At 45.3% G+C, this 70,170-nt stretch overlaps 3 protein-coding genes across 3 annotated transcripts in view; 2 read left to right on the forward strand and 1 right to left on the reverse strand.

Moving 5' to 3' along the window:
- The first annotated feature begins 2,802 nt into the window (after positions 1–2,802).
- Positions 2,803–26,865, forward strand: LOC128821617 (3'-5' RNA helicase YTHDC2-like). Its single transcript, XM_054002812.1, has 27 exons — positions 2,803–2,996; positions 3,645–3,735; positions 4,105–4,298; positions 5,911–6,110; positions 6,695–6,861; positions 8,602–8,704; positions 9,903–10,059; positions 12,253–12,360; positions 13,448–13,596; positions 13,978–14,113; positions 14,470–14,596; positions 15,562–15,627; positions 16,397–16,575; positions 16,727–16,823; positions 16,900–16,987; positions 17,088–17,168; positions 18,125–18,207; positions 19,092–19,197; positions 19,333–19,452; positions 19,807–20,079; positions 20,576–20,702; positions 21,150–21,355; positions 22,042–22,237; positions 23,344–23,453; positions 24,907–25,196; positions 25,596–25,773; positions 26,563–26,865. The coding sequence occupies exons 1-27, from the start codon at positions 2,822–2,824 to the stop codon at positions 26,605–26,607; spliced, it is 3,852 nt and encodes a 1,283-aa protein (XP_053858787.1). The 5' UTR covers positions 2,803–2,821; the 3' UTR covers positions 26,608–26,865.
- Positions 26,866–39,692: 12,827 nt separating this feature from the next.
- On the reverse strand, positions 39,693–40,657 carry LOC128821616 (serine/threonine-protein kinase PAK 2-like; the record flags this gene model as incomplete). Its single annotated transcript, XM_054002811.1, has 2 exons — positions 39,693–40,114; positions 40,546–40,657. Coding segments are annotated over 2 exons (387 nt in total), but the record flags the coding sequence as incomplete, so codon positions are not given.
- Positions 40,658–60,840: 20,183 nt separating this feature from the next.
- LOC128822399 (serine/threonine-protein kinase PAK 3-like) overlaps positions 60,841–70,170 on the forward strand; it is an 11,154-nt gene continuing 1,824 nt past the window's right edge. Inside the window, exons 1-7 of the mRNA XM_054004098.1 lie at positions 60,841–61,059; positions 62,962–63,025; positions 63,828–63,876; positions 65,169–65,278; positions 65,701–65,818; positions 66,639–66,738; positions 67,170–67,342. Of these exons, the coding sequence (XP_053860073.1) occupies positions 60,918–61,059; positions 62,962–63,025; positions 63,828–63,876; positions 65,169–65,278; positions 65,701–65,818; positions 66,639–66,738; positions 67,170–67,342 (756 nt within the window). The 5' untranslated portion in view covers positions 60,841–60,917. The remainder of the gene's footprint in view (positions 61,060–62,961; positions 63,026–63,827; positions 63,877–65,168; positions 65,279–65,700; positions 65,819–66,638; positions 66,739–67,169; positions 67,343–70,170) is intronic.

Here is a 70,170-nt window from a genome sequence, read left to right on the forward strand (position 1 = left end):
TCTGCCTTCAGTCGACTCCTAAGCTCACAAGACATGGGATCCCTGCAGTTTTCATGCTGCCTTGATAACATGTTGTAGACACAGAAAGATCTGCTAGCACAGGATCATTCAACTCTCCCTCCTGTCCTCTGTCATTTGCTCACCCTGGAAACTAGAGTTTCTCAATTTAGGAGTGAGGAGTAGTGGAGAAAGCTGTGGGAAGACCTGGGGCATATCTGACCCTGTTGGGAATCACGCTCTTCCCAGCCTTCGTCCTGGAGTCGTTGCTGAACTCTCTGGATGCCTTGAGGGCACTGAAGGGTTGCGGCTCAGTTCAGTTCAGCAGTGATGTGGGAAATGGATTTGTAGAGACAAAGACCAAGTTCTGCACTGTGGCAAGTGAGCACCTGAGAGAGGTTGTTTTACAAGGACAGAACTGATCAAAAGGCTTTTTCCTTGATGTCTCAAAAATCAATAAGAACTGAAGTAAGGGAAGTGGAAAAGACAGAGAAGTAAGGAATGATGTGTCAGTAGATGATAGGAGAGGTTCCAGAAATGGGGCAGAGGCAATCACCCGCATCAGCAGCCAAAGGTCTGGGGAACTATCAATGGATCAGTGTATCCAGGAGTGTGCAGTAGAGCAAGAAATGCCCATTTTCACTGCAGTTAATTTATTAAACAAATATCTCTCAATAGAATTTGACATCAGTCTTACTTCCCTAAATGTGTATAAATACATAACTTACTTCATGGCAACATTAATGATCACAGCAGCCAACAGCTGTCTGCTTACAAATTTACTATAATGCTTAAACCCCTACATACTGGAATTCCTTTTTTTTTTTTTTTTTTAAATAATCAAGGAACTGAAAAGAGAAATAAATCTTGTGCTCTTTCATTAACTTGGTCTTGAAGAATTGGCTCACCAGTGATCCTTGCATCATATTTCAACAGCTACGAAGTCTTACAGCACTTAAAATCTTTAAAAAATCCCAAACAAACAAAAACCAGAAAGACTAATTATTTTGCAGCCAAACCTGACAAAATCTAACACAGTACAGAATTGATAATACTGTTTCACTCACTTCCTTTGCAGTTCTTTTTCTGGTAGAACTGGCATCTTTTGTGGAACATAAAGAGTGTTTACAAGAGAGAAAATGTTCTGCAAACTGAAAAGAAGTCAGCAGAAGTGCCTCTAGGGAGGGTAAAATAAGAATACCTAATTGTATTTAAACGTGCAGATGTATTTTTGCATAAAACTGTGCTGCTTCTTAATTCCTCTTATAAACAATACATGGGTACTTGGACATACGTTAATACGAGGAAATCATTCTTATTCCAGGGGTTATTTGTTTTGAGTCAACATTAGCCAGAAGGTATTTCTGAGGCCAATCATGAAAACGGAATTTTTAAATCCTTACAGATTGTTATTTTTAATATGAAAAACCACAGCTAGTGATTTTTATTAAGAGAATACGTATAAAGAATAAAACCTCCATGTCTAAGAGCCTGGGTAAGCACAATTCTTTGCTTATTCATATGCTGAGTGCAGACTGCAACTCAGTATTTAGCAGGGTTGCAGGAGGCAGTGCGTGCCTGACCACACTCTCCTCTTTTTTCACCCTTCTAATAGCATTGGACAGTCAAAAAAGCAGTGAAGAAGAAAGGCATGTATTAAGGAATTTGTTATGCAGGATGCACTCAGGCTTGACGCCAGTCTCAGCCATGTAGATGAGACTTAACCCAACAGTTAGTTATCTCTGTGCCCTGCTGTATTTACAGGATTGCAAACTGAGAGCAGAATTGAACCTGAGGAATCATTTTTCAGAATCATGGGGCTTTTTGTCTATAGGAAGGCAAGATGATGCTGTTAAGAGGCAAAAACTGTTAAGAGATCTGGGTTCATAATTAAAGATTTCTGATGTGACTCTTTCAAATTAGTTATGAACTCTCATTTTTTACTCTTGATACCAAGGATGATAAGAGGAATGCTCATCTTATTCAGCTGAAGTGTTTAATTTTCCATATAACTGTGATGTGCTTTGCGGTGGCAGTACTGAATGTCACAAAAACAGCTATGAGGACCTAGCATTATGTACTTTGATTGAAGATACACAGTCAGATAGCTGAACTGAAAACTGAAAAAAAATTTAAAAATAACCTTAGAACAGATCAATTGTTCCGCTCCAGTGTGATCTCTCAGTGCAGAATTATGCTGAAGTTAGTCTTGTAAAAGCTTTGGTAGAGGTGGCTTAAGAGCTGTTTTTCAGTCAGCTGCATCAGTGAGTGTTTATCTTCTATTTATTTAATTGCTCACTTCAGTTCACAACTGAGGATGTTTGTTCAAACGGAGGAGTAGTTTGTTCTTCTTCCAAGTACTCTCCTTCTGACCGATGATGTTTCCAAAGCAGCAGCCTTCAATCCCGAGCCCTGTGTCAAGCCCAAGAGGATTGGGTTTAGTTTCTACCTCGTGTCCTCAGCGTGGAGTCAAAGGACAGCAGGAAAAGACGATCCAAAACCAAGGGCAAGTAACACTTTACAGAGTGAGGAGGCCGAGGGCCGAGATGACCCTCGCCACAGCTACGTTTAATACCATGAATTAAAGCACGTAATTTATGACCGGACAGGGCACCAGTGCCACGTTTTGGCCACAGCCATACACATACCTCGGTACTAGGCAGGCTTGGCCCTACCGTCGGGAAAAGAGCCAATTTCCTTCCCTTCGGCCCGACGGGGCTGTGGGTGACTCCACGCAGGCCCCGCCCGCCGCCAGCGCCGCCCCTCGGGCCGAGCAGCTGCGGCCCCCGATCCGTGTGGGGCCGTGTGGGGCCGTGTCGGGGCCATGTCGCGACACAGGCGGGTTCTGCGGCGGCAGCCCGGCGGGGCTGCGGGGGACTGGGCTGCCGGCGCCGCGGGGCGCGCCCGGGCCGAGGCCCTCAGGGAGGTCGGCGTGGACGAGGTGGTGGAAATGGCGGTGCAGCTCGCCCTGGAGCGGTTCCGGAGCGGGGACGAGGCGGGTGCGCGGCACAGCCCGGCCCGGGGGCAGCCTGCGGCTGTTGGGAGGGCGCTGGCAGCGGGTCAGGGAGGGGATCCTGCCCCTCTGCCCGGCCCTAGTGAGGCACGGCTGGGGTGCTGTGTCCGGCTCTGGGCTCCCCAGCACAGAGACAGGGAGCCACTGCAGGGGTCCGGCAGAGACCACCGAGATGAGATGAGAGGTCTGGAGCATCTCTTATCAGGAGAGGTGTGGGAGTTGGTCCTGTTAAGCCTTAGAGGAGACCGAGAGGGGATCTCACTAATGCATACGAAGATCTTCAAGATGAGTCCCAGGAAGGCGGTGCAGACTTTTTGGTGACAGGACAAGGAGCAGTGGCCATAACTTAAAACACAAGAAGTTCCACCTGAACATGAGGGAGAACTTCTTTCCTTTGAGAGTGGCAGAGCACTGAAACTGCTGCCCAGGGAAAGCGCTGAGTTTGCCCCTCTGGAGACATCCCAAACCCTGGATGTGTTCCTCTGTCAGCTGCTCCAGGTGACCCTGCAGGGGGTTGCACTGGCTGGTCTCCCTTCCAATCCTAGCAATTCTGTGGTTCTGTAACACTGAGTTGTCAAGATTAGTGCCTGTTGCATTGTTACTGTTTTCTCATTATTATTTATCATTCTTCTAGAGATGGAATTTCCTTCTAGTTTCACTAGTACTGAAAGAGCATTTGTCCACCGTCTCTGTCAGTCTCTTGGACTGGTATCTAAAAGCAAAGGGTAAGTCAGGGTACAATTTTCAGTTTTTTGGTGCAGACCAATAGAATTTCAAGACTAATGATAACCTGACTGATGTTTTCAACATACTCAACTGTGTTGCAAGGAATAGTATTAGAGAAAAAAGTGTAAAAGAGAAATGAGCATCTGTGTTCATTGCTGTATGCATGCTTGGAAAAGCTTGTGACATGCCTTTTGGGACAGCTTGCTTTTATACTTTGTGGATTTAATGGCTCCATTAAAAAAGCTTCTCACTGTGATTTCTGGTTTTTTTCCCAAAGATTTTGCATAGCATCTCCTACCTTGACAGATCAAAGTCAACCTAGAGTAGGTTCCTTTTTCCTAAAGTATGTTTTCTTCTCCCGCTGACAGAAAAGGAGCCAATCGCTACCTGACTGTAAGGAAGAAGGATGTATCAGAGGCACACGCAGGCATGACTTGTGGCTTGGCTCTCCGTACGAAACACGCTGTTCGGAGTCTGATTCAGCGCTTTCCCGTCACAAATAAGGAAGGCACGGAACTCCTGCCAAGGACAGAGCGAGGAAATGCCTGTGCTGTTGAATCTGGTACGTTGGGTGTGTGTTCTGCTTTGGACTTGTCCATCGCCACCACTTGGAAAAACCACCTGCAGCCCAAAGACAAAAGAAACCTCTTTCTGTTCTGTCCCCTCTCGTGTCCTAACAGACACCTTCTTGCAAACGCATTAATTTTCCTTACTTTTAAGGTCTTTTGGAACTGGTGCTGTGAGGAACTTGGGAAGTCATATCATGCACATGGTGATGTCCACCTTGTGTTGTGTTACTTTAGAATCTTTGAGGCAGTTCCAGCCAAACCTTTTTGGAAGCACATTTTGAAATGTGGCTCCATAAAAGTTCTGTGAGGTGGGATTGAAGAGTCAGTGTTCCCCTGCTGCTGTAAGAACACCCATATGAGAAAATGAAGTTGTCTGTTCTGCTTGTAGAAATTAATGTCCTTGATAAATGAAGAATTTTAATTTTTATTTCTTCATCTCTACAAAATAGATTTGGTCCTTAAGAGACTACTGTCCAGACTTCTTGATTTCTTGAATATGGAAGAGTTCACTGAAAGACAAACTTCTGATAAAATGTTGGGTTTTTTTTAAAAAAAACCAAGGTTTTAATCTAGATTATTGCTTTAGCAGCTACAAGTGGAAGAGTTACAGTGTGTTTCTGTGTGCAGAGATGGGTGTAGTGAACAGAAAACACTTGTACCAATATGCCTTGTTTAATGGCATGGTTCTGATAGGTGGTGTCTGTTCTTGAAGTGCTTCCTTTGCTGTTCTTTCCAATTGTTTCAGTTGTTTAATAGGATTGTTTAATGAACAGAGGGAAGCTATAATGCAAGGACTGAAATGCAATGTCTTAGGAATGTAAGGGATAAGTTAATGAGCAGTCTAATATTTGCCTTTCTCCGCATCTCAAGAATGTATTTTTAGTTCTCCCGATCTCTTAGTCTGTGTTTGTCTTGGTACAACAGAGGTTGAAATTTAGGATATGAATCTGTTACTGACATTACATATGTATAATTGAGTTTACAGCAAGCTTTTCATTCTTCTGGAAGATAATTCTCAAGGAATTAGAGAGTAGCACTTGCAATGATGGATGTGAAGTAGCTGCCTCAGAAGATGTGGCCGTTTGTTGGCTACTTATGCACTGCTTTGTAACACATCACACTGCTGTGTGGGGGCCAGGACTCTTGATACAGCATGCTTGCATTAGTATGATTTCAGGCAAAGGCGTGGAATAGCTTCAAGGCTTACCCCTGGAAGTGTGTATTTCTAGGGAGAACTGCAGGTGTGAAATGTGGGCGCAGATACAAGGGCCACCAAAATACACCGGGCTGTGTTCTCTGGTTTAGTTTCTGTTTCTCCTTTTGCTCTTTGTGGGCTTCTTTGACTTGGAGCAATGCTCTGGAAGAGTCTGGTTTTGTTCAAAATACCTATGAAAGTAATAACTGTTTTGAAAGATATTTATTTCAAGCACTGCAGGAGGACATGTTGCTATAAATATGACTTCTAAATGTGTGATGGGTTTGTCACTTTACCCACAGGGATGCATCAAAAGTCAGCAATGTTAATTTTTCAGTACAGTTTTTGAGCAGTGTTTTTGTGACCTTCCTCTGTATCTGCATAAATAAACTTTTACCTTGTCTTCACAGAAAACAAAGAAGTAAACAAGATAACTTTTCGACTTAATGATGGTATCCCCCAGGTCCCAGTGGAAAGAGGGGAATCAGAGTTTGATTCCTTCAGGCAGTCACTACCAGTTCTTGAGAAACAGGAAGAAATTGTCCAAATAATAAAGGACAATAAAATTGTTTTGATCATAGGAGAGACTGGATCAGGAAAAACTACGCAAGTATGTTTCTTCAATTAAATAAAAACTGTAACAGTATTTATGACAATTGTGTAATATTTGTGATACAGGATATTTTGATGCTATTTTAAGGCTTTTCTTTTCCTGTATGATTGAAAATCTTGTTCCAATTCACTTTCTTGCTTTTGAAACACTAAGCCAGTAGATAGGTACTAAAAGCAAAAATGATTCCTCACAATTTTCTGGTAGATACAATTTTTTCATTAAAACAATACAAAATATTGAAGGGAAAGTATCTGTGATGTTTGTATAGCCCTTTTTCTTCTAAGGTAGTTCTGTTCTTAGTACCCAGAGTATTTTTTGTGTTAAAATGAGAGATTATCTACCGGAGTTTTATTTTAGATTTCTCTGAAGCAGGAGGGAGACACTGCAAGTTTTTTCTTTAAAAAAAGCCTAAAGGGTTTATACGTAGAAATTTATTTTCCACTGCTTCGGGTATGCTTGCCATGATAATCCTAATGAAAAGTCTTTTGCAATGTGTAATACTGAGATGCAGTTAAATTGTTTCCCTGTGCTAACTAAGCTGTGACTTTCTCAAAAAGTAAATTTGAGCCACTTCTTTACAGATTCCTCAATTTATCCTTGATGACTGCTACAAGAATGGAACTGCCTGTCGTGTGTTCTGTACTCAGCCCAGACGTTTAGCAGCTGTTGCTGTGGCTGAAAGAGTGGCAGCAGAAAGAAGAGAGAAGATTGGCCAGACAATTGGTTACCAGATCCGGTTAGAAAGCAGGTACTAATGGTATTTCTGAGTGCCAGTTGATCTTGTGTTGGTCTTGTGCATCTTGTGCACAGGTAAACTGCAGTGTGTTTGGGTTGCAGCCTCCCAGGTGGGATATGTTACTGCAGGTAAGGAATACGTAAGAGGGAAAAGGATGGCTTTCTTGCTGTGTTTTGCAGTTTCATGTAGTAGGTTGTCTTATAGAACTGAATCTCAGGTATTTTCTGTTGACTTCTTCTGCGGAGTGTATGCATGGAAATCCTTGTCTGATTTTCAGATCAAGTCTACACTTTTTTTATTTTTTTTTCTTCCCCCCTCTCTACTTGTAACAAGTGTGGATCCAAAAGTTCCGCAAGCTTTGAAGGTAGGTGTGAAGACCAGCATGCTGTAAGAAATGTTATGTAGTGTGAGTTGATAGGAGTCATAAAAGGGAAAACAACAAAATTGGAAAGCGACTGATGGAGATGAGCATTATTTATTAGTCTAGTTTGGGCTAAATTTACTCTTCTTCAGCTTCTCTGTTTAAAACATGAAGTGAAGTAAAAGTAGAGATTTCAGTATCACTTGATGAATTTGTCTGTAAAGCAGAGCATGAATGGATTGTGTGGGGTTTTTACATCTTTGCACCGTGTAGCCAAATGACATTTCAGGGAAGGGCCAGCAGTTGGGATATGAGTGACCAGAAGATGGCAAAAGGTTGTGTTGCTTGAGTGAACAAAGATAACACACAGCTGATGAAAATGAATGCGCTTGAACAACAAAGCCGCAGTAAGAATTCAAATGTGTGTACGAAAGCTCACAAGGATATAAAGAGATTAGAAGAGCTGGTGAAGATGTATCACAAATCAGCTGGGTGATTAATATATGGAAGTACTATGCTGGCAGAAGAAGAGCAAAGTCAGGTGAAAATGGAAGAATTGCTGGAAGCAGTGCAGGAAATCCAGCTTGAGAGGAATCAATACAATTGCTGCAGAGAAACACTAAAAGGGAGAAATAGCAATATTTTGAGCTGTGGACAAAAAAAAAATCTGGAATGGAGATGTTTAGAGGTGTTTATAGTAAGACAGAAGTATAATTTTTAAGGTTTTCTTTTAGGATGGCAGTACCAGAGGGAGTAGTGACAATTGCTGTTTTTATTGGGACAGCTTCTCTCAGTATAGAATTGTAACATTTCAGTAGTTTGACCTTCTGAAGGAGCAGAGGATGAAGCAGATGACTTTGTGATTTAGTCAGCTGTACTGTATTGTGTCCTCAAGGCAAGGCTTTGGGAGCTGTGGGGAGGCTTCTGTGAGGAGGTGCCAGAAGCCTCTCCCGTGTGTGACAGAGCCGGTGCCAGCCAAGACAGACCTGCCTGTGGCCGAGGCTGAGCCCATCTGTGATGGTGGCAGTGCCTCTGGGACAGTGGGGAACAGGGGAGGAAAACCTGCACAACAGAGGCAGCAGTTCAAGAAGAGCAGTGAGAGCAAGCAGAATTTCTTCATGCTTCTCTTTTACTTCCTTATTTATTAAAATCTGAATCTTATTTTTTCAATTAATCTGTTATCCAAAGTTTTGGGGCGCAAGCACTACAAATTGTTAGGAAATGTGTGGGAAAAGGCACCGGTTAAAAACAAGTGGTGTGCAGGAGTCTTTTGGGGAGAGAAGTGTAATTCCTCTTGTGGTCAGCAGCTGCTTTAATTTTTGATCCCTGGAAAGCTAGCTGCCTTTAAATGGTGCAAAGCCCCTGAGCTGTCTGTGTGATGTGTTCCATAGGGTTTCTCCAAAGACACTGGTAACATTCTGCACTAATGACATGCTCCTTGGCACGCTGATGGCAGGAGACAGCACCCTCTCCACCGTGACCCATGTTATTGTGGTGAGCATCCTGTGGTCTTTCATGTGGGGTGGGGCAATATGTATTGCCTTGGAAAATGAGGTCCTCATTTGTTTTATTTAGATTTGCTGAGCACTTTAGGTGTTTTTGTTTGGTAGAAGATGAATCAGCTTTAGAGACTTTCTGAGTCCTTAGAGTAGCATGATTGCTTTGTGGAGTTTGGTGTTTTTCTGCGTGTTTGTGTTTTTTCCTGTAAAAATAGTTTATTTTCATGGCAATGATTACTTGTGGAATCAGGAGGAGTGGAGAAAGACAGAAGTGTAAATTTTTCTGAACTTCCCCTGTCAGCAGGAAATCCTTAGGGAGGCTTACATGGATGTGGTTCAATGTGATTGTCTCAGAATTCCTGTTATCATTTGTTTTAGCAATAGCAGGTTTTCAGTCCATTTGTTTGCCCAGAGTTTTCTAGATAATGTGGAGTCTAATGGCTAACAAATTATTCAGATGTGTTCATTTATGAGTATGCTAATATTCCTATTGTGGAATTTAATAAGGAAGGGGAACTAGAATGCTTATGGCAAGATTGAAGTCCTGAAGATTAAAAGATAAGTTTAGGTGCCTGCCTGTTTACCAGAGTTAAAAAGGCATGAGAATGATCTATGCATTCTTGATGTCAGCCTACAAACCTTGTATTTTGAGTCCTTGTTTCCTTCATTCATAATAGAAATCAAAACAGAAGAATGACAAAGATGATGAATCAGTTAGGTGCCTTAATTTATAGGCTTTGTGTGGCTTTGACTTGTCTAAGCAATCTGTCTGTTTTTTCTGATTATGTGGTGTCATCCATTTCTTTAAATGCTCATCAGTGGTGAAGTGAGAATTTATGAAAATAAGATTTGTAGGATTTGTGGTTTGTGGCGTTTTCTTGAAATTTGGCTTCAAATACAAAATCAGAGAGGTCTCAGATATTCACTTTAGCCTCTAAAGTTAAGGTGCGTACAGCTTCAGCATGGCAACGCACTCAGCGCTGATAAAAACTTTTTGAAGTGGTTTTTTTTTTCCCTTATGGATAGTTTTTAAATAAAACCCTATTACTTAAACTAGACTTACACATTTTAAAGCCTCTGTAATGTGCCACCAAATCATGTATTTTATTTTTTTAGAAAAGTTTGTTTTTGTCAGAAGTTGTGATCCTGAATCTATGATGGCTTTTTATCTCTTTTTTTTCCTTTTGTTGCAGGATGAAGTACATGAGAGGGATAGGTTCAGCGACTTCTTGCTAATAAAGCTGAGAGATGTGCTGCAAAACCAGCATCATTTGAAACTAATTCTTTCTGGTGCTGCTCTAGATACAAATCTCTTTATTAGGTATTTTGGAAGCTGCCCAGTAATACATAGTAAGTCTTGATCTTAACTCTTAAATCTGAGTATACCTGCCCTGAGACTCACAGATCTTAGTAAACTGTAGCAAACTATTCTGAGTAAAGGCAGGTGCTGAATACACTGAGAGTTCCAGGAATCCTTGTTCTTTGTGTATTCAGGTTTCTTGTTTCTTGACTATTTGCACCTCGTTCAGAGTGAAGTGTTTTAGGCACTGGGAGTTCTGTACATGCAGGTACATCCTGCCCCCCTCCACTGTTAATTGAAGAAGTAGGAAGAGGTTATTGAAGTGCTGTCTTCATGCTGATACAGGACTTAGGAGCTACATGAGTGTGATACATATGAATACATTCCAGTAGAATCTCACTCTTCAGGCTTGGTGAAGGTTGTTACTGGTTACTGGATGAAACACAGCTAACTGTAGCTGTTCAGTTCAGAAATACAGGCTCAGGCAGATTGGGTTTCACATGAAAAAAGAATGACATGATTCTTTGATTTAGAGAAAATTAGTAGCCCTTCATCTAGGTGAATATTCAGAAAAGACATCCAGTTTCTCTTAGTTTGTGTTCAGACTCAGTTACCTGCAGTTAGATTACATTCAAATGCAAAGAAAAGTTACCATTATTGCTGTTTTAACTTCATGTGACTGATCTTTAGTAGAGGCAAAATATAAATGTGTGGGAGATGGGGGGTTTTTGTGGGTTTGCGTTTTTTTCCCCACGCTCCTGGCTTGAAGGTTTTTCTGCATGGGTTACCTTCTCTGGCACCTTGCAATCCTCTTACTTTTTCAACAATAATGTCCAAGTTTAATGTAAGCTGTTAAGCTTACATTACTTTACTTAATGTAAAGTAGCTTTTAAGATAATGCTTTATTTGACAATCAGGTAGATGCTCTGCATATCAGCCTTTTTTAAAAAAATCTCAACAGTTTTAGGAAGTGGGATTGCTTACTGGTTTATTTTAACAAATGTTTGTGAGAGGAAACCTCTTTTTCCTAATTTTTTTTTTTACAGGCGGAAGTGTTTAGTTCCCAGTTTTGAATTTCTGCCTAGTAAAATAAGACTTGCAACTTGTTGGAGACAGGAATCTGGAAATTACACATGCTTTCATGTTTTCTGAATTTTTTTTGCAAGCGAGAGCCTCAGTTGTGATTGTTGTGTGGCTTTCCAGTTTACTCTTTTTGCAGCTTCCTGTTCTTTCAGATCAGTCAATTTGTGTTGGAAATTCTGGTGGCAATCTCTCCAGTTTACCACAGTGCTTGTGCTGGTTATGTAACAGGCCAATAACAATTGAAAAGATGGTTTCCCCCCCCTTTTTTTTTTTTTTTTTCTTTTTTTGAGAATTTAAGAACTAAAAGAAGCATCTTTGTCTGTTCATGTAATGTAAAAGGTTTGATTCTCCTTCAGCATTATGGCTGACAAAATCCTGACCACAGAAACCAACATTTTGTAGCTGTGGATTGCTGTAGTACACAGAGCTTGTGCTCAGTGTTGGAAGGCTTCCTCTGTGACAGCTTCTAAAAGTGTGTGAATTGTGGATTGTTCCTTCTGAAGGAAAATCCGGAGAGATCCTGAGTCAGCTTAAGGGACAAGAAATCAAAATGCAGAGATTTGAATTCTTCATGCAAAAAAGCCTCCTTTAATGTCCACAGATAAGGTCTAGAAAACAGTCATGTTGAAAAAGAAATCAGGATAAATTTTGAGAAGGGAGAGGCCACTGGGATGTCTCATGTGTCAAGAAGTATTCAGTAAAGAAAGCTCAGCTTTGCTGAATAAGTTGAGGACATGGAGATAAGAATCTCTTCTCACATACTTCTGATGAAAAGAAAGTAGTTCAGTACAAAGATGTACTGTCTCCGTGTGGAACCTTGCAAAAAGCTGTATTAATTGCTTATTAATTCATGAAATTTTAAATCCAGGTGGCAGACTTACATGGCGAGTTCTTGTTTGTAACCCTAAACAAAAACGGCTGTTCTCTTTTTCTCATTAAAAACAAATTAATAACTGTCAGTCTTATGAACATCTCTTGCTGTAACACTTGATAAAATTGAAGAGGTTGAGGAGAAACAAGGTGGCATTTTACATTGGAAATGTTTTGTTTTGTATAATTCTGAGAAAAATAAACACCAGTGAAGATAGTTTTTGAAAAAATGAATGCTGTAAGTGAAGCTAGTGAATATATAACCTTTTATGGATTTTTTTCTATTTTAGTCCAAGGGAGGCCTTTTGAAGTTAAAGAGTTGTTTCTGGAGGACATTTTACGAAGCACTGGGTATACAAACAAAGAGATGGTGAAGTACAAAGAAGAGAAGCAGCAAGGTCGGTGGACTTGTTAATTGTAAGGGTTGGCCATGAGAATCATTGGTTGATTGAACAATTAACAGGATACTTTTCTGTTAAAATTCCAAAGTCAGGAGATTAAATGAGATGTGATTAGATGACAGCAAGTATTTTTAAGCTCTCAGTATTTACATCACTGAAATAGTTTATGCAATTAATGAAAAAAAATCACTTTGATTTGGTGGTTGCATTCTTTTTTCTTTCAGTTGATAAATGTCATCTGTTTTCTAATTATTACGCTGTAGAGTTATAGAGAACTGGGGGCTGTGCCCACATGAATACTAAAGAAGCATAGGATGCTCTGTACCTTTGGGTGCAAATTAAAGTGCAGCTATTAAAGCAGGCAGGATTTTGTACAGTCTTGCACTAAATGGACAAGTTGTTCCCTTCAGTAACATTTTTCACTGCTTTCTTCAGGCATGGATGTATTTTTTGTGTTAACACTCTTGAGCTAAACATCATTGGTTTTCAGTTGATAAGTAGATACTGCTTCAGAAGTTTTCCTGGCACCCGAAAGTAATGATCCCAGTGATTATTTAAAGAAATTAAAAAAAAAAAAAAAGCAAACCCCAAAGCTATAACATACAGTCCTAACTGGATATTTATCACAGTGCTCATCTCTGATCACTGGGGGCAGAAAAGTTCAGTTAAGAGACTGGTGTTTTCGAATGTTTCTTCCACTTGTGTAGAAAAATAAGTTGTTATGTGCAGGGACTGTCTCGCTTGTCTTCAGCATTCCATTTCTGGAAAAAGATCTGGGCTGAGATTGTGTGGAAGGTGATTACTTAAGGAAGACCCTTTGAATGCAGTAGTTTGAAATAATGGTGGCTTGGGGGGTTCAACACCAAAGTGGTGGGTTTCACCTCGTTCTTATAGCCCTTGTTTGCAGTGTGCACTTCGGGTACCCTTAAACATGTCATTTACATTGGACTGGTAGTAGCATTCTAGATTAAATAAGAGAGGTTGAATAGGTAAAACTTGGACCTGCTGGAACTGTCTTTTTTAGTAGAAAACAATGGATAATAAAGATGACTCAAACTTTCTTGGGGAATATTTTGCATTCTAGAAGAGAAACAGAAGTACACTCTTGCTGAGTGGTGTTCAGCTCAAGGCAACAGTAACAAAAGGACATCTCGGAGACAAAAATCGGTTCCAAGGGCAAATGAGGAGTACAAATGGTTGGATGATGGTGGTGACACAGTATTTAATCAACTGGTAAGTTTTTTCTTTAGTTGGAAGAGACATTTATATTTGTGTTGTATTACTAGCCATTTAAAATCTGTTTTCTAAAGGTAGTTCTGTAGAGTCTTTGGGGATATTAACCTATTTTAAAGATTACTTGATTGGGGTGAACTGCTGTAGCTGAAGTGTGCTCTTCAGTTAGGGTGGTTGTACACAGCTTTTCCTCAGATCAAATGGCTCGACTGCCATTGTGTTAGTACTTGCATCTGACAAAATCAATGCATTGATACCTGAGTGCTGGATTTCTGGTTGCTGCTGGGAAAAATTACCATTCAAATTCTTTGTGGGTAATGTATGAGAATGAAGACAACTCTTGGAAGAGACTAATCTTTCAGTATTGTTTTTTATCTTCAGACTGAAAAAGATGTGAATTGCCTTGAACCGTGGATAGTAAAAGAAATGGATTCCTGTCTTTCTGACATCTGGTTGCATAAAGATACTGATTCGTTTGCTCAGGTGTTAAATCTTATTTTAACTGAAAATGTCAGTGGTAAGTTTCATGTGCTATTACATAAGAAAAAAGCAACCTCAACTTTACTTTGATTTTTATGGCTACTTTTCTCTCCAGTTTCAAATGTTGTTACCTTTACATTCTGATGCCTACTGAAAAAATGGATAGGGCTAGCAGAATTAATGAGTTGTTTAGTTAGTTGATGATGCTGTTTTCAAGTATTGACAGAAGTGTGTTTCTAAAAGAGTGTGGAATTGACATGAAGTGACTGCAGAGATAAAGTGAGGAAACAAATTCTCTTTGGGCTGGAATTTGAAAGCAATATTTGTACTATATTTAGATGAAGAAATAACATTTCTATGGGGTTTGCTGGATTTTTTTGTTTTACTTCTCAGTTGATTATAGGCACAGTGAAACTGGTGCGACTGCTCTGATGATTTCTTCAGGGAGAGGCTTTTTGAGTCAAGTAGAACAGTTGATCAGCATGGGAGCAAGTATCCACTGCAAATCATCTAATGGCTGGTAAAAACAGAGAAACCAAAAGATAGATTTATTTGTCAATACAGGAGAAAGAAAATTCTTTAACATCTAAATTAATTTGCTAACTTATCACACTGCTGTAAGAACTGTAGATTTTGACAGCCTAAACAGTTTCTAACTCCTGTTAATCACATTGTTTTCTGTAAATTCTAAATTGAATTCTTAATTACATGGTCTTGATTATGAGCTATAAACTTTGTTTCAGGAGGTCTTATTTAAGACACTGCTTAGCAGAACAACTGTAATCTACTGAATTGGACCAAAATGTTTGGCAGTTTGTATTTTCATGGAGTTACCTATATCAGAAGATCTTTCTGTTATGTTTCTAAATATGTTGTAGCATGTAAAAACATTTGTGAATCTGTAGAAACTCAAGTTCTGTGGTCATGGAGTATGTCTTCATCTAAGCAGGGAAGTACAGTTTGTAACTGTAGTATGGAATGATAAGAATTAGGATTCCAGGGGTCCGATATCTGGTACTAACATTTGAAAAACTTGGGAAGAAATGCAGTTTAAAGGTGTAAAACAGTGAAGTGCATTGTGAGGAGGACAGCTTCTGAAAGACCTGAAATAGCCAAATGTTAAGCCTGGGGTGTGACTTTTGGAGATGACTTCAAGGGTACTGCAAACAGGCAGGTCTGATCTCTGCACGTTGTTGTGGGCTTTTTAAAGGAATGGCACCTCCTTCCTCCTCATTTCCTTGTGCATGTTTGCCGGTGCTCCTGTGTGCAAGGACATTCTTTTGTGGTAAAGAACTGTAGTTACCTAAAAGTCAGATAGCTGTTAACACCTATTTCAAATGGGAAGTTGAAGATCCAGCAATAACTGAGAGATAACTGAGAGAAATGGGTACAAAAGTCTGGTGTCAATTGCCTCACCTGATGTGCTCTTCATCTTCATCTTTTGAAGTGAAAAATCTAATAAAACTACTTGTGCAACTCTTTCAGGATGGCTGTGGACTGGGCTAGGCACTTTGGACAGACAGAGGTTGTTGATCTGTTGGAATCCTACAGGTAAGCTGTAGCTATTTTGCAGAAGGAGTTGTATATGATAGTGATGGGGAATTTGAGGTTTGTGTTCTTTGAATCAGAACAGGTTTTAGCTTTTCATGCTGTAAAATCTGGACTGAATAGCAATACCTATTTTTTTAAGAATAAGAATTTCAAAACCAAACAAGTTTGTACTCAGTATTGTATTGTTTATGTTTGCACAACTTGCTAATTGTATGCTATGTGCCATTTTCTTTTCACATGCTTACTTTGCAAACAAATCTGTCATGTGTTTTTATCTGTATATTTTTTATATGCAATAGGCATGTTAAAGAAAATTGACAGAAGTAATGTGTACACTAGGCCATTCAAGAATGCTTTTCTGATTAACTTACAGTTATCATAGTTGAGGTAGTGTTTTGTAAAGATTATATTTATTATAATTTCTCTTAGTGCAGTTTCTGCTAGTGGGAAATTTTTGGAGAATACGTATCTCTTAAATATTTTTCCTTGAACAGATAAACGAGAAGTATCTTTACACTTTCATTTGCTTATGGTTCTGTTTCAATGAAGTTGAAGAAACCTAAAGTTAGCACTAATAAATGAAGGGGCATCCTTTGTTGGGTTAACATTGAAATCAGTGAACAGCAATAGTATGGTGATTCCCTTCTGCTACACTTCAGCATTAGAATTCAAGACCAATAGTCGTGTTGGTCTTGATCTAAGTTTGAGCTGATGGCTCAATGCAAACCCGAAGGGGCAGCCTTGACTCTGGTGTATTTTTCTGTTACAGCGCTTCATTTGCATTTGGAAATCTGGATGAAAGTTCCCTGGTCCAAAATAGTGGTAGTGACCTTAGTGCAGAGGACAGAGAACTACTGGCAGCTTATCATCACAGTTTTGATGATGAAAAAGTGGATCTGGATCTGATAATGCACTTACTTCACAGCATCTGTCATAGTTGTGATGCAGGTAGGTAAATACCCAACCAGCTGTTGTGGCTTTGGCTTCTGATGAATCGTGCTCTTCTTTCAGCAATCCCCAAACGTTAAAACCTTCTGAGTGCTAGTCGACACGTATTTGAATTTTCTGTTTAACTTTGCAAACCCACTTCCTTTTTTAGGAGCAATTTTAATATTTCTTCCTGGGTATGATGAGATAGTGAGCCTCAGGGACCGCATTCTTTTGGATGACAAGAGATTTGCTGCTAATGCTCACAGGTAAAGCCTTTAGTTGCTGTGGCTTTTCATTGATTCTTTTCAGGATCCTTAAAATGTTCCTTTTGTCTTGCATTAGATACCAAGTTTTCATGCTTCATTCAAGTGTGCAGACTTTGGATCAGAAGAAAGTGCTTGAAACTCCACCTTTTGGCATCCGCAAAATTGCAAGTATTAGAGGACTTTGTCCGATGCTACAATGATCTGTTTTGCCTTTGCTTTTACAGTGACTCTAGTTCCGGTGGTTTTGGTTTTTTTGCTTTGCAGATTCTTTCTACTAATATTGCAGAAACCAGCATAACAGTCAATGATGTGGTGTTTGTCATTGACTCAGGCAAGGTGAAAGAGGTAGGATTGCCTTAAATTTTCCTAGTGCAATTCTAAAACACACAGTGCATAAACTTTGGGGAACTTGGTTTTTTTTTCTTTTTACTTTACATGAAAATGAAAAAAAGCTTTTACATGCTGAGATCTACTGCCTGTCAGGCAACAGTCCTCGCTGAAAAGTTTCAACATCCATTTGTTTGAAGACAAATACTGTAAATAGCTAGCTGTCTAAAAAAACCTTGTAAAAGCTAATCTAGGTTGATGTATTAATGGATCTTTCTCTTTTGCAATTTAGTATTTCTGCTGGATTTTTAAAACAAGTCCTCAGTTTAGACCACCACCTTCCTGAGACTTAGGGAGCACTGGGAGTTCCTTTTGTCCTACTATTGTATCAAGTCCAAAAATAATCCATGAAGTTTTTAAGCAGTTTTTTTTGCTGTGTTCAGTGCCCATTCCTAATTACTTGTTCAAGAAAAGTGAGAACACACAATGAGGTAATTTAAGACCTAGTGTACAGCTTTGAAAATGAAATTGGATTTCATAGGTGATATGCACACCAAATTTCTGAGGTTCTCATAAAGTGGTTTTTTTGTAATTGTACATCAGTCTTAAGAAAACAAGTAGGTAATTTCCAAGTGAGATAAAAAGGAAAACTTTATTTGGTATAATAATGTAGTTTTACCTGCTTTGTGATATCTCAGAACACAGATTTGACATAGCTTTTACTGACTTGCAATTACCTATTGACTAGAAAATGGTGACTTTCACAAACTGTGGAGCATTAAGGTACTACAAAGGAGATACCATCATAAATTCACTTGAAACTGAGAAGGTACCTTTGTTGCAGAAGCTACTGTATATCTATTAGTGCTTCATACTTTTTAGAAAACTTCTGTTGGTAATCTAAATAACTAGTAACTTTTATTTCATATACCCTATTGACTTTTCAGTTTATATTCCTTTCTTTGTTTTTCTAGAAGTCTTTTGATGTGCAGAGTCGTGTTCCAGTGCTAAAAATGGGGTGGATTTCAAAAGCCAGTGCTGTCCAGAGAAAAGGCAGGTAATAAATGCCTCATACTGGTTTCCATTTTGCAGATATCCACAATCTGTGTTTCGAATAAAGCACACAATGTAGTAACTGTTTCTAGCCTAGTCCAGTGTGTAGGGTCAGTATGTATTTCCTTGGAATAATTTCCCAAGTTGTAGAAGAGTGATGCTCAGGCATTTCCCAAAGGTCTGGGTTGTTTTCCCCCCATTAATTTGTTCTCCTTCCTCTTTCTCCCATGTAGCACCAGCAGTCACAGTGTCCAGTGGGGTGTTTTCACATCTTGTCTGTGGGCAGAGGACTGCCTGTTTCACTTTCTCCAAGCTATCCATGACTTAACAGGCCATGATTATATTCTTCCCAACACTGTGGGTGAGGGCTCAGAAGTTTATGTAGCAACAAATGCCTGTTTAATCAGTCATACTGGCATTAAGCTGCACATTTGCACATAGATGTATATCAATGAGAGAACTGGCTGTCTCTCATTCACTCACAAGTTATTTAATCTTTATTCAGCCTTTTACTCCAAGCATCACTTCTGTTTGGGGGATGTGAGAGGAAACAATAAAGTTTGCAACTGATTCCTTACAACAAAGGATGATTGAGATTTGGACTGGTCTTAAGTTAGCAAAAACCCCACAGCACTTTACATTAGATAAGCCTTGTTTTTCTTTCTCCAGATTTCTCAGTGTTGGGTTAAAATTACCATAAAAAATTGCCACACTCTCAAAGATAACTCACGATTGGAAAACTCTCACTTTGCGTGTGACTGACAACACTGTCTTCATAGAACTGCTTCTTCTTTTCCATTCTGAGTTTCTGTGTCTCTTTGTTGGCTTTAGGTTTTGTTTTTAGAAAGAAATCCTCATTTTCACCACTTCCCATATTTTATTTTCAAGGGCTGGGCGCTGTCAGCCTGGAGTCTGCTTTCGTCTCTTCAGCAGGCTGCGATTTCAGAATATGTTGGAATTTCAGTCTCCAGAACTTCTAAGAATGCCGCTTCAGGTGCATGTTCAGTTAGAAACTGTAACTTTAAAAAATACAATGTCCTCAAACCATACTATTAATTGCAACAAATCATGGGTTTGGGGTTGTTTCCAAATCTTGGTAATCTTTTTTGTTCTGCCTTTTACCTTGCAGGAGATTTGTTTGTACACAAAACTTCTGACTCCAATTAATTGTCCAGTTGTAGACTTTCTTATGAAAGCTCCTGATCCTCCGCCTGCTGTAACTGTGAGAAATGCTGTGCATATGCTTAAGGTCAGAGAAGGAATAGGTTTAGATGGTAATTGTGTTTGAGCCCAAATTTGTGGTGTAGCAGTCTGTCTTACGGACTTCAGTTTGTACTGAAGCCATTTTTAATTACCTAAGGATGTTCTGAGTTTTTGTTTATTGTCTGTTTTCATTTTGTGTGTGGGGATGTGGTTTTCCATGTCAAGGGAAGAGAGTGCTTTGAAGTCTTGTCTCTGTTAATAGTTTCACTTGCTTTTTTAGTGTTTGGAAACAAGTCTAGTTAATGTCCAGTATTCACATCCTTTCTGCTTTCTCTGTAAAGTGATTTTGTCCACCGTACCCATCCCCCTCTCCTTTGTTTGTTTGTTTGTTTATAAACAGACCATAGATGCCATGGACCCTTGGGAAGATCTCACTGAGCTTGGTTATCACCTCACTGAATTGCCTGTAGAGCCACACCTCGGTAAAATGGTGTTGTATGCTGTAGTTCTGAAGTGCCTGGACCCCGTTCTGACCATTGCCTGTGCTCTTGCCTGCCAAGACCCTTTTGTGCTGCCCACGCTGGCCTCCCAAAAGCGAGCAGCCGTGCTGTGCAGGAAGCGTTTTGCTGCCGGGACGTTCAGTGACCACATGGCCCTGCTCAGGGCTTTCCAGGTAGAATTTCATTTCAGAGAGTTCTGATCACAGCACACCAGCCAAGCAATGCAAATGTACCAAGCCACTTGGATGTAGAGTGGTGGACTGTGCTTAAGTCCTCGGAGAAGACTTTCTTTTTGCCTAGTGGCTTTCCTGGGTATTGGACTCATAAATTTGTGAGGGAACCCTTTTTGTAGTATGTTTTGTTGATATTTTCAAACCTTATAAAATTCTAAATGTTCTAACCATGTGCCTCTTTATATCCTACTACACTGAACTTCAAATCATGATCTTAATGTAATGATCTTTATTTCTTGTTTTAACTTGACATAATCATCATTCTAGTGAACACGTAAAGAGAATCTAATTCTTGAACAGAAAAAAGTATCTGGTTTGATACATTAACTTTTGGAGTGGGTTTTGCATTTTATTGACATAAATGTAATCTTTTTTTAAAAATGCAGTTTTAGTTTAAGCCCTTCAAATTAATAGGCAAATGTACAAACGTTGTCAGGCATGGCAGAAGGCCCGCAGTGACGGCTGGGAGAGAGCCTTCTGTGAAAAGAACTTCGTATCCCAAGCCACAATGGAAATCATTGCAGGAATGAGAACACAGTTGCTTGGCCAGCTTAGAGCCTCAGGTAAAGAAGTTGGAAACAATTTTAACCTTGTTTTAAAGTCAAGCATATAGAAATTGTAACAAAAGTCATGTTCACTGGTGTAATTTTCCTTACTTAATTTGAAATACACCTCCGTGTACACATTCATGCAGGGTATGGTGTAGATGAGGAAGTGTGGCTGATCTAACTGAAAGCACCCTCATCTCCACATGCCACTGCATTTCATGTTTTAATAAATTATTCCCAGAGGAAATGTCTTTAAATTGTAGAAAATAGTGATATTCTGTGTTAGTATGAAACCCCTTATCAGGAAGGATTTCAGTGTAATGGTTTCTTCTTGCTGCTGTTAAGGTTGGCAGTGGTGAAAAATGAAACAAATAAGTTGTTTATTTCACCTTTAGTTTCTAACTCCTTTTGAAAACCAAAGAGAAGCTAACGTGGCGCTGTTTTGTCTTTTTCATTTGTCAGGTTTTGTGAGAGCCAGAGGAGGAGCTGATATTAGAGATGTTAATGCTAACTCTGAGAACTGGGCTGTGATTAAAGCTGCCTTAGTGGCCGGGATGTATCCCAATCTGGTGCATGTAGACAGAGAAAGCCTGCTGTTGACTGAACCAAAGGAGAAGAAAGTGCGATTTCATCCTACCTCTGTTCTTGGCCAGTCTCAGTGTAAAAAGGTAAAATCACTTGGAATTCATAGTTCAAAAAACACGGCACTAAAATCTCTCCCATGTTTTAGAAATGTCTTTTCCTAGTTGTCAGTACGTTAAAAGCACTATGGGCATTTAACACTACAGCTTTAGAAAATACTGTTCTACTCAGCTGATAGAATTGGAGTTGTTTCATTTTTCCATTGTTTCAATTAGTCCTTTCTCTAGATGGAACAAGGCAAAATGGTAAACAAACCGCCCCAGTTATAAAATTGTTTTAAAGATATAATGATCCCTACTCTTAAAAGCAAGTTTTTCTCTGAAACTTTTTTTTTAACATTTCTTTTTAAAGCAAAATATTTTGTTTTTTCATGATAGGATAATTTGTGAATCTGGTTGAATTCTCTCACGCTTTTTTAATTGCATGTATATTTTTATATGTATCTAATTATACATGTATTTATTTCTCAAAATACAGAATCATAGAATGGTTTGGGTTGGAAGGGACCATAAAGCTCATCTCATTCCAACCCCTGCCACGGGCAGGGACACCTTCCACTAGTCCAGGTTGCTCAGAGCCCCCCCAGCCTGGCCGTGAACACTGCCAGGTTGAGGCATGCACAATGTCTGTGGATAAAATGAGAGATACGTTCAAATTTACATTCATTACAGGTAGAGGGTATAATAGCCTGGTCTTACCTGCTCTTGCACAGATTGCCCCAGCAAATGGACAAGCTGCAGCCATCCAGGCCCTCCCTACAGACTGGCTTATATACGATGAAATGACGGCAGCTCACAGGACAGCAAACATCAGGTGCTGCTCTGTTGTGACACCTGTCACCGTGTCCCTCTTCTGTGGACCAGCCAGACTGCCAAGTAATGCCTTGCAGGCATCTTCATCCTTTCGAGGTACACCGGAGTCTGGATTTGGAATGTTTCCGTTGGTGTCCATCAGTGTGTGACATGGAAAGCTTACTTTTCAGTAATATTTAATACATATATTGGCTGATTCTGGAAACAGCGCTGTTATAATTCCTGTAGTTATTCAGGAAGAGTTTGTCGGTCCTGTAAGAAATCTCTCCGTTTTGGGATTCCTTACATATTCAAGTCCATAAATGATACAGTTCCAGGGTATCAGAAACTGCAGTATAGTTCATAAGGAAAGAATGCAGCCACAATGTCTAATGATCATACTGGTACTGAGAAGTGTAGTATGTGTGTTCTTTTTCTACAGACCACTTTATTTGATACATTGAACCAGATTACTGAAACTGCAAGAATAATTTAGAAACAATCAATATGGCAAACAAGTCATGTTGCTTCTAGCTGACACATACATTTTCAAGATAGGTTCTATTGATAATTTTTAATGTCAGGTAACTGCACTATAAACTCTAAGTAATAGAGAAGATATAGAAATTTCCCTTTTTTTCCTCATTTCAATTGAGCCCTGCTGGAATGGAAGCAAAGATAACTGCAGCTAGTTGTCATAGTTTGAATCAAACTAAAAGTCCAACTTATTTCTGAAGCTTTCCTGTCTTGCTTTTAAACTGTGAACCTTAGAGTAGTGTTTATGCTGATTGAATTGCATTTTAGAAAAATCAGGAATCCTAATTAATAGCCATATCTGTATATATATATTTCCTTACTAGGTCTTTAAATCTGCTGTTTTACTAGGAAATAGAGCCACGTGTGGTTTTGCAAACAGCTTTAGGCAAAAGTTGGATAGTGGCCTGTGAATACTGGGGAAGGTACATGAGTTGAGTCACATCATATCAGTACAGGTTTTTACATAGCAGGACTTTCAGCAGGTCTGGCTACTTGATTGCTGCTATCTGGAGCAAAGACTTTCCAGTGTATTTGCAGAAAAGAAGAGGTAGTTTTACAAATGGTTACATTTAAAAGTCAATTTTAGAAGGAAAAATATTATTGCTGGTAACACAGTAGTATGCGGGTTTTTGTGTGTAAGCAGAAATAATATAGAGATGCTAATGCACCTTTTGTCTTTAATTCAGGGGGATGGGTATCTAATGATAGCAGTGACAGTGAGATGGAGGACAAAACAGCTGCTGATCTGCCACTGCTGAAGCTGGATGAATGGCTCCATCTCAAACTGGACCCTGAAGTAAGAAAGAAATTACTCCTGGGCTTGCTTCATGTAGAAGAATTGTAAAAAGATGTGAAAAGGTGTTTGTAACATTTGAGTAGCCCAGAATTTTCTCCAAGAACGTCATGGTCCATTTGGGTCTCTCAAACCATGTACTCTGTGATTTAACCTTTACTTGACGAGCTCGTCAGGAATTGAAGGGCTTCAATCCCCTTTGGCACAGAGTTGTCTGTCACGTGAATTCGTGTATTCAACATCCGGGCTGCAATGCTTCATCACCTATCACCCATACCTTTCTGTTCTTTTACCTGTGAGCAAAAAGAAAGAAAATAATTAGTCACCTAAGTCAACAGTGAGAGTGCTCACCCCTCTTCCTCCCTCTTGGTGTGGGTGTCCTGTCTCTCACACAAGGGAGCAGGAAAGCCTCTGCAGTCCAGATGCTGTTGGATCTGCTTCACAAACTTTCTGGGCAGTGCGCTGTTTTAAATGTCTGAGCTTGGCAGATTTGTCCCTTTCCACAGGTCAGCAGATTCTGAAGAGATTCTGCCAGACAAAAGATAATGGCTGCAAGGGACAGCAAGCTGCAGGTGACAGTGGCTGCGTAAGGGCCCTTCTGCTCCTTCTGGCCTCCTGTCCTGCCTGCATGGTGCTCCATCAGGCCATAGCATGAGCTGGGATAGCCAAAATCTGAACAAGAGCTGAGAGAACAGCCACATTGGCATATTGTGCTCTTCTTTCTCTGAGAGAATAACCAAAATCAGATCAAAAAAGGAGCACTTGAAGCTGGAGTTGCTGAAAGAAAGTTGCTGTCAGATTTTGGAAGGAGAAATTTCAAAACCTCTTTGAAATAGAAGTCTTTATGTCATTGAGGAGCTGTGGCGATGGTAGGAGGTAGTTTATGGGTCATGAAACATACAGCTTTACCAGCTCTAATAATAACACTGTCTCTCCTAGATGTGTCCAAAAGAGTAATTTTTAAAAACTGATTTCAATGGAAGCATTTCGGATAACATGGGAATTAGACTACAGTCTTCTGAACTTAGTCATCACACTTGAGCAGGTGTCTCTTTAAGAAAAATGTCACTTAGAGCTCTTTTCCCTCAAGTATGACTGAAGAGTGCATGAGTAGAGACTGATTTGAGAGGAAGGGCATAAAGCATGAAAGGATTGGGTTTTCTCAGAAGATAAAAAGGAAAAAAAAAGTCTGTGGGTTTACAGTACAAAGCTAAGTTTAGTACAGAGCTAAATGAAATGTTTCAAAAATTACCTTGCACCCAAGGCAAAGAAAGTAAATCAGCATCTTAGTTTAAATATGGATTATTCCCCTTCCCCAAGACCTTAGTCTTGCCTTTCATTGTGGGCCCTGTTTATATTAGAATGCCAGGTGCTGCCTGCTGTGAAAAAGACAGGGTCCTCTTACCTGTGTGATCTAATTTTCATCAGTATTTAACAGAACTGGAATTCACTGCAGGCTGCTGGTATGCTGCTGCAACTCAGGCAGAAGTGGCACAGCTTGTTCCTGCGTCGTATGCGAGCTCCTTCTAAGCCGTGGTCTCAGGCTGATGAAACAACTGTAAGAGCAATTACAGCTGTTCTGAGTGCTGAAGAACAGTCTGCAGGTCTGCAGCAGCCTTCAGGAATTGGCCAGAGACCAAGACCTGTGACTTGTGAAGAGCTTCCTTTGGCATCTACATGGAAGTCAACCAACAGCAGAAAAAGCTCAACACAAACTGAATTGTCTGCCTCCTCTCATGCTGAAAAGTAAGATGTTGAGGTCTTCCGCTCACTGTAGGTTGCAATTGATGTATACAAGCTTCACTTAAATTTCTGCTAGTCATAGGAGGTGGAAACTATGGAAATACAGTTGAAAGGTGTTATACTGTTGTGTGCTGCTTTGTAATCACATAAAGAAGTGTTTCATACCTGGGCCTGCTGTTTGAGAGAGCAGTCAGGAATATTGTCCATGAATTGTGATGCTTGAGAAGTAGCAGAAGAGGTTTAACAGTAGCATTAAAAAGCAATGCATGATCAGTATGGGATTTTTAGTTAGGGTTTAATAGATTTTGTAGTTGCTGCAATACGTGTGGTCATGCAGTAGCTGACAGGTCGATGTAAAATGTTCAGTGACTGCTTGTGAAACTCAAGGTATGTCCTTTTTAGGGTTTCAGTGAAATCTGCTTCTCCTGCACTCCGCCAGCCAAAGAAGTACAAAGAAAAAGACATTTTGCTGTCCAGACGATCCTCAGCTGACAAACCAGCTCAGTCCTCAGTGAAGCCTACAGAGAGCAGTAGCTATTCCAGCCCCTGTGCTAGTCCTCCTTCTCCAGTGTCTGGAAAGGTAGAGTTCTCTAACATATCACCCTGCTCTTCCAAAGTAATAGAATTTCTTGCTGATCTCATTCTGCAATGAGGTATTTTACTGATAAATTAGGAACCTAACTTAACTTTCCATTTATAACAGCTGCATAATACTTCCTTCTGGAACTTAAAATCTAGACGAAATATCCTTGTTTCACTAGTTTAATACAGCAAAAATAATTTGTGGACTGCTGAGGTAAAGCTATGCAAAGTAGAAAAAATGAGATTTTAAAACAAAACTTGTTCTAATAAACGTGTATTAGTTTTTTCCAACTACATGAGTATATTATACGCACACCTGAAGTTTTTGGATTCTGCCTTTCTCGGCTTCTCTAATAGATTTTCAGTATCAATACTGATTCTGTCTTATCTGCCTTACTATGACTGATTGGGGTTTTGGTGATGGTTATTTTAACAAAGCACGCATTTTTAATGAGAGTATTGTGGTAGTTGTCCCTGTATACTTGAATAGTAGACTGCAGTAGCACTAAAGAGATCATTGAGAGGAAACTTCATGGACTCGTTGGAGGATTTAGTAATTCCTTTTGAATCTTTCAGATTTTCAATAAAGACAGTGTAAAAGGAAGAAACTATGTTTCCTGAATGCAGAAATGCGGGTAGTGGGCTGTAGGCTGCACTCTAGGATGATTAATTTTGGTGTCATCTCAAGGTGTGTCAGACTTAAACCAAGTCTAATTAATCACCAGACTTTTTAATCCTATTCTGTTCTACTTGTTTTCTGCCCCTCATGGATGAATTACTGTGGAAGGGGCTAACGGCGGGCCTGTCAGCTAAAGGAGCGAGGAGAAGCTGAGAAGCAAGAAGCTGATAAGGAGCTCTCTCCAAGGCTGTTACCAAGGAGACCGAGAGAAGAGAGGAATTGAAGAAAGATAAGGAGAGAACTTCGTAGCTGGACAACGTAGTTTTAGAAAGTTAGCTGAAGTCACTGTTACTTTTCACCAGTGGTGTTATGTTGATTTATTGATGCCAATAGTTGGGGCAGAAGAAGTATAAACAATTAGAAAGTATATAAAAGGTCAGCCACTGTCGATAATAAAGAGTTGCCATCTGAGACTGCGTGTGGTCTCTGCTTTGTGTCACGACCACCTCGACAGCGACATGTGGTGATCAGCGAGTGGAACAGCCCAGTGTGAGTGCTCAGTCGAATCCATTTACAAGCAGTGCTTGAAATAATGTTAAATCAAACTCTGACCATGGATCTCTTAAACAGCAGCAACAGCAAACACGATCAGTAATTTACCAGATTCAATTGGCAGTAGACTACCTCCTCGCAGAGGAAGGAGGGATCTGTGGAAAATTTAATACTTCAGAATGCTGCCTAGAGATCGATGACCACAGTCATGTAATTAAAAACGTTACTCAAAATATTAGAAAACTAACCTGTGTTGGAACACTTGTTTGGAGAATCTGATTAGTGGGACAACTCGTTCACCTGGAATGGCAAATTGTGGAAGAAATTGGTCTTCTTTGTGGTGTGTGCACTAGCAAGTGTAATATTTCTACCATGTGTAATTCCATGTCTAGTCCAGATAGTAACCAGCATTGTCCAAAGCAGCATCATGCTGCAAGGTAACGTGGAAGGGAAAAATGGTGAAAAAGTAACCGTAATAAAAGAACAGAGTGATCAGAATGCCAGAGATATGCTTGAACATCTCATTTTCCACAAGCAACTGAGAAAAGTAGAAGTGGAACTTTAAAAGGTTGATGCAGGCTAGAAGCCTGATCAAATAGTTAGAGGGGGGAATTGTTAACAATAGGTTAGAAAGGGTTGTAAAATAGTTGATAATTGTTAAGCAGGTGCTGTTAGTTTGGTTATGGTAAAAGGGGTTAAAAGGGTATTTATAAGAAACTCGGTACTCAGCATACTGTATTACACCTGTGAAAAACGCCAATCACTTGTGTTAAAATTTTAGAAGTTTAATAGTAAAGAATAGTAATAAAAACAGGACAATAAGAATTTGGAGAATCAAAGTTAGGACAACAAAAGACAATAAAAAGCAAAGAATAACAGACATCCGTATGCTCTTGGGCACTAAGCCACAAAAGCATACCTCGCTAACAAAGGATTAACCCTTCAAACCCAATATGCCTGTTGCATATTCAGCTATCTCATACATGATTCACAAATTCTTTCCAAACAAAGGGTATTTTCTGGTTATTGTCAACTTCCCCCCTCATCTTGTAAATCAGTGTTTTGGCTCCTTGAAGTCTGGAAGAAGTCTGGTTCTTCCTGATAAGGAGGCAATAATTCTTCTTTTGAAATTTTGGTGTCTTGTTGCTGTTATTTCTGTGCAAAGAATTTCTTGATGATCTTATCCATTCCTTGAGCTAGTTAAAAAAAGTGTCTTACATCGCATAGTTTCTATTTTAATATTATCTTAGAGCCTAAAACTATATTTACCACACTACTTAAAAGGATTAATACAGCACTACAAAAATTAATACAAAATTAATAAGTTAATTAACATAACTTTCCAACATAACATGTATAGTATTCATTTTGATATTTGTGAAAAGACAATCACATAATATGCATTTTTCACACACCTGAGTAAAGTGCACCACCCCCCAAGTGAAACCAGCCAGCCTGGACAGAACTGTAATGGGCCAATGAAGCCCCTTAAACTTTCATGCAAATGAAGGATCCAAAAAGAAACAAATCCAAAGGGACAAGAAACAGGATAAAAAGGGGCATCTGACCCACTGAATTCGTGCCGCTCCACCTGGAACATTGAGGACATGGCTGTTCAAGAAGACCCAGTGCCAGCGCCGCGGCATCCTCAACGGGAACGCTCCTGCTCGGCCTGCGGGCCCCCTTGCTTTAGGCCTTTTTATTATAATAAATGCTGAAATCACTTTTAGTACCGGGAGTGTGGTCCCATTTTTAACTGTACTATATCAGAAGAATTTACTAAAGCCAATAATAGTCAAAGTCAATAACTACATCAATTATTGATAACAATCAGTTAACAAATGTTTTCTGAATATGGGACTGGGAAGGCAGTGGACTTGGATGGGCGTCCTGGTTGGGAATGGGAGGAAATTCAGGGAAGTGATGCAATGCTTTTTTGTAAGTGACAGTCTGTTGAACCACTGGGAAGCTGGACACGGCTCTGTGAAACACGCATGTTAAAGACAAAAAAACCCGGGAACTGTCTCTTGCGATGGGTGAGGAGGTGGAGGGCCCTGGCCCCCGTCTCGGCCAGGCCGGGCCGGGCGGTCCTGCCGCGAGCCAGGCCCCTTTCCCCCTCCCCGGCCACCCGCCGGTCGCCTCATCGGCTCCGCCCTGGCCAGGCCAGTTTTTGATTGTTTTATGGGACTTTTTCTATGTTTGTCCCCATTTATGAAGGGATTAAACCAAAGCGTAAACATAAATGTTAAAAACAGGCAAAATGAGGCTAGGATCTTTTAAAAAGCTCCGGCCTGTTTATTAAAAATCAAAGCAAGTGAAGACGAGAGCCCAGGGTAAGCCTGTGGCCTACGCAGCAAGTCAGAGATACAAATGTCAGCCTGTAGGCAGCACAGGCTGCTTCCTTGGACACTGGCTCCGCAGAAAGACCCAGGCGCTCAGCACCCGGGGGTTTTAAAGTCTCTTAAAGCTGCCGGATTGGTGCGCTCTTGATCCTTTCATAGATTGGCCTTTTTCCGGTCACTGGTTGGTCCAATTTGCGGTGCGTTCCTGGCCAGTCATTCTGGGATGCTTCGATGTCACTGGCTGGCTCGTTGTCCGATTACAGTCCGGGCTGCTGTCATCAGGCCGTGAGGTAACCTTCTGGAAAGTTCTTACCACCCTCCTCTAGCGGGCACATGCTCATGCTACAGTACATTTAACTTCAGAACTTACTGCATTAATTAGGCATAACAATTCATTACATTCATTAACAATTCATAACAAGATGACATCATTAACAATTTATAACCCCACCTACGAAAGCCAATTTTATTTATAACAATAACGTTGAAAGAAATGGGGGAAAAGGTTCTCTAGACCAGACTGCAGTCCTACAAGGGGATATTGTGAAAAACACCAATCACTTGTTTTTTAAAATCTTAAAAGTTTATTAGTAATAAAATAATTATAAATAAATAGTAATAAAATTAGAGTCATAAAAATTTGGACAATGAGGATTAGGACACTACGAGAAAATAAAATGAAATGAAATATTAAAAATTAAATAAAATTAAAATTAAAAAATAAAAATAAAAATAAAAATACAAATAAAAATAAATAAAAAATAAAAAGCAAAGAACTATGGAAGTCTGGATCTTTTTGGACACTAAACTGCCAAAAACATGCCTTGCGAACAAAGGAATAGCCCTTAAAAGCAACAGCCTGTTGCATATTCATATATCTCATACATGATGCAGAAATTCCTTGCAAATTAAGAATTTTTCTGGGTTTTGTCAACTCCTTCCTCTTAATCCTGGTGGCTCCATAAAGATGGAGAGAAGGTGGAAGAATGTTTGTCTTTTCCCATAAGGAGGCAGTAACTCATTAGGTGTCCTGTTGCTGTTATCTCTGTGCGAAGAGCTTCTTGATTATCTTATCCCTTTCTTGAGCTAGTAAAAAATATCTTACATCGCAGAGTTTCTATTTTACCATTATGTTGTAACCTAAGACTATATTTAACACACTACTTAGAAAGGATTAATACAGTATTACAAAATAACCCTCCATAATACATAGAGCATTCAATTCAATATTTGCCAAGAGCCAATTATAAAATACGCATTTTTCACAGATATTTACTCTGTGACCACTGAGCTCTGTATAATGGAAGTCTCTACGGCACTATATGGGATCTTGCACGTTTGCCTGATTATCAGCACAAGAGACAAATTGTGTAACTCAGCAGACAAACTCTTAAACAGAGGAAGACAGGCAAGGAAGTCCTACCAGTGTAGAAAACATACCAGACTCAAAAAAGTGTCATCCCTCATGCATAGGTGTCTAAGCTACTTTTTAAGAATGCCACAACCTCCACGTGGGCTCTGTCCTAGCACTTCACTGTTCTCTTCTGCAAGTTTCCTAATTTCAATTTTCCCAGATACAATTTGAATTGCTACTTCAAAAAGGAAGTTAACACACTGATTTCTGCCATTAGAGTGGGTAAGAAAAACAGTCTTTACATATTTAAAGCCCAGAATGAGATGTTCCACCTTCTTTTGAGTAAAGAACCCCATGTTTTGTATCTCCAATCATCATAAGCTGCTCTTGTCTTTCTCTAAATGATCCACCAACTGAATGGATGACAGCACACAGAACTAGACACCAGCTTAAAGCGTCACTGAAAAGAGACTGGAAGGCAAAAGCAGAAGTCCCGCTCTGCAACAGCACAATTCTGTTAATTCAAGTTTAACTTGAGAACCACGATAAATCTCATAAAGTTTTTCATCCAGCTCACATCCTGTATGTCTACCACCAAATGTGCTAATGTCTGCTTATCCCTACTTTATGTCACTTGATTTTTTTCAAGCAACAGCTTCATCTGTCAGCACCAATTGTGACTCTTATCCCACAGCAAGCCTCCAATTTTCCCTAGCTTGATGTCATCTCAGATTTAAGAAAGTTTCCCCCTTATTATGTCATCCAGATCATGAATCCTTTGGTGGTTGCATTCTTTTTTCTTTCAGTTGATAAATGTCATCTGTTTTCTAATTATTACGCTGTAGAGTTATAGAGAACTGGGGGCTGTGCCCACATGAATACTAAAGAAGCATAGGATGCTCTGTACCTTTGGGTGCAAATTAAAGTGCAGCTATTAAAGCAGGCAGGATTTTGTACAATCTTGCACTAAATGGACAAGTTGTTGCCTTCAGTAACATTTTTCACTGCTTTCTTCAGGCATGGATGTATTTTTTGTGTTAACACTCTTGAGCTAAACATCATTGGTTTTCAGTTGATTAAGTAGAGAGGTGCCAGCTGTGTCAAGGTTCAGTAACAACTAGAAGTCATGACTGGCCATGCCTCCACAGACGTGTCTCTGGGGTTTGCAGGATAGCAGTGACATCAGAAAATTATAAAAAAACGGGCGCGCCAGAAACTGCTGCAGCCTGCAAATGCCTCAGGCATCTGTCTGGGACAAAGCTGTAGCATCCCATCAACTCTCCTCTCTCAGTCAATTCCCAAGTCTTCTGCCCTGGCCATGGCAGTGACTAGCTAGCATAGAGTAGTCCTCCTGGGAGTAAAAGACAGATTCCCCCATGGACTTCTGGCTCTTTGACCCCTGGTTTCTCCTTTCCCTCTTCCCTCATGGGTTGGATATATTGTTGCCCGTCTACTAATTGTAAATTATCAAAGATGATATTTTTACTAATTTCTTTACTTACATTCATACCAATACCTTACTTTGCCTGATCTCCTTTTCCCTTTTCTCCTAGTTTCACTCAGTTTTAGCCTTCCATATGTTTTCCCCTGACCCCTTCCTTGTTTTCTTAAACTAATAAAATGGGGAAAGCGGAGTGGAGGAAGGGGGAACAGGGGAACGTGGAATAGAGGCATGCACATAGAAAAGGGGAGAGAGAGGGATTCATGTAATTGTTACAATAAATAAGGTGCCTTATTTATTGTAACAATTTTAGGTTACAGCCCAGTACCCGGAGAAACATCAAGATGCTCTCCAGCATGATTGTGAGGCTGCCCTGGATCATTGTCGGCACCAGCACTGCCTGGATCATCCAACAGCCCAAGCAAAATATATGGGTCACTCTTGTGAAGTCTTTACAACAGGACAGTTTCTGCATGGCCATGGGCAGCGTGGAAGAGCCTTTATCCCCATGCCTGCTGGGAATCCCTTTGGCATCCAAAGATTATCCCTATACAGGTAAGAGGCCCAACCCTGTGGGCACCTGGGATGAGTGGACAAAGATTTTACCACTTGCACCACAAGAAGCCCAAGAACTGGGGTCTTCCAAAGCAACATTGTGTGTTCACTTTTACTATAAGCAATCTAATCAGCTATGGTCTGAAGCCACGCAGGCCCAATTAATTCCTAGAAGAGATGTGACACCAATTTGAAAAGAACATAATTCGGCCAACTGGTGCAATTACACCATTCCCATATTGTCTACGTCCTCTCCATACCCCAGAGTGCTCCCCAGGGGAGTGTTTCTTATCTGTGGGGATGGAGTGTGGGCAGGGTTCCCCTCACGACTCCAAGGGCAGCAGTGCCCACCATCCACCTCCCCCATTTTTAGTGGTTCCCTTATGAAATCAGGTATTTATTGCCTTCGATGGGTTTGTATTTTTCCCAAAGCTGTTTGTATTTGTTTGGGAAGCAGGAGTGCCTGTATGTGATCCTGTTTACTCCATTGAGACAGCTTTGACTTTGCTTCCCAAAATGAAAAAGCAGAAGACTGTAGCAGGAACTAAGTATAGATAACTTTTAATATATTGCTGTTGGTCTTTGCTATACCCATGCCAAAATTGTGTGAAAATGTCAGTGTGTTCTCTTCCCTTCATTTTCACTTCCTGCTTACCTGACCTATACAGTATTTTTTCATCTTGTATACCACTTTTATGCTCCCTGAATATGTTCTTTCCACTCTAGTCTGAGAATCTTATCTTGATCTCTGACTGTACTGATACGGTGGTTTACATACTTTGTCCTCATGGCATTTGAGAAACAGCTTTCTATTAGCTTAATCAAAGTTTCTAAGTCACTTGTATGTTCTAAAATTAGGAAGAATTGAATTTCTACTGCGTGCTGTTGTAGCTGAAATTTATTTATAACCTGAATCCATTTATTCTGCCACTGATTAAAATCACTGTAAAGCAATGAGGCATGGCTTGTGGAGTTTGACTGATGGAGCTGTAGGCCTGTTTTGGCCAGCTATTTAATCGTATATAATCCATGCAAAACCAATTTTTAAACAAATTCAGAGTGTGTTGTGCTGCCCAGCCAACTGGACCGTTTTCTGTGTGCTGTGCAGTTGTGTGGGGGCACAGTTTGAATGCACCTCAAAGTATTAACAAGGGAGAATGAATTGCATCCACTAAGAGCACGGAAATTTTTATCTGTGCCAGGTCACGGCTGTGGCCTCGACAGCACTGGGATTTATCCACATACTTTATAGACATACTGTGTCTAATTAGATAAATTTTGTGAAATCTCTTTTCTTACTCTGCTGTAAGATTATGCAATGTTATGGCTGCAATCATTAGAAATGAACTGAGGAATTTTGTAAAGCTGTGAGAATGAACTTTGAGGGCTTGTTTTCAGCTGCACGCAGCACCGCTACTGCACATATGATGCATCTCTTTTGATTTTAACATTGCCCAGCTACAGCAATTAATTTTTCTTTGTGTTCCAGAGGGAGCTGTCCATCCTCCTAAACTTATACCAGAGCGTGGCAAACGCCCATGTGCCTGCCAAACATTCAGACGTCGCCCTGGAAGAGTTACCTTGGGCAGGGCTTTGTGCACTCTTGCGTGAGAATGTTGAAGCCCTGATCTTGAACTTCCACAAGGCTAACGAGAGGCTGAGTGTCCCCAGGCATCAGCTGCCTCTGCTGAGCTCAGGGACATTTGTGCACACTGCAGTCTCGTTACAAAGGAGAAGAAGGAGTGGTATTCATCCCCCCAAGAAGATTTGGACATTAACAAATGAACACCATTAATTATGGCTGGTCCACTGCTCAGTTTGATGCTGTTGCTGTGAGCATTTAGATGGGACTGGAGTGTGCATCAAGTCTCTCAGCTCCACTTTCTGTGCAGGACATTCTGAAAGGACTGTCTGATACCCGCCACAGGCACCTAATTCAAGGATAATAAATTCATCTTACTGATGAAGAAACTCACAGAATGTAGTCATTTCCAGTCATAAAGCAAGTCTTTATTTTACCATAATCCATAGGCAAAATACACTTTCTCCAGGAATACCATCTTTAAATGATGTGTTTATGACTCAGATGCACTATTTGAAAGATTGCCAGTCTGGGGTTTTCTGTTTAATTGCAACTTTCGGATTATGGCATTTTTATTCAGAAACACAATAGAAATACCTATTCTAAAACATGTCAGTATTTGTGTGAAGGAGGAGCTGTACTTTTCTGAGTGATATTAATGCAAGTGAGCTTACGTGGCCTTTCTTCCCAGAAAACCTTGTATTTTTAGGAAAAAAAAAAAACAAAAACCCTTTCTAAATAGATCAGCTGGGTCCTGAGACTAAGCTAAGAGTGGCTAAGCCACTCTTCAGGGTTCCACTTTGTTTTCTGGTTTATTTCTCTTTTGAAGTAAAAGAGGAAAGGGAGAAGGAAAGACATGGGAAGGGAAGGAGATGGATATTGTTGGCAGTGTTTGTGGGGTTTGTGTCTTACTGTTCTTGCTTTTTGATTAAGCCTTGTTACTGAGACTGATTGTGAGGTCTCTAGGGATCTTCTCATGTACTTAGCAGCTTTTCTGGGATTTTAGACTGTGTTGTACCAAACTTTTTTCCTACAGTTCAGCGTGATCTTTCTGGAAGTGTCTTGCTGATATTTTCTAGTAACAAAGTGCAGGTGTGTGCATTTGGAGATCATTGTTGGCTTGGTTCATTCCTCCATTTAATTTGCATGGGAGGTGCAGTGTTAAACCACAAGACTGAATCCCTTCATGCTTGTTGAAAACGCATCGTAAACTTATGAGCTATTGTAAGGAAAACATTCTCTATGCTAGAATTCCCTGAAATTGTTTCAAAACTTAATAATAATCTGGAATGTCTTGGCTTTTCAACAAAACAAACAAAACAAAAAACAAACAAAAAACAAACAAACAAAAACCAAAGACAAACAAAAACCACAAATAAAACAAAAAATTAAACGCTGTTTTTTAATTATTGCTTGCAATCATCACAAATTTCTAAAGGATATACTTGATTATTAATTTACGAATATACTAAATTTTAATACAGTTGTTTAAAAAAATGTTCGAAGTGTCTGGCTTAGGTTTCCTACAAAGAAGGTGACAAATATCTGCAAGGTGGCAAAAGGATGGCAGAACCCAAACCAAATAAAATATTTTGTTTCAAAATATATTTCAGTTTTGTTTTGAGAACCAAGTAATTCATCTGCTGTGCAAGGGTTTTACTTAGTTTTAATGAAAATTTTGAAGAAATTACAGTTTAGATTTTATGCTGGAATAGTCTGTGCTTGACTCAAAGTGAAAAGGTAAATAATAATTTCTTCTTAAATTCTTGTCACACAGATATCCCACCTAGAATACATTTGCAAACACAAGACTGACACTATGAACAACCTTCAGCAGAAGCAGGAGGAGGCTTTTGAGAAAATGTCTGAACAGTTAAAAGCACAGGAACATTGCAGGCAGAAAGAAAAGCAATATCTTGAAGAGCAGGACTCAAATATCCTTGTAGAAGTTCATGCAAGAGCACAGGTATGGTGCTGGGAACTTCTAATTTTTTTCTTGTACCATTTAATGGATTCTTTCAGTAGTTTAACACCCTTAGCAGTTGAAGGTCATTTGGGAATGTTAGTATATTTTTAAAGTAAAAAAAAACCCAAACAGCAAACCAAGCCATCACTGTGCTGATATTAACATCATTTAAAATAAGGCCTGAGGGTGTATAGGACTTTTATTGTGAGTCCAGCTCCGAGCTGCCTTTGGAGGAAGTAATCCTGAAGTGGTCCTGGTCATCTCTTCTGCTTCCTCGATTGCTTCATTGCAAGTTTCCTTCCTTTTCATTTGAAAAGCCCTTAGAGTTGGGATTTAGATGGCAGGGGCCCATGTGATCTGGAGAAGGAATAATAGAAGTACAAACAGTCATAGAAACAACAGCAGTATGAAACCAGCCCTACAGCCAATCAATTTCTCTGAAGTATTTTGTCTCCAAAGACTGGTGACAAGTCTGGAGTCTAAAGGGAATCCAGGAAGCCAACTGTTCTGATCAGTGTGGCCAGACTAGCACACTCACCTTCTCTGAGTCATTGGCTAGGTCACAGCCATCTGCTGCTCCCAAAACAATCCCTGCTTTTGTCTTTACTGTAGAGGGAAGCTCAGGCAAAGCCCACCCACTGCCAGCTGCCCTCAAAGGCAAAAGGAATGCCCCAAGTGCTCCCTGCCTGCATCCAAGTGCCACAGTGGCTTCTGTAGGGAGTCCAAAATGTCTCTCCCAACACCAAAGGAGGAGGAACGTGTGTTACAGCCCGTGCTGAGGCACACACACTATAATACACTGCTCGACTGGACAAAGAATGCACAGGACGTACTCAGCAGCTTCAGGCACCTCCTCAGCAGCCTGAGAGCCAGCCCTCTCCCACAGCTCCAGCCTGGCTCTGCAGGGGCTTCCCGTGGCACCTCCCTCCTTCTGAGGGGAAGTTCTGGGCTTCCCTTTCTCTTTGGGCCTGCAGCGCCATTCCTGCCTTCCTCAAACCTGCGCTCTGGTAGCCTCTCACCAGACCGCTCCCTGAAGACACAAAAATCTCTCCAGCACTGTTTACCAAGGGCCAGCTAAGAGACAATGCCACCCAGACAGACAGTGTCCAGAGAAACAGTGCCCATAAGGGGCCCAGAGGAGTCCAAAACAACACACAAACTCTCTTTTCACACTCTGTGCCTCTTGACTCTCTCTGGTTCTTATCTTTTCTCGCCCAGGCTGCATGATGGCAATTTACGGCATCATCTCAAGCAGCCTGTTCTCCTGCTCCTTCTGTACCTCTGCCAGGAAATTTTCCCCTTGTGCCAGCAGCTGCTGTGCCTCCAGACGCTGCCCTTCCGACTCCTGGTGAGGGGAGGAAGACACCTCCACATGAAGTGCCAGCCAAGCTCCCCAAATAATCAGTGGAACCTTCATGCCTCGCACCACCCCCCACCTGAAAAGTGCACGTCAGTAGTGACTTTGTGCCCTCCAGCAATGCTGTCCCAAGCAGAAATTCAAAAGCAGGATCAGCAGGTGCGAGGAAAAGGAGATGCCACCTTCCTTTCCTGCTCTGATGGCTGCCTGTTTCCTGGCCCCTCTCCCCTCAGGATTTCTACCTGTTCTCACAGGTTCAGTTCTCCAAGTGCTGAAGTGGTCCTTGTCATCTCCTTTGCTTCCTGCATGACTTGGCTGCAGGGATGACAGCGATCAGGCTGTCAGAAGAGGCTTAAGAGAGGCTCCGCTGACTGGAGAAATGGACGCTGCCCAAAGGGGAAAAGGAACAAACCAAACCAAATTAAAAGAGACAAAGGAAAAAGGAACCATTCTTTTCCAAACTGACTTCCTAACAGGGTCAAGCTGGATTCCTCTAGCCCCCAGAAATACACAAACATAGGCGGCCTGAGGTCACCATCAGCACATGAGCCTTCATGTCCAGGATGCTGCTAGCACAGGCAAACATGGCCCAGAACTGCACTAGTCCGTTCCTCAAGGTGTCATCACTTGCTGGCATTTTTGTCCTGACAGCACTGTGGGATTGCTGCTTGCTGTCCAAAGGTTTTGTTCCTTTCAGGAAACTCAACACACTTATTCCAGCTCCTCTTTTCTACAGACATGGGCTATTTGAGTGTCCAAAAGAGATGTGGGGCATTGGGCAGTCCTCAAGAGACTCCCAAGGGCTCTGAAATTATTGACCGCACGTGTTGTTCTCAGGAGCGCTGGACACGCAGGTTTTCAGCAGCAAGCAGGGAGCAAGGACACAAGCAGCAGGGCACAGCTGGGCTGAGCTCTGGCTTGCAGGAAGAGCAGTGTCTGCCTTGGCATGCCCCCCGCTCCTGTGCTGGCTGCCATCTTCCTTCTCAGCAGGAACAGCTAAGGAAATGGCCTGATCACCAGCCCCTTGTCTGCCACAAAACCTGGCAGCAAAGCCGCAGCAATTCTCATCTACTTGAGCGGGCCAGGCAGCACATGGGGCTGGCACAACTCCTGCTCAGCTGTCCCCGTCTGCCTGGCAGAAACCTCTAAGGCTGGGGCAGGAGGGACAAGCTGAGTGCCCTCGGATGCTCACAGTGAGCTCCCCCACAGCCCCTGCCTTCCCACGGACCAATCTAGAACCGCTTGGTTCTAGACTGCTTTTGTTGTGTTCTTCAAGCCCCCGTCCCTGGCATTGCAATACTTCAGTTCCTTTGCTACCAGGTAAACATGAATACACCACCTGAGAACAAAAGAGGGTCACAGAAATGACCAGAAGCTGGGAGCTCTCCTCTGAGGAACGGCTGGGAGAGTTGTGCTTGTTTAGCCTGGAGAAGAGCAAGCCCCAAGGAGACCTTTCAATATTCGTAGGGCCTTCTAAGAAGAATGGGGACAAATCTTTTCGTAGGGCCAATTGTAAGAGGACAAGGGTGAATGGTTTTAAGCTACAAGACATTCGATTGGCTCTAAGGAAGAAAGCGTTTACGAGGAAAGTGCTGAAACACTGGCACAGGCTGCCCAGAGAGCTGGGAGGAGCCCCAGACCTGGCAACATTCAAGGTCAGCTTGAATGGGACCCTGAGCAACCTGATCCACTTGAAGATGTCTTTGCCAGTGACTGGGGTTTTGGACTAGATGACCTTCAGCGGTCCCTTCTAATCTCAACCAGTCTTGGATCCTGCTTGGTTTTCATTGGAAAAGCACCCAGAGTGGATATTACTATGTGGGGGTCCCATCGGAAGCCCTGGAGTTTGGCCGAGGAACAAACCCTGACAGGGAACAGCTCTTTGGGCTGCAGCCGCTTTGCCTTGTACCTGCAGAAGTTCCTTGGCAGAGCCTCTCCTGTCCACATCCATCTGCAGGCAGCAGCCCAGAAATTCACACAAGCCAGAGGGCAGCCTGAGCATGTGCAGGTCTGGTACGCCTTGCTTGCCTATCAGGTAGTTAGCCTGAAGCCAAAGGAAACATGAGACTCTACGTGATTCTTCCATATCCTTCAGTGCTCACCTCGACCCCATCTTTTAAGCTCCAGCCTGCAGTGGCAATTTCTTGCCTAGCAGATGGTTAGAGATGAGCCTTCCCTCCCAAAGGAAAAAAGGCTCCAGTGCAGCCCCAGCTCTTCCAAGCTGCAACAGGTCTTGCCTTGACAGCTGATGCCAGCCCCAAGGACGGTTTTACAAGTGGGCCTTGGTGGAAGCACTTTAAGCTGTGGGCATGGGATTTTGTCTAATGGACACAGAGGAGAAGGACACCGCTCTCTGAGCGTATTTGCACCTTACCCTCTCACTGGTTTCCCGAATATAAGGAGCCTCTCCTTTGGCCATTTCTATTCCCACGATGCCAAGGGACCAGATGTCCACTTTGGGGCCGTATGGCTCTCTTCTCACCACCTCGGGTGCCATCCAGCAAGTGGTCCCGACCATCGACCTCCGTTTACTCTGCTCAGGGCTGAGCGGAGCACAGAGGCCAAAATCGGCTGAGGAGAAAAACAAACACTGCTTCAAGTAGGGAACCAAGGAAAAGGCTTCCTCACTCTACGTCTCAGAATGCAGTGCTGAATCGAGCTGGAAAAGCAGCTGGGCTCTCATTCCTCAGGGCTGCAGCCAAGGACATGGGCAATTGTCCACTTAGCAACCCCCCCACCCCAGGATTCCCACCCTGGCTTTTCCTCAGGCACCGGAACGTTTACACTGTAACTCTCTCCCTTTGGAAGGAACACACACACAAACCAAAGTTACTCTTGCTACCTTCTTGCTCTCTAGACCACTCAGCCCCTTACAGCTGCGCCCTGGGCTCGCAGAGTGCTCCCTGCCCTCTCACCAGCGCCACTGCTGGGCACCCGGCAGCCGCTCAAAAGCAGCCCCACACCGCCTCCCCGGAGCGCTGCGCCTGACCCAGAACACCCACCCAGCTTGACGGAGCCATCCTGGCCCAGAAGGATGTTGTCACTTTTGATGTCTCTGTGGATCACCTGGTTGGCATGAAGGAAAGCCAGGCCTTGCAGGCACTGGGAGAGAAAAAAGAAACAGGAGGCCAAAAGTTAGCCTGATCTGATTTCATCACACCCAAAAGTACACTGCTCCTGAAGATTCACAGATCTCAAAGGAGCAGTGAGCGCTGGCAAGAGGAAGTGCTTGCTGCTGCAACACGAGGAGGAGAGCAGGATCTTTCCAAGGCAAGGCATATTAGCGCTTGAGAGGGAAACATCAGTCCTTGCTCAAGACTGTCCCCTGCAAAGCCAGTCAGAATGATCCCTGCTGCACTGGATGCCCTCTCCCTGTCTGGAGGACAAGCAATGGTTTGCCAAAAGAGGAAAAGTTCCTGCCTTGGGTACAAGGGGATCACTGTCGGGTGGGAGGCTGGAGGACAAGGGTTATAGGGCTTCCTCAACAGCAGACTTGGAAGGAGCTCATTTGTCAGTTTTCAGTAGCAAGCAGCATGGTGGGTGCCGTGCCATCCTTTGAAGTTGGGACTGTGACAGATGAGTCTCTCTTTGGCTTTGCTGCTGGTTTAAAACTTGGACACCAGCACCTTTGCACTTACAGGCAAAGAAGGCAATGCAGAAAGGGTTTGGGCAAAGGCTTGGAGAGGCAAAGTGCAGAACAGAAAATAGAAATGAAAACGAGACAGGGAGTTCAACAATGGTCTAGAAGAGTAAAGATCAGACTATAGTAAGGGCAGGGACACTGGCAGGCAGTTCACTCCCAATGCTCTTTCTTCTCCAAAGCATAAGAGCAACACAGAAAGAAAGCTCTGAACATGGAATCACTCGCTTTGCAGCGCTTTTGAGGGACGAGCCTGTCCAAGCCATCCCAAGCACAAGCAGGACCCCTTACCTCCCGACACACTGTTGCTATGTGTCCTACAGCCATCCTTTTCATGCTGACCACATCAGCTAAGGAGCCTCCATCCATATACTCCAACACCACCAGGACATCCTCATTGACAAGGTAGCTGCAAGATGAAAGCAACAGCGTGGAGCTGAATGTGCGCAGCAGAATTGCCGGACGAAGGAAAGACTGCAGCTGAGTTTTGTTTCCAGGTCACTGGTAAATGAAGACGGAATCAAATGAAGACACACTCCACCCAGGCTATCCACTGCTTGCCATCTGTGCCGTCTGAATGAGGAAGGCACATCCGTGGAAAAGGAGGAGGCTTAGGTGGCAAACAGGGGAAAAGGGCAGTTTTGTGATGGCAAAGATTAATCTGGAAGCGGACACATCCCGGCAGCTGCTTCATAATCTTCATACACAAATTGCACCATTAAGTCCAGCAGCAAGGAGGCACAGTCTTCACAGCTTTTACTGTGAAGGGCAGGTGGGTGTGCAGCACTGCCAACACCCTTTGGAAAACCTTGCAGAAAGGACAGTCACAAACAGGAAAAACAATTTCAAACCTGGCAAATTATGTTTCTCCTAGCCTAGTCTTTTGGCATGCAAGGCAATGGAAACCAGTGGGAATGGCGCAAGGGAAATCCTTTCTGTGATGCTTTCTCGGCACTTCTCCTCGACGCTTGGAAGAAATCACACCCCAAAAGAGCAAAACAACATGCAGAGAGTGAACATGCATGCTGCTGGCTTAGTAAGAGAGACAGGTTTCTGAGATCAATCTTCAAGATATTTCTGCCAGGAAGCATTCATGGGAACAAAATGCAATCTCCTCCCATGCCTTGTGCAGGACTAGATTGATGTTAATTGAAAGATCCACTTTCTGCCAGAATATTTACCTTTCTAGGTAGGTGACAATATTGGGGTTCTTATATTCTTTCATGACCAGGATTTCCTTCAACACATCCTCGCAGCCCTGGCGCTGGAGATTAAGTTGCTTTACGGCCACCTACAATGACATTGAAAAGCCATCAGGAGCGGACATTACGAGAGCCTCTTTCTCCGTGCACTCACGGGCCTGGATGCCTTGTCACCTCGGTAGAAATGGACGCTAAACCATCAACCACAAAGCGCTAACAGCACTCTCTGCACCTGCAGACTTCTCAAACAGACTTTGTTTATCACTACTATTATCATTTACACATCTTTTGCAAGCCAAAAGTAATTTTGCTCCTGTGAAGGTAAATTGAAACCACTGGAAATACGTTAGCATTTCTAGGGGCTTTCACCAGCCTTTTGGAGATGGCTGCCATTCTTGACTGGGTGCCAAAGGAAACACACACCTACATGACGGGGAACATGCTGTCCAAAAAAGAACTCCAAGGCGACTCAAAGTAAAGTTACAATCCTAGCACATCCTAACTTCTTCAGTTTGGGCTTCGCAACTCTGAAGAACAATCTTGAACACGGTTTACACCGTGGAATTATTGTCATTTGTAATTCTTTAGTGGCTTTAAGAATGAATAACCCTTTATGTGGTACCCCATGGATGCACGGCAGGTCATAAGCAGGGCTTCGGGCTTTCGGACGCCTCCTCCACCTCCCTCCAAGTGCAGTTCCTGAGCGCAGCACTGCAGGTGGATAATGAACTACCAGAAAGATGCAGTTGTATTTGCCGAGAGCCAAAAACAAGAATCAAGGACTATGAACTTATCGTCCCAAAGAGCAGCGGCACTCTCCAAGACACCATGTCTTCAACACAGGATCAACACAAGGTTGTATTATTTAAGGCTCTTCATCAATTTCTTCTCATTGATCTGTGCCTGTGTGTGTGTGTGTGTGTGTGAACTAGGTTCCCTAGGACTGAAAGGCAAAACTCTGCTCCAAACAAGATCTCTCCTTCTTTAGGACTTGCATTATATTTTCAAACTGAACCACGTGATGGAAAACAATGGGAAATCCTATCTGTGTCTGAACCTGGGCTTAAGAGGAATTGGGCTGGAATGACGGCTCTTGCCATCTGCTAATCTATGCATGTTTATCCAGGAAGTCCAAGCCAGCGTGTCCTTCTCTGAAAGGCACCACCGCCATCCTTGCATTCATTCAGGTAGGGAGGGAGGACAAAGTCTGTCCCAAATGCATTTTGCAGCCTGCCTCTGGACAGGCTGCTTCTGTGGGACAGCCTTTGCAGCAAAGAGTTAGGCGGCCCAAAGCTTTGGCCACGGATCACATCACAAGGGAAAGCACTCAAGGGCTGCAAAATCTGAATGGGCTGTTGGCACTTACTGCTCGTCCTGTGGCAGCGTTGAAGGCCTTATAAACGGTTCCAAACCCCCTGGAAACAGAACAGTGGCAAGAAGAGAGAAGTTGGTCAGTGCTGAGAAGCAAAAGGCAGCCCAGGCAGGAGCTCTCTGCTGCCTGCAGTGTCTCAAAACCACTGGGCTTTGTCTACTCTTCAGCCAAAGGCACAGCAGCCCAGCAGCCCTCTGCCACGCAGAGTGTCCAAGGGAAAAGCTGGGTGCAACCAGAAGAGAAAGGGCTGCTACAAATCTCAAATGTACACACTAGACTGTGCATGCGGGTGTTTTCTTCGCCTTTTCCTTCTGGCATCTGTGCCTGTGGCGTGCCTTTCCAGGCAATGAAACATACAGTCCTGCTGGGCCTTCTCACCACTCTCTTTTCATCCTACCTGCCAAACTCAGGCAACACCACACAGCCTTCCTTATTTTCCTGACCACGGAATGTTGTTTTCAGCAAAATACTACTAAGAAATGCTACTGACAGCTGCTATCTGACAGCTATCAGGTGGGACGCTGCTCTCTCAGGTTCTTCTTCCTTCATGAGTGTGGCCAAATTACTTGGAATCGTACAAAACTATGTCTCCTGGGAAAATAGGCAAACTGGCGCCACATGTTTGAGGGACAGGAAGGCTTCCAGGTCCTGCTCCTTGAGGCAGGCAAGCATCCAGTGATCTTTCATGATGCCTTGTACTGCCTCAGCACTGAGACAGGGACAGACTAAAGCCAGGGGCTGAAGATGCTTGCAGCTTGCCTGACTTCCCATGTGATATTGCAGCACCAAAATACCTGGCCCATGGTTCTGTAGAAGTAAGCGTGGCTGCACTCACCCACTGCCAATAGGTTTCCATCCAGTGTACTTCTTCTCTGGATCTCCCACACTCACCTCACACCCTGAAAAACAAAATGCAAGAAGCACACTTCAAAACAGAGATCCTGACTTCCAGGAGATATGAAACTCAGTTCCACTCACATCAACAAGAACAACAACAGCAGCCCCAGCAAGACAGGCAGCTCTGCAGCACACCTGGCCTGCACAGAGCCTGATTCTCCACACTCCATTGAAGGGTTGCCTTGAGAGGAAACTAAGCCCATGGGAAAAGCATCAGAGCAGACAGAGACCAGAAAAGAACAGGCACCAAGGCAAGTGGTTGTCATCCAGAAACAGGAAGGAGGGCTGGAAAATCAGGACACTTCATTTTCTTGGGAAGAAACACTCTCTTGTGAGATTCAACAAAAGCTTTCATACTTCCAAAGTTTCAATGCACCCTCAGATCTGGGATGAATTTTTATCAATTTTTTTCTGCTGTTTTTTCCAGAGCAGAAAGAATATTGCAAAGTGAATTCTGGCAGAGGAGGGCACCTTATCTACCTCTCAGCAGTTTGCCTAAAGAATGCCTTGACATTTTTAGAGAGCAGCAGCTCATGCTATAACCGAGAACAATGACTCTAAGAATTAGGACCCTCTTCATTGATGAGCAGGCTAAGTTCTGAAGATGACTTTGCCCATTCCCCATGTAGTGAAGAACTACAACTCCTTGTCTTCAGCCTGGCGTGCAGCAGTCACTGGCACTGGACTCAGCCCCTTGAACACCACCCATGTGCCCCATCTTCCCAAATGGGCACAGCCCAGACGGGGAACAAGGACAGCACCGCTCCTCAGGCGCTGCCGTGACACAGACACCTGCACAAATGAGATGCTGATCCTTTCATCAGTCCAGGCAAAGCTGCAGCAACGGGACGGCAGCTGCAACCTCACAGCTAAGGAAGGCTCCAGCCTCTGCAGTCACACCAGCTGTCAGTGGCAGGGCAGGTATGACAAAAAGCTCGGCAAAGCCCACAAATGGCCACTGACAGCCACTGTGAAGAAGGCAGAGCCAGACTGAGCCCCATTACAAGCTGCTGACCTCACTCAAGACAGAACATGATTGTCTTTGACTTCAGACCCACAGAGCAGTAGATCAATCCACCTTTTGTCCCAACAGCTGGTGGCAGACGCTGAGTAAACCGGGCTCTGTTCTGTACCTGACCGCTTATTCTCTGACAGCACTGCACTGGCAGCTATTACCAGTGGCAAGAAGCAACTCAGTTGTACTGCAGAATCAGCAAGGCCTTGGTGTGCTTTCCTAGACTACGATCTGTGCAGGGATTGAGGCCAATGCTTAGTATTCCAGGAGTATTTACCAGCGGGCAGTAGCAGTACAGCGTGCCTGGTACCAGAGGAACATGCAGCAGAGGCTTCCTTCTTTGATGCATCTTCCTAAGCATACAACTAAGATATCAAAGAGGGACTGTAAAAAGAGTATCCTGTTTTGCTTCTTTTGGGGCACTTTGAAAAGAACTCTTCCTCTCTGATTCCTCAAGATTCTTCTAAGAATATCATTTTTTAACTTTTAGGGCGTACTGAAAAGACCTCTTCCTCTCTTAATTGTGCTGTCACCTGATGTTCATTTCAAGGAGGTCAGGCTAACCAAAATGGAGGATTCTTATCAAAACCAGCTGTGGAAGGAATAGGAGAAGTGCTAAGAGTCATAAAAACAACACCAGCATTAAACAAGCTGCACAGCCAATCAAATTCACTGATGTATTCTGTCTCCAATGACTGGTGACAAGTCAGGAGTCTAAAGGGAATCTAGGAAGCCAACTGCTCTGATCCGTTTGGCCAGACTAGCACACACATGTTCACTCGGTCACTGCATAGGTTGCAGGCTACTGCGGCTCAGGACACAATCCCTGCTTTTGTCTTTATTGCACAGGGAAGCTCAGGCAAAGCCCACCCACGCCCAGCTGCCCTCAAAGGCAAAAGGAACGCCCCAAATGCTCCCTGGCTGCCTCCGAGCACAACAATGGCTTCTGTAGGGAGTCCAAAAGGTCTGTCTGACACCAAAGCGAGGAAGAACATGTGCTACAGCTCATGCTGAGGCACACACTATAATGCGCTGCTCAATGGCACAAGAAATCCCCAGGACGTACTCAGCAGCTTCAGGAACTGCTTCTCTTTCTCCCAGCTTGAGAGGGCCGAACTGCTCACGCTCGGGTTTTCGGGCTGCGGAGAGGAGGCTTCTTCGGAGGATGCTGCTGCAGCGGCAGCTTTGATGGCACATCCTGCGTCCATCTGGGACAAGAAATCTGTGTGTCTCAGAAAGGTGCCTGGCAGAGATGCCCCAGACAGAGCATTTCAAAGGCAAGCCCTTAGGAACAGCACTGGTGCTGTTAGGCTGCAAGCTGAGCTGCCAACTCTTCCACCTCCAGTCAAACCCAAACGAGCAGTCAGAGACCACAGCTTGTCACAGTCAGCCGTAGTAGAGAGTGCAAAAGGGAAAGAACAACTTCACACTTCACCCCGTTCTGAGGACTGCATTCACCATGGACAGGGACAACTTGCTCAGAATCTGTGTGGGTCACCATGCTCGCCTGAGCAAACCCCTCAAAAAACAAAGCGAGCACTAAGAGGCCAGCAGAAATACATTCAGAGGATTGCTGGCCCACCGGCCAAAGCACTAGCCCTGCTGCCCAGGGCAGCAGCTGAGATTCAGCGGCCCAGTAAGTGTCCTTCTGACCAGCTGCCATGGAGACCACAGAGCATGGCGGTCAGAGACATTGCCCCCATCCACCTGCTGCTCTGCAGGGGAAAGGCAGCAAGGGCAGAGACCACTTGTTGCACAACTGCAGTGCCTCCTGCTCTTTCACTCACCTGCTTTTCTTCAGCTGGGCTGTACTGCAGCAGGACCTTATGCATCCTTTCCATTTCTTCTTTGTGCCTCTTCTCCATGGCCTTCATCTTCCTCTGAGCTTCCTGCAGCTCTGCCTGCAGCTTGATATTCTGTCAAGAGGAATCTTACTGGCATCTGCAATCTCGCTCAGGTTTCCTCTTTTGCAGTCTCAAAAGCACTTGTGTTCAGCCACTTCCTTCTGCTTCTCTACCCAGCTCTAACCCTTCCATCCTAGCTCTTCTGCCTGCTGCTCAGCACTGGAGCCTGCCAGGCTCTGTGCTTCCAGTGCCTGATGAGGGGAAGACACACTTCCAGATGAAGTCCCAGCAATGCTCCCCAAAGAAAAAAATGGAAGCTTCATCCCTGCAACAACCCCCGTACCTGAAGAGTGCACACTAGTGACTTTGTGCCCTCCAGCACTCCTGCCCTAACCATCAACGTAGGAGGAGGCCCAACACGTGTAAGGAAAGGAGAGGTCACCTGCCTTCCCTGCTCTGATGGCTGCCTCTTTCCTGGCCCCCCTCTCTTCAGGATTTCTGTCTGTTCTCAGAGACTCTGTTCTCAAATTCCCCCTGCCCTTTGATCAAGGAAAAGCTGCAGATGGACTGCAGGACGAGGACGAGGCCAGCACCTCGATGACCCAGTCACAAGACAGGCTACCAGCTGAAATACCAGCAACATGTTGCCTGTTGCAACTGCTTCAGGCTCAAAGGGAAGACTTCTGTCCACTGTGGAAGGACACAAAGCAAGGAAGCCAGTTGCTGGCACTACACTTGGCAGCAAGGTCAGCAGCAGTCTGCTGCATGGCACGAGGCTGTGGGGAAGACGCTGCCCCTTCGCTGCCATGCTTTGGGTGGCGACCACCCAGCCTCCTGGGGAACTTGGCTTATGCCCGTGCTCAACCTGTGGCTGCATATACTGTCCCAGCATTGTCCTCTGGGTCTTCACAGGCCTTCAAGTAGGAGCCCTTGAAGCCCTCTGCTGCCCGGCCCAGCAACGTGTAGCCTACAGCAGATGCTTGCGACCATGTCACAGACTCAGGCTGCTCTTCTGCTAAGCCAGCCCTCCAAACTTGCCTGAATACTTCAAGGATGTATTGTTTCTTACCAGTTCTTCCTTCGCTTCCTCAGCAGATTGCCAGAGTCTCAGAGCCTTGCTGCACTGCTCTTCTGCCCAGCGGAGCTGTTGAGCCATGTCTTCACATTGCTGCTTGCTGAGAGATCTTACAGCCAGCAGCTCACGACGAAGGCCCCTCACATGCTCTGCAAACATGACACACGGCAACAGTCAGAGACTACACAAGCAGAGGAATCTGCTGACCTTAAGCCCTTTCAGTTTCAGGCCAGGAGGAACCTGCCCTCAGCTCCTTCACTCCTCAGAAGCCCTGCAGACAGAGCTGGCTTCGCAGCAGCTGCACTAGGCAGGGCGATCCCCAGAAACAAAGCGCACGAGCCTCTCACCCAGTATCGCCTCCTTGGCCTGCGTGGCTGTGCGCACTTGGGCTTCCACACGGCTCCTGGCTATCTCCAGCTCTGATACGTGCTGCTGAGCCTCCAGCAGGCTGCTTTGCAGGCTCTCCTTCTCTGACCTACAAGTTGTGAAGATGAAGAGCAATTGTTCCTGGCACACAGGGGCAGTTTCTCCAGGATGATGTGCCTTAAGAACCCTACACCTTAGTATGGAAAACAGCTTGCATGGAAACTCAGGTACAGCAGGACAATTTTACCACTTCAAATAGCAAAGTAAGCCCCTCCAGGTGACTGGGCAGCCTTTCCTCATGATCTAGCCCAGCACAGAAAGCCCAGCTGAGTTTGAGCTCAGCGGACAAAGCTCAGATTGCCGTTGCCTGACTTATCACACACGGGTGGCTGTGCCCACAAAGCCTCTGCAAACGAGCAAAAGCCCAGCCTCTGCTCACAGCCCTCAGCTCATCAGCACTTCCAAGTCCCTCTGCAGGGGGACAGAACAGTGTTCTCCTGGCTGACCCGTCAATGTTTCATGCTATCCACGGTGTACCTATAGGTACTTTGTTTGCCAGGCACTCTCTAAGTAAAAGGGACTGAAGGAATTCACCAAACGATATTATTGGAGTGAAACCTCCAGCTTCTAGCAACATGAGTAGGAAACCAGAACCAGGTTTTTATCTGAACAAGAACTGTATAGGAAAGGGAGAGATGGACAGGTATCCTGCCATTTAAATCATTGGAAGTTTGTGAACAAGAACACTTGCTACCTTTATTTATGGCTAATTAAGCCAGTAGTGCCCAAATGACTTGGCACTCTTTAAAAAGGAAAAGGGACCAGCCAAAGGGACTTTGACAGAGGTTACAGAGGTGGGTGGACAAGTGGGCAAGTATCAGTGCTCAGCAGGAATCCCTAGAGACTGTTGAGAAGTCACAAGACCTTTCCCTGCTGTTGCTGCTGCTGCTGCTGCTAATAAGCTACTCTAGGTCCTGCATCATACTCCACAAGAGTGAGCTCTGAAGAGTCTCAAGATTTTTTTTCAGCATGACCTTCCATCTTCAGCTGAAGCATCAGCACCCTACTCACAACATTCCCATGTAAGAGCCTTGAATTCTGAAAATCCCATGTCAAACTACTTGGCAAAGAAAAAATGATGTTTAGATGCACCGAAGGAGAAAGCAAAACCAGAGGGAAACTTCTGGTTTCAGGAAACATCTGCACGCTTTCCTTGGTACTCAATTCAGTGCCAAGTTGGTTTGCTTTGCACTTTTCACAGGAATGTGCAAGAGGTCCCAAGCAGGCACCCAGAAGAGCTTGGAGAGCTTGAGCTGGCAGAAAAATAAAATTCAGATCACAGTATCCTTTACTTTTTTCTCATGTCTCTTTGCCTCCCTGTCTGAGAAACATCAGGAGAGCACACAGGAGGCAGTAAATCCTGACATAATGCTCACCACCTTTGTAATTCCAGACCTTCAATCATGTCCCCTCCCTGCCTTTACCTGGCCTCTGCCAGCTGCTCTGAAACGCCTCGTAGGTCCCGCTCCGTGGCTGCCAGTCGGGCTTCCAGGGCAGCGTTCTCTTGCGCCAGCACCGCCTTCTCTCTGCACACCTGGGACAGTGCGTGCCCTTGGCGAGAGAACTCCTGGAGCAGCTTCTCCAGACCCCTGTGGGCTGGCCGCTGCGGGCGGCAAACCTGCAAGTGGGGGGGCACCATTTTCCAAGAGGAACAACAACAACAACAACAACACAGTCTCGCTCTTAGCTTGCTGCCAGAAGCAGCATTCAGGGGGGCCTGGCTAGGACCAATCCCTCTCCCACAGGTGCTGCCTAGGATTAAGGTGAGCGTACCTTTGGCGCTGCCAGAGGAACTGCTTCCTTCAGCAGATCCCTCTGAGGCTGTGATTCCTCCGCTGTCTGTGCCGCCACTTCAAACGCCCTCTCTAGTGAGGAGTGGTGCTTTCCCTCAAATGCAGACAACTGCTTCCATCTACAACAAGGGGACGGACAAACAAGCCTTTAATTGCAACACAGTCTCCTTGCAAAACCAGCACTACGTACCATGCCCCACATAAGGCAGTCTCGGGGCCTTCCAACAGCCCTCTACTTCCACCTCAAGAGAATGTTGCAATTCCCTCTCTAGACCAGCATCTCTCTTTGTCATTCGTGCAGGTGAAAGAGTCGTCACTGAGGAAGTCAAACAAGCTTCCAGAAGCCACAGAACATTTGCAGAAAGCTCTGGTACTCTCAGCGTAACAGCTTCCTGCCTGCTAGGTCTAACGCTCCTTTCCTATACAGTGGATACCAGACTTGCAAAAGCTTTTCTTCGGCTAAGACCCTCTTGGTAAGTCCAAATGAGTAGTCCCACAATTACTCTTGCTTTCCCTAGTGAAACAAGGAAAGAGCCTGCAAGTTGCAGCTTGGGGAGGTGGTGGGTACGATTTTCCAATTCAATAATCACAGGATCCCAAGATGGTTTAGGCTGGCAGAGACCCCAGGAAGCCTCTAGCCTAGTCTTCAGCTCCAAGCAATTGGGGTCAGCATCTGGACAGGCTGCTCAAGGCTCTATGCACCTGGGGCTTCCAAATTTCAAGGGGTGGAATCTGTACATGCTCTCTGAGGCACTTGTTCTGCTGCATGATTGTCTTTCCAGGTCAATGCTTTGCTTTCCTTAAGCTCAGCCTGAACCTCCGTTGTTTTAACTCTCGTCTAGTTCAGAATGCTTTTAGTCAAGGTTCGAGAAGTGAGTCCCAGGAGGCAGCTATGCTCTAGGTCAGTCGGCATCCAGACCTGCCCTGGGCTGCCTTCTCCTGGCTGTGCTGAGCAAGTCAAACTATGAGAAAGCCAAATTTGTTCTTCGACCCTGGGCCTCCGAAAGCCCAGCAACGCCCACCCCTGCTCAGAGGAAGCGAGAAAGCTTAACACATACCTGAACTCCTGAGCGCCGCGCACTCTATCCGTGCTCTCCTGCCGCTCCGCCTTTCCTGCCTGGACCGAGGAGTCCTGACTGGCGAGGACCTCTCCTTGAGGGACCTGCAAGGAATGGGCAGGGAAAAACCACAAAGCAGCAATAAGGAGCAGGGAAGTTGGCTCCTGAGAGCTGGCAGAAGCAGCAAGCAGAGACACAGCTCATGTGAAGGCAAAATCTGTTGTGTGTGGGGCTGTTGAGGTGGTGTTTAGGTGGTGTTTATGTCCCAACTAACCCTTGAGTTGCTCTGGAAGTGTCTGAGTAGAAGCAGGGAATACTTCCTTGCTCAGCTCTGGTCAGCTGGCTTCCCCTCAGGATTTCAGGCCTTGGAGAGCAGCCAATAGGAACTGCATTCCAGCCCTTCACAGACAGACCTTGTCTCTGCCATGCAGAGCAGCTCAGGATTCTTCTCAACAAACTTGGCTCATGTCACAGTTAAGGGTGTAGTCGAAGCAGTGACTGTAGCTACCTAGACAGGGCATGGAGAGGGGTAGGTCCCTGCAGGCAACAGTGGCTCCTCCGTAGCCCACAAGGCGGTGAACTGCGCCTTGGGACCTCTCCCTCTGCTGACAACAGGGAGCCTGCACAGGCTCTGTGCACAAAGGGGCTGACTTTTGCACCAGTAGCACTAAGGGACATCATGCTACCGCTTATCTCACAGCAAGGGAAGTTCCCAGTCCCTGTGAGAATGCCAGGAAAACAGTGCCTGCATGGGAAAGTTCAGATCCCATTTTCCACGGGTCAGTGGCTGGGCTGAAGAGCTAGGTCACGGCAGGACTCCAGCCCACAGCATCTTCAGCCACAAAGGGCAAGTGCTGCCTGCTCACAACCTTGCAGCTCTGCACTGCACCAAAGCTTTGCACTGAACCAACCAAAGCTGCCACTCCTTGGTGCAGGATGCTCAGGCCCTGCACTGACGACACGTGGAGGTTTGTTGTCCTTTGACAGGACACCTCCCCTTTAGCCTCCAGAGGAAGAGAGTGAGCCAGAGGAGGTGCTCTGCAGACAGGCAGCAGCGTGAGGGACAGGGAGTAACCTGTCATTTAGAACCTTATTTCTCCTGAGCTCTATCCTCAGCTCTCTTCAGCAGAAGTCATGAATTTGGAGACAAGTGGGATGCTCAGTCATTCAAACTCAATTCAAGTGCACTAATGAGACTAATGTTTGGACGGGATTGCATATGCTTCTGAAGGAGATGTTTCAGCCTGCCTACAATCAGCATGCAGCCTCCTGTCTGCAAAGCTTGACTTTCATTAATTATAACCTCTTCCGTGGAAAAGGAGGAAACGGATGGAATCCTTTTGGTAGTGTTCATGCACACATCGACTTAGTGGACTTTCTTTCGGCCTGCCAGGCTGGCACTCTACTGCAACAGGCCAAGGCCACAGCTTTCTCCACAATCCTCAGACACCAGGAATGTCAAGGGTGCCCGTCCCACTCACCGAAACGTGCCCTTGATTCCTTCCACGTCTGAGGCGACCTGCCGGGGACAAGGGAAAATGAACCAGGTGCTGTTAGAAATCTGTTTGTGCTGAGGAATCCCACAGAACAAGTCCACCCAAGCAGAGAGCATTTTCCTTTCGCAACCAATCCCTCCAGGAGCAACACTTCTTTAGCACAGCAAGTGAGACTGCAGGCCAATACTCTAGGCTGTGTCTACCTTTTGCTCGGCTTTGCCACTAAGGACCAAGAAACTTGGCTGAGAAGATGCAAATTGTTCCTTAGCAGTCAGTGCCTACATTGAAGCTCATTGTGCAGCCTGCAGCTAAAGCAGCTTTTTTCTCCTCTCTTTTCTGGATTTGCTCTTTTTTTTGTAAATTGCATGCAGCATGTCCCACACGCTTGCTGTAAACAATTCCCCACAAAAGCTCCCACCAAGCCCCTCTTAGCGCTTGCACTTCTGTTGGGACACAGCACAGGCCCAGCTCCGGGGTTCAGGAGCACACACAAACTGCTCGGCACTTTGCCCTTCAGCGCAAAGCCAGTCGCTCTGGTAGCACACACAGGGGGTCCACTTAGACAGGCACATCCTTGAAGGATGGTATGCAGAAAAAAAATGCTTTTCCTCAGCTCTGGAGAGAACCAAACAGTTTCTAGAAGGACACCTGCAAAGCTCCCCCAGTCTGCATTTGGGAGGTTCCCACACCCTGCTGGGCAAGAGACACCCCCTTTTTAGGTGAAGCTGTTGACAGGAGCTTTACCAAACACACGGCATCTTTATGCCATTTTTGTTTCAACGTGCTGCCGCAAGGAAAAACTTCTATTTACCAGTCAAACGATGAAAAGCTTTCCGAGAAGCCGCCAATGAAAAGGCGCTGCTGACTGCTCTACGGACTCGCTCCATCGTTTGAGCAGTGCTGCTCGAGTCCGTAGGCCAGGAAAAAAAATAGAAAAAACCCCCCTCTTGCACAAGTCCCCAGACTGCGCAAGGAAAAAGGGGAGCAACAGGACACTTGCACGACTCTACGGACTGTGCAAGAAAATACAGAAGCAAAAGGACACCCGCTGTAATCTGAGAACAGCACAGTCGAGGTGATCCTCCTGCCACGAGCGTGCCAAGGGCTGCTCTGGACGCTGAGGCCTTGCGGGCACCAGGAAACCTCCTGCTGACAGCGCTGTGACGTGGCAGCCCTCTGCTGACATCACAATAGCAGCTGCTCTGGGTTGGTCTGTGAATTCATGCATGGCAACCCAACCTTCTCAGCAGCTAAGACAGAAGAAAAGCCCGGAAAGTTCTCCTCTGCCCCAAAGCAGCACAAAACCCCCTTGCAGTCCAAAACCCACAGCTCAGAGGAACCAAGAGTAACACAAAACAGGCACCAAGCCCATACACCCACCCTGTACACCAAGCTGAACACTGAGAGACAACCAGGATGTGAGGAAACCAAAGGCCCCGTGCCCTTTTGGCCAGCAGTGCTTCTGACTAAAGCCAGTTTTAAATTTGCTTTTAAATTCTGTGGGTGAAATCGTGCTTTGCTAATATCCCAGAGAGTTCCCTAGATTGGAATGCCTGCCATTCCTGCCCATTTACTGCATGGCTGACATCAACCAGCAAATTGTAGGGCTCGCTGAAGGAAGAATGACACCTAAGTGGGGAGAAAAAGCCAAGTAACCAACCTGCTGCACACACAGCACACTGCTGCTGCACAATCACAGCACCTCAAAGAAGCCTTTGGGGCCTGTGACTCACTTCTGGCAGCTTTCTTGGGCACACATCTGGGAGTCACAGAGATCTGACTCTAATGGACACACAGAAAGAAGGAACAGGAAATCAAATCCCAGTGCGGGACACCGGAGAAGCTGGTGGGGGGAGGAAACCAATGTGGCAAAATGGGCAAGTCCCACCGAAAAAGGAGGAGACCCTGAGGCAGAGACCAAATAGCTCAGCTGGTGGGCACACCTTAGGAAGGCAGGCTCAGGAAAACAGAGCAACCACAAGCCTTCCAAAGTTCAGAAGCTTCCTTCCAGGCTGCATATTGTCCTGATGCAAATTCCCTCTGTGTGTCAGACTGGAAGTCAGGACAATGCTCAAGAAATGACTGATTAGATGACGAATGCCTTTGCATCTACAGACACCACATTTGCACCGTCCTAGTGTCCTAATCCCAAAGCTTTAAAATGTTGGTGGATGACCCTCATTTCCTCAGGGCTAGAGATCAGGGAGTAGTTTCAAGCATGCACTGCTTACAAAACAGTCCACAGAGCTATGCATACCGTTTTCTGCCCACCATTCACAAAACACTGCTGTTTCCTCAAATGAAAGCAACAGAAAGCTCTGGCAGCCTGCCCCCACCCCAAGAGTTTCCAGCCAATTTTTTCCTCTACTTTCTACGTCCTACGTCTTAGCAAAAGTGCTTTCTGCCTGCACAGTGAACTGGAGACAGACCATTTGTTCACGTGCAACAGCACGGGTTGGTGCTCCAGCCTGAGAGCTGGAACACAGGAGCTTGGGCAACTGAGCTTTGAGATGCAACAGAGCCAGAGAACGAAGCTGGGGGTGACTGCTTGGGGAGGAAAGTGGCCCAGCAATGGTACTGCACACAAGCTGTGGAGGAGGCACTCACTATCAGCATGACAGCCCTCATAATAGCACACAAACCCCCATAGTTTTACACATGTATTGGACGCTGGTTGCTCTGCATGTATGTCTATACTGCTGCCTTTATGTGAAAAATGCCAATCACTTGTTTTAAAAATTTATAGAAGTTTAATAAAAATATAATGGTTATAAAAATAATAATACAAGTATAGTAAAAAGTTAGACAATTAGAGTTAGGACAGTTAATGAGACAATAACATCAAAGAGTTACAGCCCGGGCTGGGTACCTCTCTCTGGACAAAAATGAGCCAGAAAAAGGACCCCGTTAAAAGAGAATTTACTCTTTAAGAGGGGTAACCTGTTGCATATACAAAACACTTCATCATTATGCATATATTTTATTTAAAACAAGAAATTCATATGGTACTTGTCAAAAAGTTTCTGTTAATCCCCAGGCGCCTTTGAGTCTAAATCAGGCTTAAAGAACTTCGTTTCTGTTGATAAGGAAAACCATAAATTCCTCTTCTCTGGAAAATTATAATTGTTATCTCGGTGTGAAGAATTCCTTGATTATCTTCTCCTTTTCTAATAAAAAGAATATCTCACACACATAGTTTCTATTTTAACTACAAAAGATTAACTTTTATTACAAAGCTACATTTCCTATATTATTAAAATTTTAATACAGCATAACTTTCCAACCTAGCATAATACATATAGTAAATATCTGCGTAGAGCCATATAATATGCATTTTTCACACTTTATAACCTTTTGGAAGCAGTCAGAGCTAGCAGGATTCACCCAGCATCAGGAGCCAATGCAGCCTGGGAACCTGCTGATTTATGGAGGCTTCTGGCTTCCCAGGTGAAGCCAAGGCAAGCCCTGCTGCTGCTGCTGCTGCTGCTGCTCTGCCAGAGAGCTCCGGCTGGGCAGGGATGGCACCACTGTGCCGCGGGCTGTTTCTCCTTCCAGAGCTGGGCGCTGCTTTTGAGCCAGTAGTGGCAGCTGGTGGGAGAACAAATGGGCCTTTTCCTGCGTCAGCACTTATGGACGCACTAGGCCCACCTTCAGGGGAGACTTTCGGCCCCCTCAAAGGAAAGCAGAGGGACACAGTTGGAAAAGGCTTCCTTTCAAGCCGCGCTCGCTCTTGGAAAAGGGAGCCGAGCGCCAGGACGAGCAGCAGGGCCCGATCCCGCCCCCGTGCCTGCAGTGAGGGGCGGCTGCCGCTGGGGGGCGCCATGGGAAGGGAGCGCCCCTGCGCGGGCCGGGCGGGGCGGGGCAGCCGCCAGGGGGCGCCTGGGGCGGGGCGGGGCCCCTCTGTGAGGGGGGAGAGCCTCGGGCAGCTGCGAAGCAGCGCGGAGCCACAAACGGGACTGACCGTCCGCAAGGACAGCGCCAGGGCAATGGACAGCGCCCGGGCACAGCACAGCTTAAGCGCAGGCTGACCGGGAAGGCAATCTTCCCATGCACCGCAGGATTTAGGCGTTTTGATTCCACAGCCCTGCCACGAGCTGGCTGGGCACAAAGCCGCCCCGAGCACCGGTGCCTCCTCTCCAGGCTTGCCAAGGTACGAAGTGTTCTTGTTCACAAACTTCCAAGGATTTAAATGGCAGGATATCTGTCAATCTCTCCTTTTCCTACACAGTTCTTGTTCAGATAAAAACCTGGTCCTGGTTTCCTACTCATGTTGCTAGAAGCTGGAGGTTTCACTCCAATAATATCGTTTGGTGAATTCCTTCAGTCCCTTTTACTTAGAGAGTGCCTGGCAAACAAAGTACCTATAGGTACACCGTGGATAGCATGAAACATTGACGGGTCGGCCAGGAGAACACTGTTCTGTCCCCCTGCAGAGGGACTTGGAAGTGCTGATGAGCTGAGGGCTGTGAGCAGAGGCTGGGCTTTTGCTCGTTGGCAGAGACTTTGTGGGCACAGCCACCCGTGTGTGATAAGTCAGGCAACGGCAATCTGAGCTTTGTCCGCTGAGCTCAAACTCAGCTGGGCATTCTGTGCTGGGCTAGATCATGAGGAAAGGCTGCCCAGTCACCTGGAGGGGCTTGCTTTGCTATTTGAAGTGGTAAAATTGTCCTGCTGTACCTGAGTTTCCATGCAAGCTGTTTTCCATACTAAGGTGTAGGGTTCTTAAGGCACATCATACTGGAGAAACTGCCCCTGTGTGCCAGGAACAATTGCTCTTCGTCTTCACAACTTGTAGGTCAGAGAAGGAGAGCCTGCAAAGCAGCCTGCTGGAGGCTCAGCAGCACGTATCAGAGCTGGAGATAGCCAGGAGCCGTGTGGAAGCCCAAGTGCGCACAGCCACGCAGGCCAAGGAGGCGATACTGGGTGAGAGGCTCGTGCGCTTTGTTTCTGGGGATCGCCCTGCCTAGTGCAGCTGCTGCGAAGCCAGCTCTGTCTGCAGGGCTTCTGAGGAGTGAAGGAGCTGAGGGCAGGTTCCTCCTGGCCTGAAACTGAAAGGGCTTAAGGTCAGCAGATTCCTCTGCTTGTGTAGTCTCTGACTGTTGCCGTGTGTCATGTTTGCAGAGGATGTGAGGGGCCTTCGTCGTGAGCTGCTGGCTGTAAGATCTCTCAGCAAGCAGCAATGTGAAGACATGGCTCAACAGCTCCGCTGGGCAGAAGAGCAGTGCAGCAAGGCTCTGAGACTCTGGCAATCTGCTGAGGAAGCGAAGGAAGAACTGGTAAGAAACAATACATCCCTGAAGTTTTCAGGCAAGTTTGGAGGGCTGTCTTAGCAGAAGAGCAGCCTGAGTCTGTGACATGGTCACAAGCATCTGCTGTAGGCTACACGTTGCTGGGCCGGGCAGCAGAGGGCTTCAAGGGCTCCTACTTGAAGGCCTGTGAAGACCCAGAGGACAATGCTGGGACAGTATATGCAGCCACAGGTTGAGCACGGGCATAAGACAAGTTCCCCAGGAGGCTGGGTGGTCGCCACCCAAAGCATGGCAGCGAAGGGGCAGCGTCTTCCCCACAGCCTCGTGCCATGCAGCAGACTGCTGCTGACCTTGCTGCCAAGTGTAGTGCCAGCAACTGGCTTCCTTGCTTTCTGTCCTTCCACAGTGGACAGAAGTCTTCCCTTTGAGCCTGAAGCAGTTGCAACAGGCCCCGTGTTGCTGGTATTTCAGCTGGTGGCCTGTGTTGTGACAGGGTCATCAAGGTGCTGGCCTCGTCCTCATCCTGCAGTCCATCTGCAGCTTTTCCTTGATCAAAGGGCAGGGGGAATTTGAGACCAGAGTCTCTGAGAACAGACAGAAATCCTGAAGAGAGGGGGGCCAGGAAAGAGGCAGCCATCAGAGCAGGGAAGGCAGGTGACCTCTCCTTTCCTTACACGTGTTGGGCCTCCTCCTAGGTTTCTTGTTAGGGCAGGAGTGCTGGAGGGCACAAAGTCACTAGTGTGCACTCTTCAGGTACGGGGGTTGTTGGAGGGATGAAGCTTCTATTTTTTTTCTTTGGGGAGCATTGCTGGGACTTCATCTGGAAGTGTGTCTTCCCCTCATCAGGCGAGACAACAGCTGGAACAACAGAGGTTGGAGGCGCAGAAGAAGATGGAGCAGCTGGAAAAAGCCCTGACAGAGGTACAGAGGGGACAGGAGAACAGGCTGCTTGAGATGAAGCAGTAAATTGCCATCATGCAGCCTGGATGAGGAAAGATAAGAACCAGAGACAGTCAAGAGGCACAGAGTGTGAAAAGAGAGTTTGTGTGTTGTTTTGGACTCCTCTGGGCTCCTTCTGGGCACTGTTTCTCTGGACACTGTCTGTCTGGGTGGCATTGTCTCTTAGCTGGCCCTTGGTAAATAGAAGAAAGAGAACAAACTGCTTTTGGAAAGCGTCAGCACGTCAATCTTGGTTGCCACACAAGTGATGTGCGGGACGTTTAAAGCCGTCTTCTATTTGTTTCTGTGCAGCTCCAGTGCCAGAATGCTGCTCTGTGTGATAACATGTGCCAGCTGAGGCAGGAGCTGAACAAGCTGAAGAAAGGGCAGGTGAGCCTGACTAGCCAGGTAGCAGAGGGAAGGACAGGGATGGGGGCATGAACTGGAGATGTCAGGAAAGGGGAAGCAAGGACTACTGCAGGCACTGGAAGCACAGAGCCTGGCAGGCTCCAGTGCTGAGCAGCAGGCAGAAGAGCTAGGATGGAAGGGTTAGAGCTGGGTAGAGAAGCAGAAGGAAGTGGCTGAACACAAGTGCTTTTGAGAGTGCAAAAGAGGAGACCTGAGCGAGATTGCAGATGCCAGTAAGATTCCTCTTGACAGAATATCAAGCTGCAGGCAGAGCTGCAGGACGCTCAGAGGAAGATGAAGGCCATGGAGAAGAGGCACAAAGAAGAAATGGAAAGGATGCATAAGGTCCTGCTGCAGTACAGCCCAGCTGAAGAAAAGCAGGTGAGTGAAAGAGCAGGAGGCACTGCAGTGGTGCAACAAGTGGTGTCTGCCCTTGCTGCCTTTCCCCTGCAGAGCAGCAGGTGGATGGGGGCAATGTCTCTGACCGCCATGCTCTGTGGTCTCCATGGCAGCTGGTCAGAAGGACACTTACTGGGCCGCTGAATCTCAGCTGCTGCCCTGGGCAGCAGGGCTAGTGCTTTGGCCGGTGGGCCAGCAATCCTCTGAATGTATTTCTGCTGGCCTCTTAGTGCTCGCTTTGTTTTTTGAGGGGTTTGCTCAGGCGAGCATGGTGACCCACACAGATTCTGAGCAAGTTGTCCCTGTCCATGGTGAATGCAGTCCTCAGAACGGGGTGAAGTGTGAAGTTGTTCTTTCCCTTTTGCACTCTCTACTACGGCTGACTGTGACAAGCTGTGGTCTCTGACTGCTCATTTGGGTTTGACTGGAGGTGGAAGAGTTGGCAGCTCAGCTTGCAGCCTAACAGCACCAGTGCTGTTCCTAAGGGCTTGCCTTTGAAATGCTCTGTCTGGGGCATCTCTGCCAGGCACCTTTCTGACACACACAAATTTCTTGTCCCAGATGGACGCAGGATCTGCCATCAAAGCTGCCGCTGCAGCAGCATCCTCCGAAGAAGCCTCCTCTCCGCAGCCCGAAAACCCGAGCGTGAGCAGTTCGGCCCTCTCAAGCCGGGAGAAAGAGAAGCAGTTCCTGAGGCTGCTGAGTACGTCCTGGGGATTTCTTGTGCCATCGAGCAGCGCATTATAGTGTGTGCCTCAGCATGAGCTGTAGCACATGTTCTTCCTCGCTTTGGTGTCAGACAGACCTTTTGGACTCCCTACAGAAGCCATTGTTGTGCTCGGAGGCAGCCAGGGAGCATTTGGGGCGTTCCTTTTGCCTTTGAGGGCAGCTGGGCGTGGGTGGGCTTTGCCTGAGCTTCCCTGTGCAATAAAGACAAAAGCAGGGATTGTGTCCTGAGCCGCAGTAGCCTGCAACCTATGCAGTGACCGAGTGAACATGTGTGTGCTAGTCTGGCCAAACGGATCAGAACAGTTGGCTTCCTAGATTCCCTTTAGACTCCTGACTTGTCACCAGTCATTGGAGACAGAATACATCAGTGAATTTGATTGGCTGTGCAGCTTGTTTAGTGCTGGTGTTGTTTTTATGACTCTTAGTACGTCTCCTATTCCTTCCACAGTTGGTTTTGATAAGAATCCTCCATTTTGGTTAGGCTGACCTCCTTGAAATGAACATCAGGTGACAGCACAATTAAGAAAGGAAGAGGTCTTTTCAGTACGCCCTAAAAGTTAAAAAATTATATTCTTAGAAGAATCTTGAGGAATCAGAGAGGAAGAGTTCTTTTCAAAGTGCCCCCAAAGAAGCAAAACAGGATACTCTTTTTACAGTCCCTCTTTGATATCTTAGTTGTATGCTTAGGAAGATGCATCAAAGAAGGAAGCCTCTGCTGCATGTTCCTCTGGTACCAGGCACGTTGTACCGCTACTGCCCGCTGGTAAATACTCCTGGAATACTAAGCATTGGCCTCAATCCCTGCACAGATCGTAGTCTAGGAAAGCACACCAAGGCCTTGCTGATTCTGCAGTACAACTGAGTTGCTTCTTGCCACTGGTAATAGCTGCCAGTGCAGTGCTGTCAGAGAATAAGCGGTCAGGTACAGAACAGAGCCCGGTTTACTCAGCGTCTGCCACCAGCTGTTGGGACAAAAGGTGGATTGATCTACTGCTCCGTGGGTCTGAAGTCAAAGACAATCATGTTCTGTCTTGAGTGAGGTCAGCAGCTTGTAACGGGGCTCAGTCTGGCTCTGTCTTCTTCACAGTGGCTGTCAGTGGCCATTTGTGGGCTTTGCCGAGCTTTTTGTCATACCTGCCCTGCCACTGACAGCTGGTGTGACTGCAGAGGCTGGAGCCTTCCTTAGCTGTGAGGTTGCAGCTGCCGTCCCGTTGCTGCAGCTTTGCCTGGACTGATGAAAGGATCAGCATCTCATTTGTGCAGGTGTCTGTGTCACGGCAGGGCCTGAGGAGCGGCGCTGTCCTTGTTCCCCGTCTGGGCTGTGCCCATTTGGGAAGATGGGGCACGTGGGTGGTGTTCAAGGGGCTGAGTCCAGTGCCAGTGACTGCTGCACGCCAGGCTGAAGACAAGGACTTGTAGTTCTTCACTACATGGGGAATGGGCAAAGTCATCTTCAGAACTTAGCCTGCTCATCAATGAAGAGGGTCCTAATTCTTAGAGCCATTGTTCTTGGTTATAGCATGAGCTGCTGCTCTCTAAAAATGTCAAGGCATTCTTTAGGCAAACTGCTGAGAGGTAGAGAAGGTGCCCTCCTCTCCCGGAATTCACTTTGCAATATGCTTTCTGCCTTGGTGCCTGTCCTTTTCTGGTCTCTGTCTGCTCTGATGCTTTTCCCATGGGCTTAGTTTCCTCTCAAGGCAACCCTTCAATGGAGTGTGGAGAATCAGGCTCTGTGCAGGCCAGGTGTGCTGCAGAGCTGCCTGTCTTGCTGGGGCTGCTGTTGTTGTTCTTGTTGATGTGAGTGGAGCTGGGTTTCAGATCTCCCGGAAGTCAGGATCTCTGTTTTGAAGTGTGCTTCTTGCATTTTGTTTCTCAGGGCGTGTGGTGAGTGTGGGAGATCCAGAGAAGAAGTACACTGGATGGAGACCTATTGGCAGTGGGTGAGTGCAGCCACGCTTACTTCTACAGAACCATGGGCCAGGTATTTTGGTGCTGCAATATCACGTGGGAAGTCAGGCAAGCTGCAAGCATCTTCAGGCCCTGTCTTTAGTCTGTCCCTGTCTCAGTGCTGAGGCAGTACAAGGCATCATGAAAGATCACTGGATGCTGACGACATCTTGCCTGCCTCAAGGAGCAGGACCTGGAAGCCTTCCTGTCCCTCAAACATGTGGCGCCAGTTTGCCTATTTTCCCAGGAGACATGGTTTTGTATGATTCAAAGTAATTTGGCCACACTCATGAAGGAAGAAGAACCTGAGAGAGCAGCATCCCACCTGATAGCTGTCAGATAGCAGCTGTCAGTAGCATTTCTTAGTAGTATTTGGCTGAAAACAACATTCCGTGGTCAGGAAAATAAGGAAGGCTGTGTGGTGTTGCCTGAGTTTGGCAGGTAGGATGAAAAGAGAGTGGTGAGAAGGCCCAGCAGGACTCTATGTTTCATTGCCTGGAAAGGCACGCCACAGGCACAGATGCCAGAAGGAAAAGGCGAAGAAAACACCCGCATGCACAGTCTAGTGTGTACATTTGAGATTTGTAGCAGCTCTTTTCCTTCTGGTTGCACCCAGCTTTTCCCTTGGACACTCTGCGTGGCAGAGGGCTGCTGGGCTGCTGTGCCTTTGGCTGAAGAGTAGACAAAGCCCGGTGGTTTTGAGACACTGCAGGCAGCAGAGAGCTCCTGCCTGGGCTGCCTTTTGCTTCTCAGCACTGACCAACTTCTCTGTTCTAGCCACTGTTCTGTTTCTAGGGGGTTTGGAACCGTTTATAAGGCCTTCAACGCTGCCACAGGACGAGCGGTAAGTGCCAACAGCCCATTCAGATTTTGCAGCCCTTGAGTGCTTTCCCTTGTGATGTGATCCGTGGCCAAAGCTTTGGGCCGCCTGACTCTTTGCTGCAAAGGCTGTCCCACAGAAGCAGCCTGTCCAGAGGCAGGCTGCAAAATGCATTTGGGACAGACTTTGTCCTCCCTCCCTAGCTGAATGAATGCAAGGATGGCGGTGGTGCCTTTCAGAGAAGGACACGCTGGCTTGGACTTCCTGGATAAACATGCATAGATTAGCAGATGGCAAGAGCCGTCATTCCAGCCCAACTCCTCTTAAGCCCAGGTTCAGACACAGATAGGATTTCCCATTGTTTTCCATCACGTGGTTCAGTTTGAAAATATAATGCAAGTCCTAAAGAAGGAGAGATCTTGCCTGGAGCAGAGTTTTGCCTTTCAGTCCTAGGGAACCTAGTTCACACACACACACACACACACACACACACACACACACACACAGGCACAGATCAATGAGAAGAAATTGATGAAGAGCCTTAAATAATACAACCTTGTGTTGATCCTGTGTTGAAGACATGGTGTCTTGGAGAGTGCCGCTGCTCTTTGGGACGATAAGTTCATAGTCCTTGATTCTTGTTTTTGGCTCTCAGCAAATACAACTGCATCTTTCTGGTAGTTCATTATCCACCTGCAGTGCTGCGCTCAGGAACTGCACTTGGAGGGAGGTGGAGGAGGCGTCCGAAAGCCCGAAGCCCTGCTTATGACCTGCTGTGCATCCATAGGGTACCACATAAAGGGTTATTCATTCTTAAAGCCACTAACGAATTACAAATGACAATAATTCCACGGTGTAAACCATGTTCAAGATTGTTCTTCAGAGTTGCGAAACCCAAACTGAAGAAGTTAGGATGTGCTAGGATTGTAACTTTGAGTCGCCTTGGAGTTCTTTTTTGGACAGCATGGTCCCCATCATGTAGGTGTGTGTTTCCTTTGGCACCCAGTCAAGAATGGCAGCCATCTCCAAAAGGCTGGTGAAAGCCCCTAGAAATGCTAACGTATTTCCAGTGGTTTCAATTTACCTTCACAGGAGTAAAATTACTTTTGGCTTGCAAAACATGTGTAAATGATAATAGTAGTGATAAACAAAGTCTGTTTGAGAAGTCTGCAGGTGCAGAGAGTGCTGTTAGCGCTTTGTGGTTGATGGTTTAGTGTCCATTTCTACCGAGGTGACAAGGCATCCAGGCCCGTGAGTGCACGGAGAAAGAGGCTCTCATAATGTCCACTCCTGATGGCTTTTCAATGTCATTGTAGGTGGCCATAAAGCAACTTAATCTCCAGTGCCAGGGCTGCGAGGATGTGTTGAAGGAAATCCTGGTCATGAAAGAATATAAGAACCCCAATATTGTCACCTACCTAGAAAGGTAAATATTCTGGCAGAAAATGGATCTTTCAATTAACATCAATCTAGTCCTGCACAAGGCATGGGAGGAGATTGCATTTTGTCCCCATGAATGTCCCCAAAAATAGCTTGGAGATCGATCTCAGAAACCTGGCTCTCTTACTAAGCCATCAGCATGTTTCCCAGGCTCTTGCCTGATTAGAAAACCTTTCTCTTTCTCTCTGACTGAGCTGAGAATACCCACAGCCTCCTTTTCCACGGATGTGCCTTCCTCATTCAGACGGCACAGATGGCAAGCACTGGATAGCCTGGGTGGAGTGTGTCTTCATTTGATTCTGTCTTCATTTACCAGTGACCTGGAAACAAAACTCAGCTGCAGTCTTTCCTTCATCCGGCAATTCAGCTGCTCACATTCAGCTCCACTCTGTTGCGTTCATCTTGCAGCTACCTTGTCAGTGAGGATGTCCTGGTGGTGTTGGAGTATATGGATGGAGGCTCCTTAGCTGATGTGGTCAGCATGAAAAGGATGGCTGTAGGACACATAGCAACAGTGTGTCGGGAGGTAAGGGGTCCTGCTTGTGCTTGGGATGGCTTGGACAGGCTCGTCCCTCAAAAGCGCTGCAAAGCGAGTGATTCCATGTTCAGAGCTTTCTTTCTGTGTTGCTCTTATGCTTTGGAGAAGAAAGAGCATTGGGAGTGAACTGCCTGCCAGTGTCCCTGCCCTTACTATAGTCTGTTCTTTACTCTTCTAGACCATTGTTGAACTCCCTGTCTCGTTTTCATTTGTATTTTCTGTTCTGCACTTTGCCTCTCCAAGCCTTTGCCCAAACCCTTTCTGCATTGCCTTCTTTGCCTGTAAGTGCAAAGGTGCTGGTGTCCAAGTTTTAAACCAGCAGCAAAGCCAAAGAGAGACTCATCTCCAACTTCAAAGGATGGCACGGCACCCACCATGCTGCTTGCTACTGAAAACTGACAAATGAGCTCCTTCCAAGTCTGCTGTCGAGGAAGCCCTATAACCCTTGTCCTCCAGCCTCCCACCCGACAGTGATCCCCTTGGTACCCAAGGCAGGAACTTTTTCTCTTTTGGCAAACCATTGCTTGTCCTCCAGAAGGGAGAGTGCATCCAGTGCAGCAGGGATCATTCTGACTGGCTTTGCAGGGGACAGTCTTGAGCAAGGACTGATGTTTCCCTCTCAAGCGCTAATATGCCTTCCCTTGGAAAGATCCTGCTCTCCTCCTCGTGTTGCAGCAGCAAGCACTTCCTCTTGCCAGCGCTCACTGCTCCTTTGAGATCTGTGAATCTTCGGGAGCAGTGTCCTTTTGGATGTGATGAAATCAGATCAGGCTAACTTTTGGCCTCCTGTTTCTTTTTTCTCTCCCAGTGCCTGCAAGGCCTGGCTTTCCTTCATGCCAACCAGGTGATCCACAGAGACATCAAAAGTGACAACATCCTTCTGGGCCGGGATGGCTCCGTCAAGCTGGGTGGGTGTTCTGGGTCAGGCGCAGCGCTCCGGGCAGGCGGTGTGGGGCTGCGTTTGAGCGGCTGCCGGGTGCCCAGCAGTGGCGCTGGTGAGAGGGCAGGGAGCACTCTGCGAGCCCAGGGTGCAGCTGTAAGGGGCTGAGTGGTCTAGAGAGCAAGAAGGTAGCAAGAGTAACTTTGGTTTGTGTGTTACTTCCAAAGGGAGAGAGTTACAGTGTAAACGTTCCGGTGCCTGAGGAAAAGCCAGGGTGGGAATCCTGGGGGGGGGGGGGGGGTTGCTAAGTGGACAATTGCCCATGTCCTTGGCTGCAGCCCTGAGGAATGAGAGCCCAGCTGCTTTTCCAGCTCGATTCAGCACTGCATTCTGAGACGTAGAGTGAGGAAGCCTTTTCCTTGGTTCCCTACTTGAAGCAGTGTTTGTTTTTCTCTTCAGCCGATTTTGGCCTCTGTGCTCCGTTCAGCCCTGAGCAGAGTAAACGGAGGTCGATGGCTGGGACCACTTGCTGGATGGCACCCGAGGTGGTGAGAAGAGAGCCATACGGCCCCAAAGTGGACATCTGGTCCCTTGGCATTGTGGGAATAGAAATGGCCAAAGGAGAGGCTCCTTATATTCGGGAAACCAGTGAGAGGGTAAGGTGCAAATATGCTCAGAGAGCGGTGTCCTTCTCCTGTGTGTCCATTAGACAAAATCCCATGCCCACAGCTTAAAGTGCTTCCACCAAGGCCCACTTCTGAAAACGTCCTTGGGGCTGGCATCAGCTGTCAAGGCAAGACCTGTTGCAGCTTGGAAGAGCTGGGGCTGCACTGGAGCCTTTTTTTCCTTTGGGAGGGAAAGCTCATCTCTAAGCATCTGCTAGGCAAGAAATTGCCACTGCAGGCTGGAGCTTAAAAGATGGGGTCTAGGTGAGCACTGAAGGATATGGAAGAATCATGTAGAGTCTCATGTTTCCTTTGGCTTCAGGCTAACTACCTGATAGGCAAGCAAGGCGTACCAGACCTGCACAAGCTCAGGCTGCCCTCTGGCTTGTGTGAATTTCTGGGCTGCTGCCTGCAGATGGATGTGGACAGGCGAGGTTCTGCCAAGGAACTTCTGCAGGTACAAGGCAAAGCGGCTGCAGCCCAAAGAGCTGTTCCCTGTCAGGGTTTGTTCCTCGGCCAAACTCCAGGGCTTCCGATGGGCCCCCCCACATAGTAATATCCACTCTGGGTGCTTGTCCAATGAAAACCAAGCAGGATCCAAGACTGGTTGAGATTAGAAGGGACCAGTGAAGGTCATCTAGTCCAAAACCCCAGTCACTGGCAAAGACATCTTCAAGTGGATCAGGTTGCTCAGGGTCCCATTCAAGCTCACCTTGAATGTTGCTGGGCTTGGGGCTCCTCCCAGCTCTCTGGGCAGCCTGTGCCAGTGTTTCAGCACTCTCCTCGTAAACACTTTCTTCCTTAGAGCCAATCGAGTGTCTTGTAGCTTAAAACCATTCACCCTTGTCCTCTTACAATTGGCCTTACTAAAAGATTTGTCCCCATCTTTCTTAGAAGGCCCTACAAACATTGAAAGGTCTCCTTGGGGCTTGCTCTTCTCCAGGCTAAACAAGCACAACTCTCCCAGCCGTTCCTCAGAGGAGAGCTCCCAGCTTCTGGTCATTTCTGTGACCCTCTTTTGTTCTCAGGTGGTGTATTCATGTTTACCTGGTAGCAAAGGAACTGAAGTATTGCAATGCCAGGGACGGGGGCTTGAAGAACACAACAAAAGCAGTCTAGAACCAAGCGGTTCTAGATTGGTCCGTGGGAAGGCAGGGGCTGTGGGGGAGCTCACTGTGGGCATCCGAGGGCACTCAGCTTGTCCCTCCTGCCCCAGCCTTAGAGGTTTCTGCCAGGCAGACGGGGACAGCTGAGCAGGAGTTGTGCCAGCCCCATGTGCTGCCTGGCCCGCTCAAGTAGATGAGAATTGCTGTGGCTTTGCTGCCAGGTTTTGTGGCAGACAAGGGGCTGGTGATCAGGCCATTTCCTTGGCTGTTCCTGCTGAGAAGGAAGATGGCAGCCAGCACAGGAGCGGGGGGCATGCCAAGGCAGACACTGCTCTTCCTGCAAGCCAGAGCTCAGCCCATCTGTGCCCTGCTGCTTGTGTCCTTGCTCCTGGCTTGCTGCTGAAAACCTGCGTGTCCAGCGCTCCTGAGAACAACACGTGCGGTCAATAATTTCAAAGCCCTTGGGAGTCTCTTGAGGACTGCCCAATGCCCCACATCTCTTTTGGACACTTAAATAGCCCATATCTGTAGAAAAGAGGAGCTGGAACAAGTCTGTTGAGTTTCCTGAAAGGAACAAAACCTTTGGACAGCAAGCAGCAATCCCACAGTGCTGTCAGGACAAAAATGCCAGCAAGTGATGACACCTTGAGGAACGGACTAGTGCAGTTCTGGGCCATGTTTGCCTGTGCTAGCAGCATCCTGGACATGAAGGCTCATGTGCTGATGGTGACCTCAGGCCGCCTATGTTTGTGTATTTCTGGGGGCTAGAGGAATCCAGCTTGACCCTGTTAGGAAGTCAGTTTGGAAAAGAATGGTTCCTTTTTCCTTTGTCTCTTTTAATTTGGTTTGTTCCTTTTCCCCTTTGGGCAGCATCCATTTCTCCAGTCAGCGGAGCCTCTCTTAAGCCTCTTCTGACAGCCTGATCGCTGTCATCCCTGCAGCCAAGTCATGCAGGAAGCAAAGGAGATGACAAGGACCACTTCAGCACTTGGAGAACTGAACCTGTGAGAACAGGTAGAAATCCTGAGGGGAGAGGGGCCAGGAAACAGGCAGCCATCAGAGCAGGAAAGGAAGGTGGCATCTCCTTTTCCTCGCACCTGCTGATCCTGCTTTTGAATTGCTGCTTGGGACAGCATTGCTGGAGGGCACAAAGTCACTACTGACGTGCACTTTTCAGGTGGGGGGTGGTGTGAGGCATGAAGCTTCCACTGATTATTTGGGAAGCTTGGCTGGCACTTCATGTGGAAGTGTCTTCCTCCCCTCACCAGGAGTCAGAAGGGCAGCATCTGGAGGCACAGCAGCTGCTGGCACAAGGGGAAAATTTCCTGGCAGAGGTACAGAAGGAGCAGGAGACCAGGCTGCTTGAGATGATGCAGTAAATTGCCATCATGCAGCCTGGGTGAAAAAAGATAAGAACCAGAGAGAGTCAAGAGGCACAGAGTGTGAAAAGAGAGTTTGTGTGTTGTTTTGGACTCCTCTGGGCCCCTTATGGGCACTGTTTCTCTGGACACTGTCTGTCTGGGTGGCATTGTCTCTTAGCTGGCCCTTGGTAAACAGTGCTGGAGAGATTTTTGTGTCTTCAGGGAGCGGTCTGGTGAGAGGCTACCAGAGCGCAGGTTTGAAGAAGGCAGGAATGGCACTGCAGGCCCAAAGAGAAAGGGAAGCCCAGAGCTTCCCCTCAGAAGGAGG

Source organism: Vidua macroura, chromosome Z (genome assembly GCF_024509145.1).
Source record: "Vidua macroura isolate BioBank_ID:100142 chromosome Z, ASM2450914v1, whole genome shotgun sequence".
Lineage (NCBI taxonomy): Eukaryota > Metazoa > Chordata > Aves > Passeriformes > Viduidae > Vidua > Vidua macroura.

Coding starts and splice junctions, on each gene's coding strand:
- LOC128821617 (XM_054002812.1), top strand. CDS start 2,822: ATGTCGCGACACAGGCGGGTTCTGCGGCGGCAGCCCGGCGGGGCTGCG. Junction 13,597..13,977: donor ACACAGTATTTAATCAACTG/GTAAGTTTTTTC, acceptor TTTTATCTTCAG/ACTGAAAAAGATGTGAATTG. Junction 19,453..19,806: donor ATGCTGTGCATATGCTTAAG/GTCAGAGAAGGA, acceptor GTTTATAAACAG/ACCATAGATGCCATGGACCC.